This window comes from Centrocercus urophasianus, unplaced genomic scaffold, assembly GCF_019232065.1.
Source record: "Centrocercus urophasianus isolate 14NV4802_14NV808 unplaced genomic scaffold, USGS_Curo_1.0 seq_46, whole genome shotgun sequence".
Lineage (NCBI taxonomy): Eukaryota > Metazoa > Chordata > Aves > Galliformes > Phasianidae > Centrocercus > Centrocercus urophasianus.
Window position 1 is genome coordinate 1,606,824 of NW_024885044.1, and position 71,577 is coordinate 1,678,400.

The window sequence follows — 71,577 nt, forward strand, 5'->3', positions numbered from 1 at the left end:
AGCAATGATCCCTTTTTATTTTTGCTCATTATCAGCTGCATTTCCTTGCAGGTAGAATTAGTCCAAATTCACAATTTCCACAAAAATAAAAATGAAATGTCAAAAATTTGTCTCACACCAAAGCAGAAATAGGAAAAGGAATGTCAAAGGCTCTTCAGGGAGGTACTGCATGTGAGATATTGCATTCTGCTAACCTCCGAGCACTTGATAAGGTCAGAGCACTTCACTGTGATGTTATCATTTCTGAAAATACTCTGAAAAATCAAAAGAATAGTGGGAAAATGTTGGCATCCTGACCTTATGGAAACAAAATGCTACGGGTCCTTTTAATAAAAAAACCCAACAAACTATTGATGCATGTTGTACATTTCCAGAAAATAATTTCAGGGTGATCACATCAGGACCTTTCTTAGTCAGGTTTGTAGCAGCTCCATCTGTGTGCACAAGTACCAGAAAATGCTGCTTCCTTCCAGTGGGCTCTGCAGCTCCTCTACCTGCAGTACAACCCAGCCATCTTTGCCACACGTCACCTTTAGGCTGATGAAACCACACTGCAAACACAGAGGATGACATGCTTCAAATACAGAGAGGTGAACATGGCTTCTTTTGCAAATGTCAGTATGGCATTTGGAAAAAAAATGGATCCCTTCATTTTCAGTGAAAATGCATACCAGCCATTTCTAGTTTTGGAGCCTCCAAAGTGAGGCAGCTCATTGCAGGGCAGTATGGTGACATGGCACTGCGAGATGAGAAAGCAATAACAATCCACTTAAGCTATTAGCAGCAGTCTGGTACTTCAAAGTGACCCCTGAAATAAGAAGTGTAAGTAAATAACATTGCCATTAAAAGGAGAAGAATTTACATATCAAGGAAAGCTTATTGAAAAGGTTTTGTACAGTTTGGGATCAAGATAATGGGGCAGCATTTCCTTACAGGGAGTGCCGATGGTCCATAGGCTCCAGGAAATGGGAAGCACTGCTGTCAAAACAACAAGAGAACTCATTTGTATCAGTATTGAAAACCTGGTCAGCAGTTCTGTTTCACAGTGATGGCAGCGGGCTGAAAACCCAAGCAATGAGATTTTCTGGCACGTTCTTGAAGCGTGTTGCACGCATGGAAATTAAAATGCATTTTCTCTTTGAACTATAGCACGCTGAGGGATTTGGGTTGTTCAAAGGCGAATCATAAATGGACACTAATATCCTAATTCATCAAAGAATGAGCACAGGATTAAGTCTGCCTTTAATTAGCAGAGCTTTTAGGGATGTGCGTACCTGCCAGGAGCGCGCTGCTGCTGACCGACTCGGTGGGATGTGTCTATGGGCACTGGGGGGGATTAGAAGCAGAGCCCAAAATTGCTGAAAAGACACCTGAAGTGGTTCTGTAATTTGTTTCCTGTCACAAATATCTGTGAAATCAAAGTAAATGCTCTCTCATTTCAGACTACACTTGATTCTTCCAGCATTGCTGTTTTCATGGTGCTTGAGATTGTGAGATACGTTTACACACTGAATGCACACTGCTCTGCAAGGAGCAGCAGGGTGGGAATCTCAACTCCTCGAGCTTTCAGCCAGGACTGACATCCAACCTGTCAGGGGACTGATGTTATCCATGTTCTTGGATACAACATGTTTTAGAAGATTACACTGTTTGGCAGGTCTGAACTGAGGTGCATATGCTTTGTAATATGCAATTTCTGAGGACATTTTTTCTTGAGTGCAAGGACTCGTCTTAGAATAATCTGATTTCTGGAGTGTTTTGGTTCATGAGTGTTGCTGCTTTTGTTGCTTCTAACTGTGTTATTTTATGTGTTCTGTGAATTAGTGAAAAGGAGAGGGAAATGTAAAATGGTAATGTAGAATCTGAAACAAGACTGCAGAGTTGTCTCATTCATCCTAAGTGAATTAGCCCTTCAGCTAGAAAGCCTTATGCTCTATCTCCATAACCACTTGTCAATTAATATCTTTGTAAATCCTTGCAAAGCAAAGTCACCTCAAGCAAGAGCAGAAAGCACCAAGCTGCTCCCACAACAGAGCAACCAGCACTGTTGTGACTGTTTCCAATCTGAAGGAGCTGTGGATTTAGAAAAGGGCCAGTCTTATTACAAGTGAGTTTCGTAGTAACTGAATGACCAAATCAACATAGGCATCATTCCCACATTGCCTGGTGCTCGGCTCAACTGCGAGATGCCCTCCTTGCTGAGCTCTGCTCTGCTCTGCTTGCCTTCTCTCTACTCACTTTGTCATTTGCAGGGCATGATAATTGTCAAAGTCATCTGGCTGACCTCCTCCTCAGACTGCCTATAATTGGGATGCTATTAAAAGATGTGATAAGGAGATGAATGGTTCCTCTTTCCAGGACACAGTATTTATAGTGTACCACTAACAGGTAACCTACAGAGAGCAAGCAGGGTCCTTGGAGCCCCAGTGCTTGACAGTGTCTGCACGTTCCTGGAAAAGGAGATGTGAGGCTGCAGGAGGGAACCCCCGGGCCCAGCGCCAGGCGCTCATCCCTTACCGCAAGCAGCACACGGTGCTGGAAAATGCAGCGCGTGCTCGTGTGACATTTCCAAGACGGGAAGCGTGCCATGGGACCCCGTCCAGAGCGCAGGGCGCAGCTCCGGTTACCGGCCGTCAGGAGATGCTGGGGCTGAGCCACCTGGCAGGCTTTCAGGCATCTGAAAGACTTTCTGGGAAACCCACTTTCCTGAGAAAAACCGCAGGTGGGAGCGGTTTCCTCGGCACAGAAGGGCAGGGCTGACCGCTGCCAGCCCACCTTCCTGCAGCCGGGCTAACAGGGGCACGGCGGAGCGGCGCGCACCAAGCGGGCAGTTCAACGCAACTCCCCAGAAACGGGCAACCCTCAGTATTCTGCTCCTTAGAAACGAATTGGACAGCTGGGCTCAGAAGAGGAGCGATGGAGGACGCGGGGCGGGCATTAGCGCAGCCCTGCCCACAGCCCTGCCCGTCGCGGGCCGCTCAGTGGGGCGGAGCGGAGTGGAGCGGGCGCGGTTCTTCTGGAGGCTGCTGCTGTGCCGGTAGGGGTGCCTGAGCCGCCCCGACCCCGCCGGCTGCCTCTAACTTTCCCGGAGAAGGATGGCCTCCAATTTCAACGACATCGTGAAGCAGGGCTACGTGCGCATCCGGAGCAGGCGGCTGGGGGTGAGTGTTGGTCCCCTCCCGGCGGCACCTGCCTTGGGGATTTGTTTTCTTCTTCTTTTTTTTCCTTTTCGTGTAATTGTCTTTGTCTTGTTTTTTTGCAAACTGTGCTCTCCGAGTGTCTCCGCAGGCGAGGTGAAAATCTAGGGGGAGATGAATCAAAGCATCTTAAATGCATGAATCTCATATGCGTCTCATATGTGCTCGTATACGTATCTGTATGCATATATGTGTATTTTTTACTATTCCTCTCCCGGTGGGTGCGCTGATGCCGAGGTGCCGCTACCCGGAGCCGCCAACTTTGGGCCGGGGCCGCCGGTGGTGGAGCGCTGAGAGCCGGGGAGAAGGAGGAGGAGGAGTAGGAGGAGGATGGCTGGAGGAGCGAGGCTGCAGGTGCCCTCGGGAACGGGGCGTGCTGGGGAACTTTGGGCAGGTAGGGCCGGGGCTTTGCCTTGCGGTGCGGTTTGCAGCTGCCTCGGTGTTCCTGGGATGGGGTTGTTAACGCATCGAGGTTTTGAGCTCCGTGTGGGACAGGTGTCGATCTTGTCGGTACCTTTTAGGGCTTTAAAGACTATCGCGTGAGAGTTTGACAAAACAAAAAATCCCCAGATCCCCATTCCTCCTTTAGTTCCTTATTTCATTTTAAACTTAAGTCTGTTCTTGTGCTTTCATGACAAGCTCCTGGTTTCGGCAGTAGCAGCAGGTGCCCCTCGGGCATCCGCTCTGACCCTCACGAGCCGCTGCATCTCCAGCTCCTTCCTGCGCACGGTGCGGGAGCTCAGCCCGGAGGGAGGCTTTGTGCCTGTCGAGTGCCTTCATAAACGAACCTGCACCTCAGGACAGGAAGGCAACTTATTTCTTGTGTTTACTGACAGCTGATGGGTTATTAATTGGGCAGTTCTGAATTGTTTGTAGCATGAGTTTTACGTCCAGATTTATTGTGGGGTGTGTTTGGTCATCGGGAAGTGTTTGCTGATGACAAGTAAGCTTCATTCTCTTTGCATGCCCATGTTCAATAGAACCTATAGTGTTCATCTCCCTGACTTGTTTGGGTTTTTAATATGTTCCTGCACCAAAGGGAAGATGCTGTTTTTCTTGTACCTGTACTTCTGAGCATTGTTCACTCTTTAAGAACCATCTGATTCAGTGACAGATGGAGATAACGTCATTTGGAGAGAGCCTGTAGTAAGTCTGGCAGGATCAGTGTACCATGGCCATCCTTCCAGAACTGAGTATGTATTGGTATTCAGTTTGTTCCTGCGTGAATAAAAAGTAAGATTAAACTTTGACACATCTTTCCATTTTGTGGCAGTGAAACCTAGCAGGAATGTGAACAAAACGCATCTGCTCTGAGATGAGTGGAAGCCCTATTAATGGAGAAAGTGCTTTAGTGAAGATGTCCCAGAGTGACTGTGCCTTAGACAGTTGTTAAAGTGAAGAGCCCAGAACTGGTCATTCCAGGCTTCCCTTTGCTCTGGGAATGCTGTCCCATTGACTGGCCAAAGGGAGGAGGCCAGTAGCTGCTACCTGGTGACAGAGGCTGGAGCTGTGGGCATGAGGTGCCCTGTTCATGCCCTGGTGCCCCCTCTTACCTGGGAGTAAGTAGTTTTGTTAACAGTAGAGCTTTTTCTCCTTAAAGTTTTCAGTTTAAAATATTGCTCAGACGTTTGAAATACAATTGCAGGCTTCCTCCTGTAACTTGTGTTCCCTATAAGCTGCTTAAGAGCCCAGTGTCCTGATTTATGAAATCCAAGTGAAAGTGGGTACTTGGGTTAATTATGATTAACCTGAGATCTTCAGATACAGGACAAGCATGTTTGCCCGAAGCAGCATTGCAGCTGCCAGCACCCACTTCACAGCACAGCCCCAGTAACTCTCCTCACCCCTGCTGGCTTTTCCTCCTCAATCAGCTGTGGATGTGCCCAGCCGGTGCAGAAGAGGCCTGAGCTGCAGCTTGATATTAGACAGAGCTTGAGTTCAATATTATTCGATGGCAAATGGGAAGTTGGCTCCTTGAGAGGAGCTGTGGGACAGCTTGGTTTTTTGGGTAGCTGCGTTGGGAAGGGCTCTCCAACACTCAGGAGCTGGAGATGGGAAGTGAAAAATAGTCTAAACCTTAATCCACAGAGTGGGAAACTTTGCAACTTTGCTGTGCCCTGACAGCATCAGGAAGGACAAGGCTGCTCCAGCCCTGCACGCAGCTCCTGCTGGTTGGGAAGGGCTTGGATGCTGTGTGTGGCGAGGTGTGAAGGGAGCTACTCAAATATGCTCACCACTATGGTGGCACAGCTGCAGTCAGTGCGTTGTCCTTTCAAATGGAACTCAGCTCCTGGGTTTTTCCTCTGTAATGCTATGGTAATTTCATCACCAAGGGAACTAGAGCAGCGCTTGTGTCTACAAATTACTTCGAAAAATGACTTTTTGGAATAACAGGGGTGCAAATGCTACATTTGTGAAGAAAGGGGTGCAGAGGAGCAGCTTGCTCAAAACCAAGCTTCTTTTGAAGGAAAACTGACAATTCTGAGAGGCTCTACTTTGTAATTTCAAGTCCAGTGTAGGCTAATTAGGTTTCTACCTGGACCGTTTGTGTGCACTTTAAATATGTAAATTTAATTTAATATTATTTAATAGAATAGTTTCCATAGTAACATTTGCATCACGTGTGTCTTCCACAGAGCCAAATATATTCAAGAGAAAGAGCACTCTTCCCAATTCTTTCCATCCTTATAGGGAAAAAATAATTCCCTCAGCCAATGATCTCTCTCAGTTCCGTTATTAGCGCTGACATGGAGGAGATTGTGTTCTAAGGAACTGCTGACAGTGCAAATGCACGACCTCACGGAGTTCTGTGCAACGTAACAGATCAGCTTTGTTCTGTGGGCAGCGCTTCCACCAGTGACCAGCAGACCTGTGTTTGGGGAGAGGAGATAAGAGGAGACGCCGTGCCGCACTGAGTGCTTTTGCCAGCGATTACCTTTCACCTGATAAAGCACTTTGTGTCTATTTACATGAAACACAAGTTGTTTTGTGGCTTCTAAACCTAAAAAGACTTTTGCCATTGTGACCATCAATTAAGGTCTCGTTCTGTGACACAGGTCTGATTTTTTGGGAGTGGAGGATTTCATTATGGGGATGTCTGCTCTCTACACCGAAAAATCAGTCCCTGTGCACTCACTGTAAGGACAGGTGTGTGTGGTGCTGGTGAATACACCTGGGCTTTCATTTTGGTTGAACTGTGTCAACTGAGTGTTCAGTTAACAAATAGGACTCAGAACAAGAACAAATCTTAGAAATAAAGGACTTTTGTTACACTGATAAGCCTGGCTTGTAGCTGCTGCTGTTCTCACATCAAACTGCTAGCCTGGCTTCAACCTATGTGCTTCCTGGCAAAGTTTTCCTCGCTCTGAGGAAGCAGGTTGCACGGAAGTGGTGGTGTTAGGAAGCACAGAATATGGCAGGTATTGTACTGAGAAGGTATGTTGCTGGGATGAAAGCTTGCCCAAAGAGCTTTAAAAGCAAAAGGGCACTTGTTGCTCATGAGAGTTGCTCGCCTCTCTCGCTGAGCTGGGAGACTCCTGGCAGTGCTTTTGTTTCAGTCTGACACTTTTATTGAGCCCTCTGTTGTTGCAGCTTGGCTTGCCCTTGCCGTACCCCCAATTACATTTGGGGTTCTGGAAGCAACATTTCAATTTGTGTGAAGGCTGCAGAGTGAAGCTGCCCTAGGGTTATCCCCCGCTGCTGCTGTCAGGGTGCAGGCAGGTGGGAGTGCTGGGGCTCCCAGGGAAGCAGTGATGTCCCTGAAGCAGCATTGGGCATGCTGATGGCACGGTACCCGAAAGTGCCCTCCTCCTGCATGGAGTGTTGGAGATGATGCTGTTCCCCCTGGGAGACCCCACAGAACCCTCGGGGCTGTCCCAGCCTCGTGATGTATGGCAGACTGCTGGAGTGAGATGCCGTGGGGTCAGCTGTCAGCCCCTGGATCTCGGTGTGCCAGGAGCGCACGTGGCATGTCCTATTGCATGAAGTGTCTGAGCTGTCTGCAGCTAAAAGTGCAATAGTGCTGATTAAACAAAAGCACCCCAAAGAACCAGCTGAGATGTTCTGGTCAGGCACAGAGATGCTGCTGATAATGACTTGTCCATGGCCAAAGTGCACAGCATCCAGCTTGGCTCCAGTCCCTTGGCTGGAAGGCACTGGCTTTTGGAAGCCTTCCATCCTCTGGCTTTCTTGGAAAATGCACACCTTCCTAATGAGGGTTTTGCTGCTGTGTGTGGCCGCTCCCCAGGAGGGCAGCATACCTTTCTAAGCAGTGTGTGCACCTGAAGCTGATACATACAGGTCTATACCTTTTTCTCCCAAGTTTTGTCTCCTAGGAATGCATGTGACTTGTGGTTTTTTATTTTATTACAGCTTTGACTCCCAGGTTCCAGAGAACACTGAAGACTGTGTGTATCTAAAATCACAATGGAAAATACTGAAATAATTTCGATATAAACATTAAGATGACCCATATTCTGAAAAGAGGATGACATTTTCTCCCTCACGAAACAGGGTTAATAAAATTAGGGCAGGCTAGGACAGCACGTGCTGCTGAATGCTGCACATACATTACTGCTGCATGACAGAAGTATTTAAAACAGTCCTCACAATTTGTGGCTTGTTGGAAAAGCCTTACGAAGTGTTTCTCTTTCTAGAACATATACAGCTGCTAACCAGCTACGTTGGAGGTTTACCACGCGGAACAATCTGCACACTAACTTTCTAAATTGCCATTACTGGAGGTATTCTGATATATTTTATGGCTGCCATGATGTTGTGATGGTATTTCCTGTGTATGGAGGTCTGGGAGCCAGCTCTGCAGTTTGTATTACTATCACATTATTACAGACTGCTAAAAATGCTCATTTGGGAGGATCCATTGCCTTTAATGGAGCTGTGCATATAGCTGAGTATCTGTTCCTAAAAGATGCATGTCTCCAGAGAGGCATCCTGTATGTTTATCAGTGAATAAAGCTCCCAGAGAGAAGTAAAGGGGATTTTTTTTTAACCTAGCAATGTGTTTCTTGTACCTCAGCCTGGCAGAGGAGCGCTGTGCAGTGTCCTCTCTCAGAGGTATCCTCACTTTGCATCATCCAGGCATGGCTCAGAACTCTCCTTGCAGCCATATCTGCTGAACAACACTTGTAACTCAATCCTCAGCCTGCTCTCGGGGTGTGTGTAATCCCATCTGCTGGAGGCACCTCTTGGTCATGCATGGCATGGTCAGCTTCCAGCATCCTGCTGTGGGACCCCCATGGAAACCTGGGCCAAAGCCAGGACAGAGATCTGAGCAGGTTCGCCAAGTTTCAGCAGCTCAAGTCCAAAAGTGCAGTTCTGACAAACTACTCTGTCTGTAGAGGTTTCCCAAGGATGCTGAGAACAGCTGGCATCTCGCAGGGTTTCAGTCGTGGCAAGTGTGGGTTGTCCACATCTGGTGTGCTCCTGCTGCCCTGTCCAGGGCTGTTCTCTTGCTGTCCTGCTGTTCTCTTGCTGTCACACATCTGGAACAGATGTGTGGCCTTTCCTCCCCAGTGTCCTTAACCTTGCTGATGGGAATGTATGACTGGATTTGCACCTTTCCAATCCATTTTGGTGTGGGTAAATGATTTCTCGTTATGAGGGTGACCTTGGGCAACTGGTGAACCTTACCAGTGGTTGCTGGGTAGGACCTGCCTTCTAGGAATGGAGGGGAGGAGGAAAATTAGAAGTTGTCCTTCTGAAGGCAGCGGTGTTGAAGGCACTGCTCTCAGTGGTATGAAGACCTCGTTAATGCAGGAGAAAGCATTTCTGTGGATGCTCCTCTTTAATGCTGATCTAAAACAGTTTAATAAATTTAATGAAGTCCTAATGGTAGAGAATTTGGGGAAGTAAAACACAGTGAAACTGTAATGGGCTTTAATGAAATATTTGGCTACTGGAACTAGTGTTAGGCTTGTCCAGAGAGAAACAAGACCTGTGTGCCACTGCTTTGCTTGATGGGTCTGACTTGTCCAAAAACTCTCAACCACATCAGTGCAAAGGAATGTGATACAAGCAAGTTTGCCAATGCAGAACTAGGGCTCTCCTGGCCAGCCCTATAATAGGAACTAGTAATAATGTAGTCTTTAGAAGGGCAAAGAAGGGAGATGGCTTCTTCACAGCTTTGTGTTTAGTTTCCTGCTTCTAGAACATAGTTGCTTAATAGCAAGTAATCTGTACTGTGGTGTTCCTGGACTGGTTTGAAAACTCAGTGTAAAATGGTTCTTAGGTTTCTGGACTGCTTCTCACCTTGATTAATGCTTTACTTTAACATTTAACATTTAACATTTGACATTAACAGAAGTATTCAATATTTTAAAAAAAGAAATCAGCAAAAATTCACCTAAAATCAGGAGGGCTTTTCTTTCTCATACAGTGGAGGAATTAGATGGTCTATACAGGCTATATGTTAGAGGGGAAATGCAACAATTTTGTGCTGCAGCACAAAAAACCCACGCACCAAACAGCCTGCAGACTGCAGTCTTCATCTGGTACGGCATTCGTGCTTACAGCACACACTTTAGGACTGCAATGGGAAAACTTCTGATTGGTAGTCAGAAGTTTGGAAAAACTTTATACAGGAGTTTAGTGCTTTGTGTTTTTTAAAGAATTTTATACACAGTTGAAACTTTTGACTTTCAAAAGCTGGGAAGAATTAAGCTTTCGGTGTTCTCACATCTTGATTTTAATTATGCTCATTTCTGTAGGAAATTCAGTGAGAAGAGAATGGTGTTGAGCATGGAAAATGACGTCGTTTTTGCAAGTTCTGCATAGCGGTGTTTCTGTGAAACACTGGGAGGAGAGGTGGGACAGGGAGAGACAACCTGCAGGACTAGAACCATATGGTTCACAGATTGGTGCTTGGGTGAGTGTGCTGGAGAGTCAGCATGGGGGTTCAGAACAAGAGCTGTGAAAACTGGAAACCACAGTGATAGGGGATGTAATGAGGGGCAGGAGAAGGAAAAGTTGTCTGCCTATATCTATCTATGTTTGAAGCAGCTTCAGTGATCAAACTCCAGCTTTCACCTTTATAGCTCCTTTCAGTCTGGAAGTATTTGAGACAGAATAAAATGAGCAGATTTTGTATGCACCAACTTCAGCGTGCAAGATATTAAGCCTGTTGGATTTGTATTTTTAGAAAACTCTTAAATAAGGTGTTGGAACATTTTCACAGATACGATTTCTTGCTGCTTGGATCTTGGTGGTGGTGGCAGGGATAGGATCCAGGATGCTGCTTGGAAAGCATGAGCTTGGACAGGTGTCAAGTGGATGGGGCCAGGCTCCTCCTGAGGTGTGCAGTGACAGGGCAAGGGGCAGTGGGCACACACTGAAACACAGCAACATGAGGAAAAGCTTTTTCACTATGAGAATGACAGAGCACCGAAACAGCTGCCCAGAGATTGTAGTTTCCTTCTCTGGAGGTCCTCAAAACACACCTGGATGCTTTCTTGTTCAATCTACTGTAAGGAACTGCTTTAGCAGGGGGTTGGACTCAATGATGTCCAGAGGTTCCTTCCAGTCCATCTGATAATATGAAGAAGCTTTCTTGTGCTTTTCAGCATTCATTTTCCACTTGGTAACCTTCCCTGTCATTCTTTGGAAGACAACCTTAGGTATTTAGCAAAACAAAGAGACTTCAAATTTATCATTTCCCAAAACTGAGATAACTGGTGAGCAATGGGCTCTCACCTGTTTGCTGTCTTGTTCTGAAGATGAAGTCTTCACTTTACCAAGTCTAATTCAGACTTGAGTGCAGTGCTCTTGTTCTTCTGCTTTTATCTCAGATAATTCCCCCAGTTTTTGCCAGCTGTTTCCCCAGCTCTGTATCCTCACCGTTTGCTCTTTTGTTGCTAGACTGTATGTTTTCTGGAGGCGTTTGCATTAATTGTTACTGCACACAAAGGATATGCCAACAACAATTGTGAACACAGTGACAGGAAAGTAAAACCCCGTAACAAACAGGGGAAGCTCAGTCTGTCCTCATTTCATTGCCTTTTCATCATCAGTCCATTACAGCACGAGGGCTCCTCTGCTGTGGGTGTTACTCTGAAGTTGCACCCGCCATAAATTAATGTTTTGCAGTGTTTATGGAGACACTTGAAAGAATGCAACAGATGTAAGGTCTGCACCTGGGTTGACATCTTAATGTGATGTTTCAGGTATGCTGTGGAAGTTGATGGAGTATTTCTATTATCTTCTTGTCTGACTTCATCAAGTGCTGTCACAAAATACCAATGGAAGTTCAAGCGAGTAGAACAGGGTGGGGTTTTATCTCCCTTTCTTCTGCTGAGAATAATGTAACTCTTTTCAATTCAGAATGCCACTGCAGTGAAATCCGTGGTATTTCTTCCCAGCAGTATTAACGTAGAAGATAAAGCGGTTCCTTTCCTTTCCAAGGAACTTGAGATGTCCTATGGTCAGCAAAGGAGAACTACTCTTAATGCCCTCCCTAGTGGCTGTGCCCCAGTGAGGACAAATGTTAGCTGATGGTGCCAGACATATAGATACAGATAGATGGCACAGGGCTAATGGGAATGAATTTTTAGAGCTGATCTGACCTCTGGAAAGGTTGGGGGAATGAACCCCCACAGCACAGTGTTGATGTTAGGAGAAAAAGAGAACTGTGGAACTCTATCTCATCTTGGGGCTGTGTGAGGGAGGAACCTTGAGGCTGAGTTGAGGTATGAGGCAGATGTATGTCAGGATGGGAGGTGATGCACATGGTTTGTTGAAGCAAACCTGTGATGCTTCCTGGAGCTTGCAGAGAAATTAATTGGCGAATGGCAAAGAATGACAGCAGGCCAAAAATGGCCAGTTGTTGCTAGTTAGGAGCTTGCAGGGCATTTGTCATCCTTGGGTGTCCAAGCAGCACACAGCAAGCCTCATTAACTCCATTTCCAGGTGGGCAGATGGCAACAGGTACAGCTGAATTGCTCAAAGTCACTCACTGGTGTCTGGAAAATTAAAATACTTCTCTTGTGTCTGGCTTTGGGTGATGGCAGCTCTGTTGAAGAACGTGTTCTTCTGACATAAAGGCTGGATTTGTGTGCACCTTCTGCATTTCTTCTCTCATTTTGTGCAGTCTTCAGATTGCAAGTCCAGCCGTGAAATGCAGCTCCCACAAATGGCTGAGTGATATGGGAGGCTACAGCAAAGCCTGGGAGTTTGTGAGCGAATACAGTTCATCTCCAAACATGGAACGAGTCCCCTGTGCCTTCTGGATAGTGCAGTCCAGGAGAGCATCCCCTTAGTACTGCTTTTTAGCATGTGTACTGATTACAGCTCTGGGTACTTTGTAGCCTCTTTGCATTCTGATGTACTAATTAGTGAGCTTCATGATCTGTTAATGAGCTGTATCAATGCTATTTCCCTCTCTATTCCATGTAATTAAAGTATCCAAGCTGGATAGCAGAGGTGGGGAGGTATTCCAAACCAGAATTCACTGCAGCAATTTCAAGTTATTAAGCAGTTGTCTAATCCTGAGGCCATACTAAATGGTGTTAATTCACTGGGCTGCACTGATGACCTGACCCTCTAGGGTGGCTCCTCCAGCTTTTTCTCCCTTCAGCAGTTACAGTCCTAGGCTGATTTTTCACCTGTCCAGTTTCATGCCTAGAATTAACTGTGCTTATATATAAAGCTTAGCAGATGTTAAAGGAATGAAATCAGATACTTAGCTCCAATCTGACATTTTTAAGCTGTCACTGGCAAGAAGCTTTCTGCTGTAAATGCTTCTTGGCACATGGAGGCACTCTCCTCAAATGGCCCAGTGGCACAAAGCTGACCCTTTTTTGTGCGCTGGTGGATGAGTGGGGAAAGTGGTTTCAAAACCCAGACCACTCCATGGCAGAATTTCTAAGTCCATGAAGGAGGGCCTGGAAGGGGAAGGATGCTTTGGGTAATGCTCTTATTCTAAAGATACTGCCTCTAACTCTTGACTTCTGCAGAGAGGGCAAACTGGAAGTTGAAGTCTTGCTGTTAATATTTTTAGGCTGTGAAATTCTCAACAGTCCTTAGAGAAACTCTTAAAAAAAAAAAAAATGGAATTGATTTCTCTATGAAACAGCCTCATTTCTAATTTCTTCTGCAAATTCAAGTCATCGTGCTGTGAGTAGAAATGAGAAAGAAGTGACTGCTTTGCAGAACTCTTAGGATACCTGTGTGGGATGGGCGCAACCTGAATCACAGTCCTGACATCTTAAAATGGACATTTTAAATAAGGACAGATATCACTCTTCTGTGTTGTTTTGTGAACAGATCTTACGGCCAGTTCTGGCCAGTGCCAGAGTTGGATTTTGTAACTTTAAGGGAAAAATGTAGCAATATTGAGCAATTTTGTGCAGGGGGATAATATTACTATTTCAATCCCTATTAGCAACTGTGAATTCCTACTGTAAAATATTGTTTTGAAGATGTATACTCAGTGTGAAGGAGGGAAATTTATCTCTAGAAATGTGTTTCTCGAGGGAAGGAGAAATCTAGATTGTTTTCTTTCATCTCCCAGAGAAGATTGCTTGATGTAAGCCAACTTTGATTTATGCAGTCATTATAACCTGATCACAATGAATAATGTGATATAGCTTACTCATAACACACTAACATTAAATAGGTATTCTGGGAATGGGAAGTTGTCCCATTGCCAAGTACAGCTATATCTTTACAGACAATGTAATCAATTTTGCTGCTTATTTCACAAAGCCAGTGAACCAGTCTGCATCTCCCTGCGGTATTTAGGTCATGCTAAGCATGCGTCAGCACAAGTTAGGTGTGTTTACAGCTCTGTGGTTCTTTCTAGTAATCCATCTGTTTAAATACAGGAATTAAGATTCAGATTCTTCATGCTACCTGGCTAATTTTGTGTGATCAACTCCCCTCTGGAAGGATCTTTTATCCAGAACTCAGTCTTCTGGACACTGCTTGATAGAATTGATCCAAGATGCTCAGATGGTTTTTCCATTTGCAGATGGAGGTGCTTCAGTGGGTGAGCTATCTACTGCTCTTGGGTAACATGACAGCAATTTTTGTCCTATGAGAACATTCAGGAAATGCGGTGATAAACTTGCTTGTTTTTGTGCTGTGCCTTTGTCAGATTCTCTGTTTCTGCAGGCTGTTGGTCATAAAAGATAAGTTCCTAGCAATTGCTCATGCTTTCTGGTAGTCATCTCAAGCTGTATGATAGTACTTTCATCTACTGCTTGTAAAAAAGCTGTTTGTGTTTATCTGACAGCAAGTTCAATGTCCCTATAAATGCAGCTCATTGGAATTCTTTGGTTTGGGGAAGAGCAGAAAAACACAGCACAGGAATAAAATAGGGTAGCTTTCCCCAGAGGCTCGTTTCTTGTTTGCAAAAGAGAAATTTCCAAATGCGACTTTGTACTACTGACTCCCTCTTAAATAACAAAAAAGGGGTGGGATCGTCTGCTCCAAAGGAAAATACTGATGCTTTGCCAGAGTGTATTGGATGACAAAGGTGTAGGAATCTTAAATTTTTTTAGTTTTAAACTCCCCAGCGCCGAGGTAAGAGAAATATCCAAATATTTAGAAATTCAGGGGAAGGCTTTTTCCAGAGACTTTTTAAAATCTGTTGCTGAGCAAAGCACTGAGGAGTGGCATAAAGTTACTACAGACCCAAATGTAAATTTTAGTTGCTAAATTCAGAGGCTTGTTTCCTGTAGTAGTGTTTTCTCCACGATGAAAAAGTGACATTTTAACTCAAAACCTGGCTCCATTCCTGGCTTTTCTGCTCGCTTTGGAGGAGGTGAGGTGGTGCTCCTGCCTTCTCACAGCCATTCCCAGGGCAGAGCAAGCTTCGGGCTGTCACGTAGCACAGAGAGCCGCTGGTTTCAGTTTCCATCTCTGCATGATCATTCTCAAACCACATCTGAACCCTGAAATTAAGTAAGTCAAGAAATTTTTCCACCCTGCTTGGCCAGATGCTGACCCCTCCCAGCTGAGATTACTGGTGCCTGTGCTTCATGGTGCACTTCCCCACTGGGAGGTGGGGATGGCTGGGCAGTCCTGCCTAGGGAACGGCTCTGAGAGGCAGGAATGCAGATACTCAGATTGCATCGTTCCTTTGAAGTCACTCCTTGACTTTGGTTGTGGCTGTGATTTATGTCAGCTGATCCTTGGAGCCAGGAATAGCAGTGATTTGCCTTGACCTTGGACGTGCATGTTAGATCACCTGCCTGGGGTTCAGATGATCCACTTCATGGACAGCCATGTTATTTCCCTCCAGTTTCATGTTCTTGACTGTTGGAAGCTGTAATTTTTAGAGACTGTAAGAAGTAGATGCTAGTTTTTCTACTTGAATTAAACTTCAGGTCAGGCATCTTGTAGGATCCTGCAGGGAGAGCTTTGGGAGTTTTAGGTGTTACACAAATGACAGCTCTTGCTGTTCTCTCTTATCTCATCAGTTCCTGATTTGCTGCTTGGATTATCTAATCACTGTCAGTGCAAGTGTTTGGGGTGAAAGTGATTAGAGCAGTGCTTCCAACTAATTCCTATTCATGTAGTAGTAGTGTAAATGTTGATTTGAGGGATAAGTGAGCTAAGTGTTCATGCTGAATAGGCACCTGGGAGCGTCTGGGGCTGCTGCTGGTAGCTGCTGTCAGAACAGCTTCAACAGTGTAAACAGTTCAGGTACTGTTGTCAGTGTGAGGAAGTGCTGACAAGCCTCAGACACATACTCCATCATGATGGATCAAAGGCCTAATTATTTGCTCTGTATGCGCTCCTAATGGGGTCTGTGAGTAGCTCTCTGTCTTGGGCTCATCACCAGCTCTTCTGTGCATTGACGGGCTTTCTGTGTTCTTGCATAGAAGTTGGGTTTGTGCAGCTTCTGCTCAGTCAAGGTGGTGCTGGGTGTTCTTCTGCAATGTTGTGGGATCACTGAAATGATACTGTGATAATGGACACCCACTGCAGCTATCTCAGGATTTCGTTTTTGAAAGTGCTAAGCAGGTTTTAAGAGAGAGCTTGCGTCTTCCTTTTGAGTTTGTTCCCATAAGCTGTCAGGCAAGAGTTAACAACCACAGCACTGATGTTAATGGGATTCTGACAAAAACAAAATACTTGATAATACTTCAACTATTGCAGCCCAGTATGTAAATCTTATTTTCATGCTGTGTCTAAACACTTGTCCTCCTGTTTCCCACACCACCCAGTAACGGGTGGCTGTTTTGTTGCTGGCAGCGCTGAACAAAGCTGCAGTGAGGGATGAATTGCATCAAAGTCACTGGTGCAGAGAAGGCCTAACTGGCTGTTGATGTTTCTAGAGTTTGTGTAGCTGTATGGGTTTAGAGAACTCAAAACTCTTCTTCTAAGACTTTAAACATCTTTCTATTAATTTAACATCCAGGAACCCTGATGGTGCAACCAGATTGCACAGTCAGGTAGTACGCAAACATACAATTAAATTGTGCAGTCTGGAAGGAGGCAGTTGTACAACAGATGAGTAATGGCATTTCATTAGACCAAGTGACTGCCTAGATAACATGCAGGAGAACTGAGGATTCCTGGTTACAGTCAATGCCTTGAGAAATGCAGGCAACCTTCCAGCTGGTGTTGAGCTCACTATGTAAGCAGTACTTCATTGTTCACAAGCATTTGTATTACAAGTGGATTACAAGTGTATCTTGGGATAAGACCCAGTAGTAATGGTATTAACGGGGTGATGGAGCCTGTGCAATTACACAGGTGGTTTGTTAATCTACTGGTGCAACTAAGTAATTGCAGTTCAGTACTTATGAGATCAAATCTTGTCTGTGAGCTAAAAACTGCTTCCCTGTTCTTTGGAGAATAACTATTCTGATGAGAATGCTACCATTAGATGCAGAAAGAGTTGTGTGGGGTTTTTTTTGTTTGTTTGTTTGTTTTTTCCTTATGGGCTACCATATGAATAGTAGAGCATAAATTGGAGGGAGGTGGGTCTCAGCCATGTTTATGTACTCAAGCACAGCTTAAGTGCTTTTCCTAATTCAGGACAAAAACAAGCAGCGTGGTGCCTTAACCTGGCGGGTCAGAACACAAATACCTTGGCCTTGCTTCAGCTCAGAGATGCCAAAGGAAGGAGAGAGCTGATGCAGGAAGAGGAGGAAGTTCAGAGGGGGGACCCTTGTGTCCTGATTTTCCTCCATTTCACTCAAATTAGCATCATGAATGCCATTTGTTCTTCATAGGCATAGTTACTTGGGTTGGCATGACTTTGTCCTGAAGGCGGTGATGTATTGTATTGTGTTAGAGAATTGCTGTACTGTGGGAGCAGAACCAAACCACAAAAGCTGAGTATTTATATTTGATGCTGATTTGGCTCCTTTGCTTGCATTTAACAGGTGGTTGTGTTTTTGTTTTTTGTTTTTTTTTCCAGCTTTTTTTACCTTGATTCTGTTCTAAATCCAAAAATTAGTCTGGATTAGTTGTTGTTGCGCTACAGAACCCATTCCAGTAACATCAACTTATAACCACCTCCCATGCTTGTACGGAGTTGATTGCTAGTGGTACTTATGGTCCCAACAGCATTTGGAAGGTTGTGCTCCCGGCCAGAGGTGGAAAGAAGCTTTCTTTCCTTGGACGAGGAATGGGTGTCCACAAGCTGGGAGGAACAATATGACTCCCTGAACAGCTAAAAGACAGTGGAAGAACAGACAGCTGGTCAACTCAATCATTTTCATGCACAGAAAGAGTTACGGCTACTTAGTTGTAGCTACTTTTCATGGGCATTATTTTGTGCTGGATAAGTTGGTTTAGAAAACTATCAATGGATCCGAGGTTGGAGCTCTCTTGTCTGGTTGCTTGTTGGGCACTGGCTTGGTGGGAGGCAATGAGAAGTTCTGAGGGGTCCCATCACTGATCAGTCCATTTGTGCTACCCTGGAGCCCTGCCAGAGCTGTGCACTACTTGATAACGGCTGATAGGGACTTTTCTTTGAAATCACACTACTTGTAGTGGCAGTCTTGTTTTATTTCTATCTTACCAGGTGTCACTTTCAAATTACTGATTAAATGTAGGCTGTGAACAGTTGGTAAGGCTTAAATTTTTTTATCCTCTATGCAGACAGTATGTTATCTAAGTTTTGAATGTAATAAGATGATAGGAAGTGCTGTACAGTTGAGGACTAGGTGGGAAGATTGCAAGAAAGGGGACAGAAGTTTGATAAATGAATTGGCAGGATGCTGCAAGTGTGGAAAGGTGTTTCTTCAGTCACTCTGTGCAGAAAGAATCTCATTTAAGTGACTCAAATTTAAGTATTTGGACTTTGAAAGCAAAAGGACACTTGTCGGAATCCTGTATTCTACTGTGAAATGTTCTGTCCAGTCATTCAGTTACCCAGTAATTGAGCTCCTTTTCACTGTGTATTCACACTTATTCTTTTACGTATTATACACATATTCTGCTTTGCCAATTCACACACCTGATGGAATTTCATTCCTTGTCTGCTCAAGCTTTGTGTCTCTCTTAAGCATACGAGACTGGAACAAATAATGAATTAACATTGAAAAGTGTATCCCTTTATTTTGAAAAAGCTGTTTCCTAGAAAGTCCTGCATGTACAAGCAGGATGGCTGCAGCTTCTTTCATTAGCACCCTTCATGCAATCATCCTCTGTCTTTATTTATGACTTAATTTATGTCTGCAATGTAATTCAAAAGAAATACGATGTAAGTGTCCATTAGCTTGATCTTCATTTTGTCTGAGCTACTGAGAGCCATTAATTGTAACTCCAGAGCAGAATCTGATTTATAAGTCTAACTTCTATGCAAATGTTAGTGATATTGAAGTCATTGGAGATGCCAAGTTTATTCTCTTGTGTTTCTAGATTTACCAGAGATGCTGGTTAGTATTCAAAAAAGCTTCAAGCAAAGGGCCAAAGAGGCTGGAGAAATTCTCAGATGAACGAGCTGCTTACTTCAGATGCTATCACAAGGTAAGGCCTGATTATATTCTTGTTTATCAAACTTGTTTTACATGCAGTTGGGAATAAAATCTGAAGTTGTCACGTATTGGCCTGAAAACTGGAACTTTCATTTTCTACAGTCGGGGTCCAAAACCCATTTGTATGTTCCTTTAGTAAAGGAAGGGGAGATCAGAAAGTTGGGTACCTAACAGCTTGGGTCTTGTATGTGTGGGAGGCACTAGACAGCTACAGAAATGATGGGCAACGTGCAAATCTTTCTTGCAGCAGTGATGTGAAAACCTTTTCTGAATTCACTGATATTAAAAGAACGTTGCTTTCCCTCTAATCGCTTCTCTGCAGTTCTGTGTGCATTTCATACTCATCTGAGAATTTACATGTGTAATTCTCCTGGGCATGGAGATGAAAATGAGAAACCCTTTAATTTATGATCATTGTTGGCAAAAGCTTAATATATTAGAAGATTAGGATTTATGTGCATAAATTGCTGGGAGTCAGCGAGCACAGCTCAGCTCGAGGCTGATCTGCATTTATTCTCTTTGACGTACGTTTAGGAGGAAATCTGGAGGGAATACTGAGTCTGAATTCAGACTTGTCGGTCTGCATGCCGTATAATTTGTAACTGATTGATCATAAAACCTGTGGCAATTTGTAGTAAGTCGTGCCCATAAATACTCCATCTACATTTTGATTAAGAAACTTTCAGAAGTAATGAACGGTGTGTTTGAGGGTAGCACGGTGTGTGTAAGACAACATCTAGCTTTCAGTGAGACGCTGCCTTTGTATCAGCGTGGCTCTGTCAGTCTCATGCAAGTGTTTATTTCTTCCATTGTACAAATGTAACGCATCATCGGGTTCAGATTAGTTAACAGATGTGAAATCTAAAAGGAATCTGAATGAAGCTGGATTTCTTTTTCAAGAGAAACTGAGGCTGCCCTCTAGTTCTAAAGCTATCAGCTATACAAGCTGATTGGCTCTGCTTGTTTATAACCAACCTTACTTGAAAGGAAGCTAATGAGTGTTAAGTAGTGTTCTTGTGTTCTTTGGCTAAAATGTGTTGACTTACAAAGAGCACATGTGGCTTAAAATGGCTTTATCCTTTTTAAAAAAGCTTTGTAAATGTGTGAAATTCAAAGGTGGGCAATGATGCAATTTCCAGCATGATTATCTGGGAGGTGGTCAAAGGGAACATGCCACTGCTGCTCTGTGTTGCACTGCAGTTGAATTGATTCTTGTAAAAACAAACAAACAAAAAAAAAAAAACAAAAAAACCACCAAAAACATAATAATTAAATGAAAAGGAAAAGGAAAAAAACATCTTAATTTGGCAGTCATCAACCACACTACTTCTCAACTGTTTTTATCTATCTTATTAATGGGCTTTGATGGTCATCATATCATCCAGTGCCTGCAATAGTCATTGCTATTGTTATACACATCTGGTCAGCACAAGCTGTTGAAGGCAGCATCAAATCTAGACACTGGAGGAGCCCTTGCTCACCCCATCAGTCTTTGTGGAGATTTAATCTATCATAAGACTGTGAAAATGAAAAATGATGAATGCAGCAAATGTTTTAATAGCACCTGCCTCCTTCACTGGGGTGTTAAATTGTTTATTGTGTGTGTGTGATGAATTAAAGCACAAACATTACTTCAGTTTATTAGTGGAGGGAGCCTGGGGCGCTTCTTGTGCTGGTCCTGCAGTGGTGCCTCTCAGTCTGAGCTGGAATGGACTGAGGCGTAAGTCATCCTCACCCAGGCACGATTCCTTCTCCCTTTGGAGTCTGGGTTGGAAGTTCAGTGTTTCTGTCACACTGGGGGATCCAGTTTATTTGAGTTTGGGAACACGAGGGCTGTGTCCTACTCTGCAGCCCTGTGCCAAAGGTGGAATCTTGACATCTTTGCTGCTCCCATCTTGCTGATGCGACACCACCTCTTCTCCCTGCCCCACGCCTGGGGCTTTCCCACGTCATTTTGATGGAGGAAGATTTTGTTGCTGCCATCATCCATTGTGATACCAGTAGCCTGTGGGCTCCTGCAGGAGATGATAACTGCTAGCTTGGCTTGGTGGCTGTGTTTTAGAATGAAGAACGTTCATTCGTTGGTTCAGGTGGTTTGGACGTTCAGCTCTTAGACTGCTTTACTTTGTGCTTGCCTGAATCTCCTATGTGTACTTCTGAAATAAATGATGCAAGATGGAATGAGTATTTTTATGTAAAACATTCAAATACTTATAATTTAAGTGCATCTCTGCCTGAATTTCTTATTAAACATGATCTAAAGGATCCAGACTTGCAGTTAGTTGGCAAAGTCAGTGACTGGGGAAGTTTAAAACAACGGAAGAAATAATACTTCTGTGTAATATTGACTTTAAATACTTTTTAATCTCCATTTTTTTTTAACGCAAAAAGATTGAAGTGCACTAAAATACAGGTCATCTGAAAATGGTCATATATAACTTAAGTGAACTGAAATATTGCATACTCAAAATTACTTAATTTGGGTCTACAAGGATGAGAAAATAATCTGGATCTGGAGTGCAAAATCTGGGCAGAGAATTGCCTTTCAGGTAACTGTATGGATTTCATTTGGTAAATAAAAATAATCATCCACAAATGACCATATGCTTTAGCATGGTGATGTTGGAAGAATGAAGGAATTTGTGTTTCTCCAGGTGATTTTGAACTCTGCAGGGTACCAGAATAATCCTTAATATTCCAACACAAAGCCAACTAATTCCATACTGCTGACAAGACTATGCTGATTCCTTGAGGGGATCTAAGTTTTCATCCCATTGTATTAATCTTGCTTTGAAACAGCAGAAGCAATTTAAACAGTCTGTCTAGTTATGGAATAATCCAGTTGGAAAATTGAATTGTCATTTGTAATTGTTTTCCAGCCTTGCTCATGCAAAACTGTACCAGTGGCAAATTAAATGTTGAAAGTATGACCACTCTGCTTATAACTGACTGTTAAACATTTATTTTAATGAGTGCTATCACTTAACTCCAAATAAAATGTCTGCTTTGAGGTTTTAGAAGAATTAAAGCAACTCATTGGGGATGTTTTGGTGCCTTTGCCATGCAAGTATATGTGTTTACCAGCAGATCTTGTGCCATGAATGGAGCTGGGCTGGGATGACTGTGCTGTATTTACCAATGAATTTCCCCTGGTGGGACTGTGATGTTTTGCCTACAGCCCTCTGCTGGGTGAGTTTCCAAGCAGCTGAGAAGCATAAAGTCCTTAATTAAGATTGAAACCAAAGATGCATCCAAACCACTGAGCGTGGCAGTTGTGTAGGCGATAAATGTGATCCCTTGTGTTCTGTTCTGAAAGGCTCCCCATATTTGAGAATTATGTCCTAATTCAAAGGGTTGTTTGAATTCACGAGGCTGCTAGGGCTGTTTTCAGTCAACTGTGTGTTTGGCATGTTAGAGGAGGGGATGGAAGAGGGAAAATCTTTTCCAGAGTGTTTCTGGCCATGATGAAGCTCTGTCTGCTTGTGCTGTCGGTCAGGCAGTGAACGCTTAATCCCTTATCCTGATCCATGATTCCTACCACACACCTCTGCAATTTATTTTGGTCTTTAATCAGGTGTACTTCAGTTGTATGGGTTGTCACCTTTGATGTAAAGGAGCCCTGAAAGCAAAAGGGAGGAAAGGAGTGTGCCAGGGCGGCAACCCTTCTCAATAGAATAACATTCCTCCTGTTCTTTCACTGTTAAATACTGATGTGGGCCTGAGATTCGTAGCTCATCCAACTTCTTAGAATTAAGCTTATAGATGACACTAATTTTGAAGAAAAAAAAAAAAAAAAAAAAAACCACCTCAAAACTTACTAAACTATGACAACACTTTTACATGTCTAGCAGGAAGAGAATAGCAGCCTGGAATACTGGCAGGTGCTTGGTGTCTGCTCCTGACTCCTTTCCAAAGCCCGGGGAGGGGAAATTAACTGTCTGCCACTTCTTCGTGTGAATTTGGTGCCAGACAATTTGAACCATCTGTTGCATTCGTGAGAGCAATGGTGAGGCTCTTCAGGCTGCCTGGGTAATGAGGGTGCTCTGTAGCACCTTGCAGGGCGATGCAGCAGGTTGGGTGCCGGGTGGTTTTGACGAGCTCTCCCTTGGGAGCACAGGTGTGCTGTGGAGGCTCTGCAGTAGGATCTGCTCCTTGGCCAAAGCTGGGCTTTGCAGGAAGGGGCTGTGCTGTGCCACAGTTCTTCTGAAAGGTAAGGACAGCTCCAGCAGTGCAGCCCCAAAAGGAAGAGAGGGCAGTTGCTGCGTTTTTGCCAGCTGTAAAAATCGGGTGCTATGAAGTTGTATTTGGGACCTAAAGCATGTGTGAGCTGAAAGATTGAATTTCTGAAGGGGAACATGGTTGTGCGTTATGCTGCCTTCAGGTCAGGACACCCAGCCATGCACTTCTGTTCCCTTTGGGTTTTGCTTAACTCCCTTATGGCCCAATGAAGTAACTGTAGCATAGAGTGACTGTCCTCACTGAGGAGAAATTACTACTGTCATGGGCTGCAGGGTGAGGGAAGAGATGCTATGTAATTTCTAGTAACCTTTTATTGACCGGGAGAACAAAAAAGAAAGGAAAAATGTTGGTTTACAAGTATGGCTGTAGCTTCTGTCCTACTCTATGTAATGACCAAATTGGGGTAACCAGCTGGTTCTGGTGTAAAGCCTTAGACCAGAAAGGGTCACGGGTGTGTTATATTTGGCAGGAGGAGATCTGAATTCCAGTGGCTGGGCTCAGAGATGATGCAGCCTAGAGCTGCAATGTGGATGTGGCACTGAGACACAAAGCAAGAGTGCAGGAGGCTTTGGGTTGGTAGAGGTGAGCTGGGGTTGGAGTCTAGGTAAAGGAAGGTGTGATCACAATTTGCTTCTTTTATGTACAAACACAGCAGATGCTTTAATCTCATCCTTCTCATCTTCCCAGCAGTGCTTTGAACATTCTCACCTGTCTGGCCCAGAGGTACATGACTCAGTCTGAACACAAGTCATTAGTGGTACTGCTGGTTGGTTTGTTTGCTCCCTTTCGAGAGCCAGCAGCCTCCTGTGCTGCCCAGTGCTGCGTTCCCTGGTGGGGCTGCCCTGCAGAGCTGCATGCCCTGTGTGCTCTGGGAGCTGGCAGGGGGCTGGGGCAGTGGCTGGCTGGTCCTGAGCCCCCAGCTGCCACTGGATCCCACAGTAGCAAGGAGAAGCAGTTTTCTGTATAAACCTTCTCTGATCATGCTGCTGATCATCTTGGGATTCATTACACTAGACACCAATTAGTGTGCTACCCAGCAGCAGGAGTGTTAGACGCCAGATTTTTGGAAATGAGCTTTCAATTAGAATAAATCCTGGATAACTAAATGATACATTACCAAAATATATGGCCCAATTCTGCTTCTGCTGGCTTCTGTACTCACAGGTACTTGCTCACTCACTGGTGCCAATTTCATTAGCACATTCACTTGCAGAAAATGTGCTCTCTGTAAATGTCAGAATAGTTACTGCCCTGAACAAAAAGTCTAACTTTAGTTTCTTTCCTTATTGCATTTGAATATTTCCTGGCAAATGAGAGCTGAACCTGGCAGCTGGCAGCTCAAGCTTGACCTGTCATGTACTGAGTACGATGGGAATGAGCCACGACAGATTTGTCATATTTAACAATGAGTTTGTCAGTGTCTTGTTAGCACTGGGGGATGTACTTCCATCACAGGATTTCCTAGAAGAGAGAAAAATCCTCATGCAAAATTAAGCACAATCAGGAAGTCTCGGTTTTGACACTTCTCAAAATCTTGAGCCCAGAGGCTATAAAAACCTGATTCCTAGATTTGGCAGCTCAGCAGAAGACTTGATGTGTTCCCTATGGATGTTTCTTTCATTTTGTTATTCCTGTTGCTAGCAGCTGCAGAGTGAATTTCCAGATCTTAGGTGTGTGGCTTATCTGGGGGATAGGCTGCCCACTGGCTGCTGTCCCTTCCAGTCATTGATCTCCAGGCTCTTGCCTGAAAGTTTGACTTTAACTGTCCATATTCCCTTGCTAAAAGAGAAGAGGCAATAGATTGACTCTAAGGAGAAGGTGATTTAGGGTTTAAGGCCGGAGGGATGCAGTAGGTGTGTTGGGGAACCCAAGGAGCTGTGGGGGATCAGCCCCTTTCTGGACCCTACCGTAAGAAGTTGTGGTAGTTCCCAAATCTTCCAGGTAAGATGGAGTGCTGCGTTTCTTCCTTTACAACTGCAACCATAAAAGAGTGTTCCGCAGCCCTAATGAGACTGAAGTAATTAAGCACTGTGGTTGCAAAGTACAGCTTTGGGGATGTTTTTCTTAAACTCCTTTCTGTCTCTGCAGTCCTTGGCATGTAAAACAATCAGTGAAGCTATTTCTGATATTTCAGTAGAGCTTCCTGATGCCTTGTCTGGGTATTAATCTTTACACTAAAAAGAATTTTAAAAGTGAAAAATTTCTCTTCAGTCAAATTTATGAACATTATTGATGAGGGTGAGCGTGAAAAGTGGATGCTAGAGCCACATGAGGGAACCATGGCATTTCCTAAAACTCTGTGAGGTAACAGATGTTCATTTTTGTTGGATTGAAAGAGATTCCAGTCGGTTTTTGGCTACCAAGCAACAGAAATCTGCATCTTCAAATCTGAGAATTCATTCTGTGAATCTTTAAAGGGAACAAGCTTTCCAACTACTAAAACTGTGATCTTTTAAAAAAAAAATTATTTCAATTTTTCATAGTTATTTTCTCTATGGGCTGTTATAACAAACCACCAACTTTCCTTAAACGCAGTTTCAGACACTGACTTTACACCATTCTCAGTTTTGTCCTTACGATGGAAGCCATGCCGGAACTGGATTTGCTCCACCAAATGGGAGACTCTTTCAGCTTTCTCTCTTCACCTCCTTTTATTTCTACTGCAACAGGTTGGTCTTCTAAATGTCCTGCCTGTAAGTATTTCTTGAAGTGAGCTTCGATTCTACCTGCATCTTGGCTTAAATCCTGCTTAGGTCAGTTTGCGCTGAAGTTATGTGGATGAGAGGGAAGTGGAGAATGTCTCCTTCACCATCCAGGCTCTCCAAGTAGATTGCACAAGATGATTCATGTCAACGCTGTGTTTCCTTGAGGGCAATCAAATATTCTCTCTTTGTCTGTCCTTTGCAGCTCAACATCATTCTTTTTTCAGCTTCTCTGGTCAATAGTGGATATATATCTTTTTAGGTCTTAATTACATCCCCAAATTGTTGGTTTTTTTGGTGTGTTTTTCTTTTTTTCTTCCAGGTCACAGAGCTCAATAATGTGAAGAATATATCACGGATGCCAAAAAGCACAAAGAAGCATGCTGTTGGGATCTACTTTAATGATGACACCTCTAAAACTTTTGCTTGTGAGTCAGGTGGGTAAAATGGCAATGCCCATGAGAACATGAGAGCATCAATTGTGAAATCATAAATGTATTATACCTACACACAGACTTTCTGGGCATTTATACAGAACTTGAGGCAGATGAGTGGTGCAAGGTATTGCAGATGGAGTGTCTTGGGACAAGAATTAATGACATTAGCCTTGGAGAGCCTGACTTGTTGGCATCAGGAGTGGAGAGGGAGCAGAATGGTATGTACATAATGTATTGACTTCTTAAGTCTTTTGTTACTTTATTTTAAAATCATTTGGACTGCACATAAGAACACAAAAAATAAATTGGTACCAAAAATTGTTTTTTGGTACCAATTAAGAAACCAAGTCCCCCATCCTGTTTGTTTTGTTTTAATTGCCATCAGAAATAACAAGCATGGTAATAAGGTGCTGTAATTCAGGGCTTTAAAATTATTTTGGAATAGCACTTTTCCTCTCATACAATTTAGCTGACCTTGGAGAGGGAAATTGTATTTTCATTGTGTGTTTTCTTATACTGTGTCTGTACAACAGTTTCAGCCTCTGACTGAAACTATTTATCAACATTGTTAAAGCAAATAATAAATAACAATAATTACACTCAAAACCTGAGCTCTAAGCTACTTCATTTTCCTATGCAAATTAATTAATTATATGCACAAAAGCACTTGCAGTGTATTTATTCGTGCACACAGTTGTATTAATATCAGGATTATGATGGTGCAGTTCTTCTGCATCTCAACACATTCCTAAGTGTTTGCCCTTTCAGCGCAGTGTTTTGATTGCTCCAAACATTGAGTTAGTTGAGTTGTTGGAAGGAATTGAGTCTTTATTTTTGCAATAATTGTTTGAAGTGAAATAAGATCTTTTAATAGAGGTGGAAAATAGGAAATTCCTTTAATGACTTCGACAGTTAACGGGCAGGGATTTTAGACTAACCTTTTGTTTTTCTCCCAGAGAGATTCAATGTGTATTTGATGCCATCCCCTAACTTAGATGTGCATGGGGAATGTACCTTGCAGATAACATTTGAGAATATCTGTCTTTGGGACATCCAGAATCCCAGAGTCAAACTCGTCTCTTGGCCATTAAGTGCCCTCCGACGCTACGGACGGGACCCTTCTTGGTTCACCTTTGAAGCAGGGAGGTAGGTGTGTGTTTGTTGCAGTGCATCACCTTCCTCCATCATTCTGAAGTAGTGGAGAAGGGGGTCCTTGTTTTTGTTAATCACACTCCTGCTTTCCATCTGTTGTGACAAATGCGTTTATAAGAAACGTAAATGCAGTTCCTCCTTCTAGAGTTGTTGTTCCTTATCGCTTCCTGCAGCTTGAACTTAATGAACTGAAGTCTTTGTGTGGCTGAGGCTGGAGCACCTGTTGATTGGACTAAACTCCCAAATCCTTTTTAAAGGCTGTGGTTGCTTTATTTTAGATAAGCACATTAAAGAATTACAATCGTAAAAGAGAAACACATCGTACAATTAACATATCTGGAAAGAGAAGAGGCATTTAAACGTCCATCCTCTGTATTGCTGAAGAATTTAGTTCTCTCAGGAAAAGGGATGTGTTCTTAGTTCTCTGATTGTGCATGAGCTGTGGTAAGACATTACCGTTGGGATGCTGAGGATAACGTGTTTAGGGTTTCAAGTGAAAGACAAAGCTCATTACAGGCAATATTAAAGCCCTGAAAGGGGAAGAAGGAAAATTAATCCTCTCTTTTAAGTCTAAATTTCAAAAATCTGGGTTTTGTGCATCAACTCTCTAGAGCTCATGCACTTTCAAGGGTTGTACTCACCTGAGTCTGTGTTTGGCCAAAGTGTGGGTTAAAACAGTAAGATTGTGCTAGGGCTGTTAAAGCCCATGCAAATAACTTTCTTCAGTTCTTCAACAACCTTTGTTTCATTCTGCTTGTGCAGTGATGGCTCTAAAGCTGCATGGTGCAGTGCTACAGATCCTTGCGAGAAAGTGAAAAATCTCACATCTGGCTCCTGTCTGCTTTCACTTTGGCAGGATGTGCGACACAGGAGAAGGACTGTTCATCTTTCAGACACGAGATGGGGAAGCAATCTATCAGAAGGTTCACTCGGCTGCTCTGGCCATAGCAGAACAACACGAGCGCCTGCTGCAGAGCGTGAAAAATTCAATGGTACGGCTGTGCGCTCCGCTTGCTATTTCACATAAGTGAGCGATGCCTCAGTGTGACTTCCTTTAGATTCACAGGCAGAAAGCAGTCTGAGTATTGCTCTTAGTAAATTAGTCTCAATTATTATATTTAGGGTAGTGTTTGGATCCTTGAAAAGCAATCCCGGTTACAAACAACAAGGAAATGTATAGTCTTTGGTATCTGTGGTTGGAAAGCCACAAGTGTGATTTAATACAGAGATGATGAGCTCCCATCAATCCGTAGTTTCCTTTCTCATTAACTTATTCTAATTAGTCACCATCATGAGTTTGTTTAGAAACATTTCTCATCCATCTATTTGCAGAATGTGGCTCGTGCTCAGTTTTTTGTTTGTTAATTGATGCCTACGCTTCAAGCATGACTTGGAATGAGCTGTATGGCTCAGGTTAACCTGTGGGAGGGAGGGCTACATGTTTGTCTGATCTCTTGGTGGATGCCTGTTTTTCACAAGTGCTTTTTGTGTCTGAAACTCATTTTATGATGCTCATTACCCCTAGAAAGTATAGGAGTATAAGGTGCAAAGTTAACCTACAAACTGAGAACAGATAGTGTGGGATCTCCATGTGTGATGTCAAAAGAAGGTAGTTTGGTGGTACTTGTACGTAGCATGTTTCCAGGTCTTATTTTGTATGTTTTCTCATGAATTCTGTGGGGTCAGAAGGAATCTTCTGTTTATCCTGTGTCCACAGTCAGTCTCTACACTGTAGGACTCTCAGACTTTCTAGAATGCATAAAATGTGCAGAATGGACAACTATGGAAGAGCCTGGCCATATGCAACTTCTCTACTTCAGGCAGTACTAATTGGTTTGTGCAATCTGCAGTGAAAACTGTCTTTTCCTTTCTATGAAAAGTGCTGCTGTTATCCACATCCATGTCTAATCCTTTCAGTAGTTCTACTCATTTCCTGAACTTGAGACAGAAAGGAAGTCAAATCTGTGATAGGAAGCTATTTCTCTTAACAGTATAATGAGGAGGAGCAATAGAAAATTATTTTCAAGTGTTCTGACAGACTTTGTGTACTACATAGCTGCTTCAGCCCAACATGCAGCTGGATGGGTCATTCTGTCATCGCTTGTAGAGCAGGTGAGCAAATGAGTGAGAAAGCACAGAAGACTCGAATCTATTTAGGGGCAATGCAGGCCACGTATGCCCATTTCCAGCAAGGAACAGACCAGTTAGCATGGCAGTTTCCAGTTGGTGCTACCCAGTTAACTTCTGGCTGGTGTCACCTCAGTGAAGCCATGTCCATGAGGACAAATACTGACCCAAAGCCTGTCTTGTTCAAGAATGCCCAAAATTCCTTAATTTGAGACAGATGGGAGATGATGTAAGCATGCATCGGTAGCTAACTGAAGCATATTGGAAGTAGCCTAGTCTACGTCAGCGTACATAGCAAACGTTTGTAGCAAACCAGCATCAGATGGGACTGAGCAAGCTGTTGAGAGAGTGAATTTTGTTTTTTTTTTTTTTTTTAAAAAAAAAAAAAAAAAAAAAAGGGCAATTCATTAGCTTTTACCTCCTGTAGTAAATAGGTTTTCAGGCTATTTCATATTAGTGGTTTTGCATTCATGTAGTAGCATCTTTAATACACGGTGTCTGACAGCATGCTGTAAAATTTGTTTTACAAGTGCCCATACATTCAACAGATGCACAATTGCTGTAGATTTCAGCAGAGAGCAGCTGTACAACCTCAGAAGCTTTTTCATGAACACTGTGTCCAACCACAACCCCTAAATCTAGTTTTATAGACCCAAGAGCACTAAACAGGAAATAAGAACATATTCCCATCGAACTCAAAGCCGTGTAATTTAAGATCTGAATATAATTGCTTCAGACAGGTCCATATGCCCATGAATATAAGTCTCCCAAGTCTGTCATAGAAATGTCTGGTCCCAGTATAGTCAGGCTTAGTTCCTTCTTTTGGTTTCAAGGATGCTCAGATTTAGGAGTTCAGACAGAAGATCGTTACATTAACGCAGAGATCAGATAGCTGCTTTTGCTGATCACAGGATACCTTGTGAGGGTCATCTTCATTGTTCAGGTTGATTGATTTTCCTGGTACTTTAATTCTGCTTGAACACTTCCAAGGGGAGTCTATATGGAGGCTTGCACTTCACGCCCAGCGGTCTGAGCTGCATTAGGTTGTTTTTGTCTCCAAGAATTAATAACCCCTTGTGATTTTTTTTTTTAATTGCGTTAGTGAAGCTAGAGCTACTATTTACAGAAAAGATAAATAAGAGATGGGAGACACTGGTAGTGAGACATGAAGTCTCCTCTGAGTGGCTTCTGAATCACAGAATCACAAGGTTGGAAACGACCTGCAAGATCATCCAGTCCAACCACCCTCCTATTCCAATTAGTACCACAAGCTACTAAACCAGATCTCATAGCTCCTCATCCAGGTGCCTCTTGAACACTGCCAGGGATGGCGACTCCACCACCTCCCTGGGCAGGCCATTTCAGTGCCTGACCACCCTTCTCCTTTCCCCTGGCTGCTGCTACATCAGTAAGGTGAGCATGGGAGACAGGGCAGTGGTGCTGAGCACTTGAGAGCTCTTGGGGGCTGAGCAGTAAGGGGGTGTTGGATGTCTCACGTTGGTAAAGCAAATGGAGCTGCCAAGTTCTGCTGAGCGTGGGCTGTGATGTCTGACACCTCCCCAGCAGCCTCGTGCTCCATAGCTCGGTGTGTTGGTGCAGTGTGGCTGTATCTGCCTGTGGATGCTGCAAGGATTGTAGGAATGAGCGAGGTGGGCTTCCTCAGCCAGAGCCTCCCCCTGACAGTCTGCTGTGTGTGATGGCGTTCTGGTGAGGTCTGATGTGCTGACCAGGGTCTGACACACATTCACAAGTGGGCTTTGGTTGTTTTGCTTTCCAGTGAATTCAAAGATTTCTTTTTTTAAAGAAGGAAAGAGCAAATTCTGCTTAGCGATGCATGAAGCTGTTCTGGCCAGTGGCAACTCACCTTGTCCAGCTGCTCCTTTTCTGCACTGCCAGACAAAGAAATGAAAATACCTATTCAAATTGCAGGCATATTTTCTTTCCTTTTCGAGCAACCTTCAAAGCTAACTCGGAAGAAAGCTAACTCTTAAGCAGGCAGTGGTTTTGCCTCCTGTGCTAGTTTCACTAATTGCTAAGAAGAGAGTGAGAGGCTGTGGATTAGGTGCACTCCAATTAACAAGTTATTCATTATATTAATGGTATGTGGAGTTTTATGTCTTGCTTGATCCTCTGCTTGCAGCCACTGCCCATGCATGCTCCAGCACGGAGTTCTGGCTGGCTTTGACCTGCTTATGGTACTCGGTGCCTGTGTGGAATAAAGCCAGGCCATTAGCAAGCAATTCCTGCTTCCTCGGTTGCCACAGAGATACAGTGGGCTAATTGTGAGAATGAAACCCATCATCATTATAGCTGCTTTTGCTCACAGTCTGAGGTGTTTTGATGAAGTGCTATGTATTCAGGACATAACATATTCGTTCTTTTCCCCAGCTGTGGGTTTTCTAATTCTTTCCCATGCTGATTGAGATCAGGTCAGGCATCTCTTCTGCCCCTTCTGTGTCTTTATCTTCTTTCTCAGGCAGTGTCTTTTTCTCCACTGATACCCTCCTGGCTGTTGCTGTCCTCCTGGCAGCTGGGCTGTGGCTCAAACCACCTGAGTTTGCTTCCCGACTCACTTGTGAGTGCACCAGCCTAGAAGTGCCATCAGTGAGGAAGCACGTTCTGCTCCGGCTGTGGGTCTCTCATTGTTTGTTTCCATGGAGCTGTTGTGTATGGTGACACCACAAGTGATGTTGGGGCTTCAATGATGGAACTGTGATAAATACTGTGTGGTGGAGGTGGCAGCTCGTGCTGTGCAGTGACTCACCCTTCCAACATGGGGGTGTGTGTTCTAAGAGCAAAGGTTGATCTGGGTTTGCTTTTGTTTTTGTTTTGATTTCCCTTGATGTTGCAGGCACAGCATCCACCATACAGAGGGAGTTTGGGGGTTTTCGCCCCTCTAAAGAACCTCAAAATGGCTCTTCAGTAACAGGCAGCTCTCTTGTAAAAGGTTCTGTTACTGTTCAGGTTTTGTGAAACTATAATGTAAGAGCTTGCTTTTTTCCTGAAAAGCATTTTTATAAATAGAAAAGATCAAGTACAGGTTTGGTATCTTCAAACTAATGTTTTTCTGAGCTTTGGAAAAAAGAGAATTTTAGTTCTACTATGAAGTTTATGATAAAACCCAGATATTATTATCAGACAGCATATGCATACTACTGAATTCATGTGAAACATGTCTAATCAGGTTCTTGGTGTGCTGAGGTTGTACGTAGCTTTGGGAAGCTGCTTATGTAGTTGCTGCGTAGCTCTCAGAGGAGGAGCATTTTTCTGCCTCCCACTGAACCTCAGTTTCTGTTTCAGCTACTTGAGTTAGACCTCCCTGCAGAGGCAGCAGTGCTGGCGCAGGAGCAGGGCAGCACGAAGGTGAGCTCTGGTGTGCAAAGCAGTGTGACTTCCTAACGTGTGGTGTGTGCCCCCAGCCTAACCCCAAGTCAGTCCCTGCTGGCTGCAGGATGGGCAGATGGACAGAGGGTGACGCTGTGCTGAAATGCCATTAGAAATCTTTTCAGGCAGTGGTTGCGCTCTTCCCTGAGGACCTTCAGTGTGCACAACTGCTTCCTTCATATCTGTTTACTGCTTTACAGCTTCAGATGAAGATGAGTGAGCGAGCCGTGTCCCTCAGCACCATGGTGCCCCTGCCCCGCAGTGCCTACTGGCAGCACATCACACGGCAGCACAGCACCGGCCAGCTCTACGGCCTGCAAGGTAAGGAGGAGCTGGGGAGGGCTGCTGAGGCAGTGCAGTGTCTCTCTATCTCTCTGAACACTGATGCTCAGTCTCAGCCAGTTGCCACTGCTGTCGAATTAATGGAGGGAAGTGCTTGTCCAACCTGAGTTGGAGAGGTTGGCATCAGAAGGATGCTCGTCTTGCTTTTCAGTGGAAGGGTGACTTCATGGCATGGTTTTCTCTCTAGATCTGTGTGACAGGGACAGCAGGTCCCTGGGCCAGAAAAGGGGAAAGGGAATGAAAAGGAAAAAAAGAGAAATGGCAATGATCTGAGGAGGAAAACAAACTTTGTTTACTAATTAGGATTGAAGCTAATAAATAGATGACAGTTTCTGAAAAATTGAAGTTCTTACTCTGAGCCATCAGGGAGCAAAGAGAGTCTCTTGACTTCCACTCAGTTTCATTTTTCCCTCTCCCTGGAAGACGGAAATGAAAAGTGAGGTCTTCTGGGATCTGTAGTTAAACCATGGAAGCGAGAAGCTGTGGTGAAGCTGGGTCCACTCCTGGTCCTGGACTTGGTCAACAGTTTATGCCTAATATGTCCACAATCAATGTAAGGCAGGACCTTACTGAAGCTAACAAGGCCTAAAACAATGACTTACCGAGGGTCCGTACCGGCAAGGCGTCTTGGTGTGGAGACGTGAGGGATGTCTGTGCAGGCACAGCTCCAGGTGGGCTGCGGGGTTTTTCCGGAGGGCTTCTGTCCCGGCTGCGCTCCGCGGTCCCCGGGGGCCATCTAGTGGCACCGCGCACCCCGAGCTGTGGGATGGGCTGCAACTGGTGCTGATGAGCTAGGAAGGAAGGAAGGAGAAGGAAGGAAAAGGAAGGAAGGGTCGGGGTACGCAGAAGAGACCCCGGAGAACAGACGGGACGCGTGGTGCAGGTGGGGCAGCCCGGTGCTGAGGGGCCGCGCTGTGGCTGGCTGCGGCTTTCTTCTCGCAGTGTGTAGACGGATGGAATAACGCTGTGCTTGGGAAATCTTACAGAGGTGGTGATTTGATTTATTTATTTATAGCTTTTTTTTTATTATTATTATTATTTATTTTATTTTATTTTTTTTAGTCCTTCAGGTAGGAGGAGAAGCAATGATTCTTAGATACTCATTTTGCCCGTTTAAATTAAGCAGGAGGCTCCAACTTCTGCAGAGCGCGGAGTGTCAGCGGTTGTAGTTAGAAATCCAGGGCTGACACCCGACACAGGCGGCTGCGCTCCATTCTCATCCCTCTGGCAGTAACAGCTCGTCGTTTTGTCCCGTTCCTTTTTTTCGAACGCTAGAGGGGGCATGCAGCGCGTGGAAAGCCCCAGCGAAGCCTCTGCCGTGTTTCGGACGGAGGGAAGAATAACGCAATAGAAGCAGCACGCGAACGCTTGTTGGCGCTGGTTCGTACCGGGATGCGGGCAGGCGATGCTGTGACACACGGGAGCGGCTTGAGCCCGTCAGGCACTGCTATGGCTGTGCCTCGGTGTATTTTTAGTTATTAGTGCAGTCATTCAGCACTGTGTTGACTCAGCGTAAACAGACTGTATGGGGGCAGACCACTCGTTTTGTATTTAGAACAGCTTGTTAAACTGGAAAGGGGATCCTTGGAGGTTGTGGTCATGAGAAAGCAGTAAAAGTCTTTGAAAAGTCCTGGTCTTTGAGAAGGAAAAAATAAAGGCAGTGTTGTAATCAGAATAGATAGTGAAGTCATGTCGGGGACTGTCCCAGTGTCACCCTGAGCATCTCCAGTTAAAGCACATTGCCCAAAGCTTCAAATGCTTCAATTCATATTGAAAATCTGAGTGGAGCTGTTTCTGAGATGAAGCAGCAGGTTAATTATACCTATCCCTACTTTAAGGACGTAAGCTGTAGTTCACATAGTGATCTACAGGGCGCTGAGTAAAGTCGCTGTGCCTCACTGAGCGCTGTTCTGTTTTTCATCCCGGCACACAGCAGATGTCTCAAGCCCTGTGAAGCTCCATCGGACAGACACGTTTCCAGTCTACAGATCAGATCATCGATAAAGGGCTGCCAAGAACTTTACAAACTCTTTGTCTTCTGATGTGCTGCCCTGGTACCGGGATGACACGGATGATGCAAAGTGAGGATAGAAGCACTGAGAAGTGTGGGCTGGATGGGAAGTTACTGCAGTACAAAGGTGGCATGTCGTCTTTTGTTTTGTTTTTCTTTCCAACTTTGCCAAAAGATAAAATGATTCTGTAGAGACTGGGGGTGGGAACAAAACCATCTCACCCTGCAGTGGTTCTTTTCTATCCTACAGCTGGACAGACAAGTTGCTCCCTAAATATTTCCAAATGTTTTTGTATGATACCTATGTTGTAAATAGAAGATTTTCCTGTTGTAGTGTGGTTTCATCCTGTCCGTTACAGCTGTCATCCTTGTTTGTAATGCTTATCTTCAGTTCTTAACGTGACTGTTCAGCATAACCCCCGACCTTTGAAATAGTGGCCAGTTTTAAGCAGCTGTTGGATTTCAATCTTTTCCTGTTTGAAACCCCAATGGAGACTTGGTTTGTTTCTATTAAAAGCTCACTCTCTGTCGTCTGTTTCCTGTATTTATTTCCATCCCTGTAAATGTTTGAAATAAAAGCAATTCCCAGTTAATTGGTGGCGCAGTGCTTCGTGTTGTCACCATCAGCACAGTGAGCAGAGCTGCTGCAAAGCCGAAGGGACAGCGGGGGGGGAGGGGTGAGGGTCCCCCCTTCCATCTCTAATGACAGCTCCTCTCATTGAAGTGAGGGGGAGCAGACTGAGCAGGACTCTCACAATGCTACACAGCAGATTTTCCTGTTTTGTGACCATAACCACAGCACCTACCACTGCCATACAGGCACCTTAATTCAAGAGAAGCAAAAGACTTCCAAATTAGCTTGGTTGGTTTCTGCACAGTGGCCAGAAGAAAAGAGGATAGAAGGCTGTGATTATCCTGATTACAAGTGAAGCCCTGCATTTAACTGAATGCATTTAAGTCATTAAGTTTTGCTTGCAAGATGGGGGGGCATAAGTAAATTGTTTCATCATTTCAGTGGAACAGCTGTATTTCTGTGGGTTGTTTTTTTTTTTAATGTTTGGACTGTTGTTGATATTCAGAATTAAAATTGTTAGCATTTAATTCCGCTTTCCTTCTCACACCTTGCAGCAGAAAAGCACAATTAATATTTAAGCAGGTGAACAACTCTTGAAGCTTGTGACTCGCAGCCAGAGTGTCTTTAATTTAAATAATCAGTCAGATAAATGAATGCAGTAAGAGCTGTATCCCAGTCCTGCTGCTGAGCAGATCTGGAAAATGCATGATAATAACAGCGCTGCCTCAGGCGCTGGGGTCGGGGTCACGGTGTGGTGTTTCTGTGTATTCATTAACTTTCACAAGGGCAGATTGATCTTCTGTTTTTCAGGAGCAGTAATGAACCATTTTCTTATTTTTAGGGAATATTCTATCACTGCTTCTAGCCATGTAGCACTTAAAGACAAGCTGTTTGCAAACAGGAGGTTCTAATTAGAACTTGGGTCTCAGCTGCATTGATTGCACTGTGCTTCTTGGGTATTTGGGATTTACAAGTGCCAGGAAATCAACTTGCCAGGGAGAAGGTTTGTGTTGTGGTGGTTTTCTCTCCAGCATGTAGTCCCCACACCCTTCTGTTTTCTGACAAGCTGTAGAAGGGCCTTAGCTGCAGACACGCAGGCTGGGTGATTCTGGGTTTGGGTATCTCCCCAGCTCTCTGCCTTCTAAATGCTCTGGAAACATTAGAAATAGAAGATGTGGGGGGTTTGATTTGTCCTAGGCTGACTAAAATAAATGCACAGCCTCTCTCTGAGGTGAATGCCTGCCCTTTCTCTCATTTCTCTGGTTGCCATTCTTTACTGTCTTGTCCTCTGCTTTTACATTCTGCTGAGAGCTTAAAGCTAGCATATAGTCTGCAGAACTGGACAGGCTGCTTCTGTGTAGTGTGTGAAATCGTGCTTACGTGAGATTACAGCTTTCAAGAAGATATTGTCCACATTTTGAGATCACTGGATAAAAGTCAGTACGAAATAGAAGAGCACTGGCAATGAGAAATTCACTTGTTAATTTAATTTATCCTATCTCACTTACTGACTGAGCAGAGGGCTTAGTTTTACAGAGTGAGATGAAATATCTGCAGACCAAATATAGAAAACCTTTTGTGCTGAAGGCATTGCATGCTCTCAGAATATATGGTCCATAAAACTGAAGTAAATAGTTGCATAAATATTTATTTCTCCATAAACATGTAATGATGCGCCTGAAAGCCACACAGTATTAATGGTGCATGATCTCTATTTTTGGCACATTTAGTCAAATTAAAGCATACCTACATTTAGCATAAGTGAAGCACATGACTATAGCTCTGCAATGCAGGAGGGGAAAATATAGCAATGTCAGATTGATAGATGTTAGATTGATAGCTGCTCTGCCAGCTGTGAAGGATGCGGAGCTGCAGCTGCTGGAGGGCTCTGCTGTCCCTTTGGTGCCGTTGAAATCTGACCTACTGAAAACCACACTTGAGTTTGGGAACTATGTCACTTGGGTAGAGTTCTGTGTTGGGTTTAGCTGGAGTTAATTCCCAGCTCATCTTCTTTCTGGGGCTGCTGGCACAGGCCATCCAAAAGCAGAAGCACCAAGCAAGGGCAGCGATCTCTTTCAGTGTTGGTGCTGAGCTGTGGTGGCTTATGAAGGTCGCTGAGTTGTGGTGTGAAGCTCTGCCTGAGTCAGAAGTGAAACAAAGGGAAGATAGGTGATAACGTTCAGGGGTGAATTTTGAAATTAAACCTTTGCATGAATCATTATCAAGAGCACTTTTGGTTTTGTGTGTTACTCAAGTTTATTTTGTTTCATTTTATTGTTGCCAAACAAGGGTAGGACTGCCCATTAACTTCAAACCAATTAGGCTTGTGTTGTTTTATCACTGGCAAAGGCTTTTTCATGCCAAGTGGGGAGAATTGGGCTGGAAAACACTCATCTGTAAGATAACTGGAATTAAGAACCCTTGGGTAGAGGCACTTGTGGAAGATTGTTTTGTGCTTTTGTTTGTATTCTTTCCCTGGGGATTCTCGTCCTGCTGCAGTGTGTTGTTTTACTGAGGAGCAGGCGTTTAAATCAGAGCACCAAGCAGATGACATCAGGAAGGGTTGGTTGTTTCTGGTGTCAGAGCTCCTCCAGGCTCTCTCCTGGAGCTGCGCAGCCCCAAATAAAACCTGACATTTGAGCAAACCCAGGTGATGTTTGTGTTATTTGCAATAGTCACCTGATTCAGCTTTACACTGGGAAATTGAACAACTGAGCTGCTGAAGGCAGCAGGAATCCTTTCCTCTGGAATAGCTGGGCTGTGGTCAGGCAAGCTTCTGTTAACACCCTTGGGACTCATCACCAAACAGCAATGGCATTATTACCAGCTGTCACTGCTGATGTCCATGTGAGCATTAGGTCTGAAACACACAACACAAATCAAGAAATCCAAGTCCAGTGAAATAAGAAAAGAAAATCCTGGGAATGGAAGGTTCACATTGCGATTTTGAATCTATTTGAATCTACTGATAGGCTGGTGGTACTTCTTTATGTATTATTTGGTGATACCACTGCTAGTTAATTTGCTTGGTCAAGATTAGGGGATTCTGAAGAATAATGCTATCTTTTTATTAACAGTATTTATGTAATGCAGGTTGGGATGCCAGAGAATGAGCCATGCTACATTTGCATGCAGGCTGGAAGCCCCAGAAACAAGAACGTTGAGTTACTCATGTTATTTTACTAGCATCAAACCCAGCTACATGCTGATAACTTAAATATCCATTTCCTCCCTTCGCAGCATAGATCGAAGATAGAATTCATTCCATCAGGGAAGCACCCTCAGGAAATCCAGAGCTGTTGGCTGCAGCAGAGCTGAGCATAGAACACCTTTGGATCTATCAGTATGTGTGTCGTTCCTGATGAGTCTTTAATCACCTCCACCCGATCTGGGGAGACAGGAATCTCCTGTTTTTTCTTTGCAGAATGAGTGGTGCAGATTTTCATTATTTTATTCAATTTTTTTACTTTATTATTTTTAATAAATAGAATCAGCACTCAGTATATCCTGTATACTGTATACCAATATGACCAGTAACTAACTGCCCTTGCAGTAGACATAGTATGCAGTTTGGTTTTGTGCGTGGTCAGATGTGGCAATTGAGTCAAGGGGAATGATGAGCCATGAAAGCCGTCGCTACCTTGTGGAAACCTGCAGATTGCCAATAATTTAATAGAACATGTGCTGCCTTAGATCAAATACTCCTCCTTTTGCTCTGCAATGAAACTGTGAGATCTGAGCAGGAGGAGTGCTGAGACATTGTGCTTTCTGAATCAGGAAATTGCTGAGTACCTACAATCATCAGCTGCTTCGCTTATTCTTGGTAGCGGGGCGTATCTGTGTTTAAATAGATGTTATGGTTCTGGCTGTAAGCAGGAAATGAAAAATAAAGTAGAAAGAAAAAAACCCCAACAACTCCATTGGAACAGAAAAATAAAAGCAGATGATTTCCAACCAACTGTTAAAAAGTGAGGCACTGAATTTTAGAATATAAAATGCAAAGCCAATACCAAGAGCTGCTCTTGCTGGTGGCACTGCTGGGGCTGGCAGGGGAGCTGGGCAGTGGTCTGATGGCTGCAGCATGGCACACACGCAGCTGTCCTGTGTATTATGAGCACCTGCAGGGTGAGTTCACATAGGGAGCGAATGATGCAGTGCATCACTGTGTGGTACTGACACCTTTCAAATTATACATGCCCAATATTTATATCGATTGGTTGCGGAACGAATGCTTCAAAACTAAATTCCCATTTTGGTTGCTTTGTAAGGCGCACAATTGATGGCCCAGTGATTCTTCCTGTTCCCTTTCCTCCCGGCTCCAACCAAGCACAGCAGATGGTTACGTTTACTGCTTCACCTCAGAGCACAGAGGAAGGCACTGACTCTGCCATTATGCACCGAAATCCACATCTGACCCCAAGGACTGCGGCAGGAGCAGAGCCAAATAAGAGCCCCATTCATTAACATGATCTCATTCCCACAGGTGTGATTTTGCTGTTTCTTCCCTGGAATCTGCAGACTTTGGGTTGGTGGTAACCAGTCAGTTTCCTTGTGGGAATGGGCTGAGGGGAGAGACTTGTGGGCTGTGAATTCATGAAGATTTTTCTTGGATTTATTACAGATAATGTTCATGCTTATTTGCTATTAAGTATGAGGGAGGTTGTTTTGTGTTGTGGTGTGCTTTCCATTCCTTGAAGGATGCATGTTACATAATTCTTTTCATGCTGCACTCAAAGTTAATAGGCTAATTAATTTGGTGCCAAAGCCTAGCAAGAATACTTAAATCTCATAGCATAATGGTGCTGGGGTCAGGTAAGGTGGTGGTTGTGGCTTTACTTCTGTATCTCCTATAGGACTTAATGGTATGAATTACACAGAGTGATGCCATCCTCTGATTCTGCTCAGTGCAGAGCCCAGCAGTAGAAAGGCACAGCCCTGGGTCACACAGTGTGCACATGGCAGGAGCGTCGTGCTGTGTGTGCAGGCAGTGGCTCCAGGTGACTCTCCTTGCACTGAAATGTCTGCCTTTGGGCAGCAGAGATTGAATCCCTGGAGTAACGAAAGTGCCAAATGCAAAATAATATCAAATGCCTCCTTTATTTTGATAACAAATGTGCTCAAGAAGGTTATAATGCAGCTGAACAACTGGCACACCTTCATAATGACAGTGGTAGGAGCAAAGGACCAGCATGGCTCTTGCAGTGACTCTCTAGCAGCAGGTGGGGACTTGTTGCACTGTACAAACTCAGCTCCAGTGACCTGGTGGGGTAAAGTGGCTGAAATCCACTCCCCAGGAAACTTCACATCTGTGGGTGGAAAGCTGCCGTTGCTGCTTATCTGCCAGCTGGAGTCTCTGTGAGCTGTATTTCTTTCTTGAGCTTGTTATCTGATTTCAGTTCTGTCAGTGAGATGATTCCCAAATACCCTGGGGGATGTTCTTCATTCGGGGTGTTCATTGTCTGTAAATGCCCCCAGCCCCATATATTTGTTTTCTGCAGACTCGAGTCTGAAAATGAAGCAATAAACTCTGCAGTTTGTTGTGGCTGTGCAAAATCTGCAATCTGATTTATTAATTCACCTGTTCTGAGGGTTTTGTTTTCAGTGCTGTCTGCTGCAGTTCAAAGGGTCCTCTGTGTTTCCTTTTCAGTATTTTCCCCCTAAAGCTACAACTGTTTTTTCCCAAATGCACTGTTCATGCCATTCACCTGTCATCAGCTCTTCCACAACCCTAAATAACCCAGCAACAAACAACCCCCAAACAAAAGCAAAGATCTTGATAGATGTAAATTATTACCTCTTTTCAAAAGTCATCTTGGTCTGCTCGTGATTTCTAACCTCATTAACAATAGTACTGAATAGTATGAAAGGACTTCTTTGCACATTTGACATAAAGGACTTCTATAATAGAAGCGGTAGTGAAGGAAATGTCATTTTAACTGTTTGGGGTTGTCCTTAGGATTTATCTTTGCTGTGGGCTTAAAGTAGTCTTGCCCGCATTTCCCTCAAACTCCTCTACCCTCTCTGCCTGTGCTCCAGGGTCTTTTTACAGGACTGGAGCACAGGCAGAGGAAGAACAAACATCAGAGGCAAATCATGCAACCAATTGCATCCCACTTGGCCTTCATACAGATCGTGGTACTGTTACCTGTGAAAGGTACTGACTTCAGATAAGGAGCATTTCCATCACCAGTGTGGAAGAGAATGATTTTTTGGTCCCAGAACCCTCCTTTGATGACACTTAAGTGCACCATGCTCGTCTCCTAACTGCCAAATGTCTCTCCAGGAAACTCATTTTGAGTTCTCCCATTAGAACTCAGTGTTACTCAGAAATAAGTGTTCTGCTACTGGGTTCTCAGGGATCACTGTGGATAGCTACCATACAGAGATGCTATCAGCTTCAGATAAATGCATTGCAGTCCAAGAAGCACACTGTATACTTTGGCTTTTTGGTAAATATTGATGTTCCTTATTCAGTAGAACACAAAAAATTAGGTTTCTTAACTGAGCTCTATCAGTCTCCCATAAATATTTCCCGTTCCTTTGGACTGTTTAAGCATACACAGTAGAAGAACATTTTTTAAGTGCCTGAAATGCCTCAGTGTTATACACTGAATAATAAAGAACAACAGAATTTTGTCTCTTTCGAAACAGAACAGTGAATTTTGCCTGGAATACTGCTGACCCTTTTGAGGCATCTGGTTGCCAACATAATGGGTCTCGATGGGGATTCATAGCTATTATTTTTCAAGTTTAAAATTTGGAAGTCATACAACAAAATGTTTTCCCAGGCTCAGACGTCTCAATAGTCTTTAAAGTGATCAGGTGGAAGCCACACAAAGACCAAAATTAACTGCGAATCTCACCAACCCACAACCTTCAAGTAAAGTAATCCTGAAGCAGTTTTTGCTTTATTTCCTGTTAGTGAAGACTTTAACTCTTCTCTCCTTCTGTGCTGAAAGGTCCCCGGTAGGTTTGGGAGTAAGAAAAATCAGGCTGAGGGTTTCAGGCAAATCTGAGGGAAAGGAGAGGTGGAATGTAGCGTGTGGCACACTGCCATCCTCTGGGATTATATTGGACAGAACTGTTTGGGTGCATAAACAAAACTGTCTGCAAGCAGTGGCTGCTTGTTGGCTGGTCTGTCTGTCCCTGCTGAGACTTCTGAGAGGGAGGGAAAAGGATTTCTGTGGGATCCTATGGCTCCTCACTGGAATTTCTTATGTGTTCCCTATAGCACTGCATTTTACTGTGTATCTCTTAAGGTGTCTTTTATCAAGTAAGAACTTCTGTCTTGTTGAGTTCAACATGGATGGGAGGAGATGTCACAGTCATGTTGGACATCAATGTGGTCTGAAAGAACAAATCTGATGTTCAGATAAAGCTATGTAAATTATTAATGGAAAGCTTGTCAGATCTGTTCAAGATAGTACAAATTGACATAAAAATAAGGTATTTGGAGCTGGCAAGAAAGGAAGTAACTGAAGGGTTTTGTTTCATTTATTGCAATCTTTGCCTCAGAAATATTAAAAAGATGAATAATGGTGAAGAATTCTTGTCAATTTCACTGGTTGTGGAGAAATCAGAGCTAGAAGGTTGCAGAATGCAGTAGGGGAGACCTGGACTCACTCAACTTTCAATAATTTCTATTGCTATCTGTACTCAACTGCAAGAACTGTTCAGTGCATCAGCCCAATGAAGTGAAAACAATGCTCCTTAATTTCATGACAGCTCAGATACAGGAAATGTGGGCAGCAACCCTGGGTGTTCAAGCCTGATGTAATGCAGTGATTCTCAACAAGTTCTAAGGTGAAGTTATCACTACCGCTGAAATGCAGCCTCTGTTCCCTTCTAAACACGGTGTGTGGCACAGAAAGGGCAGGTGATTACTGTTTCACCACAAAGTCAAACATATTTGCCCTTTTTATTAAGTACTCTGGCAGCAACCAAGAGAAAATGACTCAATTTGCGATTCAATTAGGTCCTTAAAGACGGTGATACCACACAGTCATTTCATTAAGCTTTTGGTTTTTAACTTAATTAAATGTTAATGTTCCAAGCTAATTCCTCATACACAAGAGAGAACCGATCAGAGAAAGACTCGTATCTCATCGTCAGCCAATGCTGGAAATCAGCAGGGGACAGTTGGATCCATGACATAACTTAGTGCAGCAATAAGGCTGTTTTACTTTGGCCAGAGCGCTTCGCTCAAAACCAATTTGTCAGCTTCAGACCTCAAAGTTCAGCTTACCAACTCAATGCCCTCTCACTTTGATCCTGCCTTGATGTAGAATTGCTTGTTCTAGCTAACAGGAGGAGACTTCGTGCACAACTAGGTATATGGAATCTCCAAGTCACAGCCTGATCCAGCAATTGAGCACCTGGTGAAAGAACGCAGCCAGCCCTGGGAGCACAGGTGAAAGCAATTCAAATATGGGACTGGAAGGGGTGGAATGTGGTCCCACCCCTCCCTAAACCTCATTTAAGGGCTGGCTGCCACAGGGGTTGGCTCTCTACCTGGAGATCCTTCCTTTTGGAGTATTCTGTGAGCCCTACCTTGGGGCAGGTAAGTCAGTCTTTTTTTTCTTTAATTTGGTTGTGCCTATCACTGTTTTTTTTGGGTAGTTTAGAACTGGTTGTCAGCTACCACCTTTCCCTGTGTTGAGAGAGGAGACTTTTCAATACATGAGTGTGAAGTACTGTGATGCCTATTGACTTCTATTTTTTCTTTTTTCTAGTTAACCAGATTTAATTTGAAAGTGTATAGAACTCGCTCTCCCGCGTTGCAATCCTTGCCTATTATGAGATTCCTCCTTCCCTGAGAGTGTAACCCCTGCCTAAGCCTAATGGCTCAGTGTCTGCTTACCCATTATGAATAGAGGCTATCTGGAAGGGAGTAGTCCTCCCATAGGAGCTCAGTGGAGAGCTGCTTTTCAGCTCATCTGCCTCATACTGTTTGCTTCTTGCTGCAGCTGTGCCGACAGCATTAACCACGCTGCTACCACAGGTGGAAATCACCTCTGATGGATTGGGTTTTTTTTCTGCTGTGGTCAAAGAACGAGACATTAGTGAGTTCGGGGGGTGAAGCAGAGCCTGCTGCTAGGGTCGGTGAATACTAGAAACAAAGCTCTCAGAGATTGGTGGCTATTGTTGTGTGGTTGGAGACTGTCTCCAGTGGTGTTACTGATAAAATGTATCTCCCTGCGTTTTTTTTAACTTAAAAAAGAAGCTATTTTGGATCTTTAGGAGTGAATTCACATAAAGGGAGTTGGTGCTATAGCAACCGTTCATCTGAATGAATGTTCTGCTGGGAATATTCAGGCTCTGACTTTTGTCGTTGATTTTTCCTGTAGCCATTCAGCTCTAGCTCCTGCAGCTTTTGCTTTCAGAAGAAATCGGTGTTTGTCTTTAGGGAACTGCTTTATTTGCTGTTTCAGTCTTCCTGGTTTTCGGTTTTCCCAGAAAACCCTCTGTTTTTAAGGATGATGTAACATCATCAGAATCTTGTTAGCCTGATTGGTTAACACGTGGTCCTCCAGAGGAGGATGTGGGGAAAGCAATAATCAAAGTATCCTGCACCTAAACCACTCTGGTTGGTGGTTGCTGAAGTACAGTTTTCATTTCCATCCCCATCAGCTCCTTCCAGTAATTCATCGGCAGTTTAGTGGTGATTTGACCCCAGATAATCATGTCAGCTGTGTTAAAGTGGCTGGGGGCATTTGTATGCATGAAATAGCAAGCCAAGAGGATGACTGCTCTCTTCATTACTTAGATCAGATGCTCGTGGCTCTCTCAGAGCTTTTGGAACAAATGTTCTAATTTTCTAATACCCTTTGTGAATGTTGGGAGTGTAAAATACCCCTATAAAACAAGGCTAAGGTAAAAATACTGGTAGTAGGCTGTCTTTAACAGCACAAACAGGCTTCATGCTGCTGTCTTGAAGCAGAGTTAGCTGAACTATCAGTGTAGTGACAACCAGGGAACTTGATTGGTTGTAAATTTAAAGATTAATCATTCTTGATTGATCAAAAAAGTGTTAGTTGAAAAGATGACCAAAATGTATTGCTTTGACAGAAGTGAGTCTTCTAATGAAACTGAAGCACTTTATTTGCTGCACCTGTGGCTGTCTTGGCCTCTCAGGCTGAAAGTTGCTTAATGAGGTGGCCTATTGTACAGGCTTTGATATGCAGGCACAGTATTTCCTTTTAATCATTTTTCTTCAGTTTTCTAGAGGAGAGTTGAGCCGACCAAAGGCAGAATGATGCATCTAATTGAAAAATAGTACAATGCTTTCCTGAACACAGCTACCTTCGTTAGAAGCACATACATGTGCACTTCTATGTGCTTAGCATGCCCTTTCAGCTTTGGCTGCTTGTGTTAATTACTGCACAGGCTGGTGGTTACACACCTGGCATATGTGAACTGTGAGGGGTTGAAGAGGGATTGGCAGTGAAGCCCTGAAAGGAGTAAAGTACAACCTTTTATCTCCTCTGATCTCCCATCAGGAGTTGCTCATGCTTTGAAAAGGGCCATCATTCTTTCATGGCAACTTGTGAACGCTTAGATTATCATTGCGTTTCAGCGTGCTGCCATGCCTTGCTGTTACAAAGACAATGGAGAATTGATGGTGCAGCCCAACTGCCCTGTTCTGAACTGGCTTTCATTTAAAAACTTTAAGGGTAAAAAAAAAAAATAATAATATTCCCTCTTCCAGTATTTGTTAATAGTTGGCTCTGAGGTGCAAAAGTGATGAAGAAATAAGCTTTCATATGCAGCTGCATCTCAGAGGTCAAGGCTGAAGCTGAGTGCTCAGCAATAGGCTCAAGGGGTTCACTGGGAGTGAAACAGCCATGGTCTGTGCCTGGAGGGATGAGCCCTGTCTGCATGCTTATCATTGGTGAATGATACAGGTTCCTAGAATGCAAAATATTTGCTAAATCTTCATAGGGAAACTGAGTGTCATGCTGCACCTCTTTGGGTTCAGTGCTAAAGTGATCAGAATTAATTTTAGAACACTATGAAACAGCCTGTGCAAGTAAGGATAAAAGAAAAGGTCAGCTGGCTTCCCTGTAGGTGAGAAGCACTGCATAGCAAGTCCCTAGCTATTGTTCTTGTTGCTTCTGTGACCTCAATAGTTATTTATTGTTCCTCACAGTTGAAATGCTGCTTTCTCCATTAACTTCTGTCACTTCAGCTGTCACGTTTGAATTCATTCATTCAGTGAAAAAAATGTTTATTCTCCTTTCTTTTGAAGTGGGAATGCAGTGATTAGTCAGGAGATGTTGATCTTACTAGAAACCCTATACTTTGACATGAATGGAGTTATGCACCCTCAAACTGTGTTACCCTCCTTGTACAGATACGGAGTCAGTATTTAGCTGCCTAATCTGAAGTCAGAGGAAAGGCTTGCACTAATTTCAGTTGCTCTGAATCAGGCTAGAAGTCTGACGTAATTATGTCTGCAGGATTACAGCAATGAAAGAGTAAAGGAAGACCTCTTCTCTTTAGTTTCATCCACTCTGATGATGCTCTGGGGTGGCACTCCTCAAAGCACACCAACTAACAGCTAGTTCTACCTTTTGGAAAACAGATTAAAATGAAGGATCTGCTTCATTCCTTATCTCATCACTGAATGCCATCATTACTGAAGATGGGACTGTTCCTTGAGCTCTCAAAGGATGCTGTGTTGCTTCATCTTTATTTCTTACTATCAGTGTGCTTCACTTTGTGGTTGTTGCTATTCCTGTGCTGAAGAAAAGCCATTTGGACTAAGAAATCATCTTAACAAAATGTAAATTATTCCAAAGGGTCCATCTACATAAGTACACATTAATCTACTTCTTAAATATGTAGCAGAATCTTTCCCCTGAGGAGAGCATGGAGCTGTGAAAATATGTAATGGTAATTAATTACTGCCCAAGAATAGATTAATATTACATGGTAGGAATAATAACAAAATGTATATAACTAAGTTGTGTCTGTAGGGTAATGCAAACTGAGAAGAGGTATCAGACTGTGGCAGTGTTATACTTAATATCCCATCAAAAGGAAAGTGTGATTTTCTATTTAAATGGCATTTGTTGCATAGCACAGCCATTTATTGTCATTGTTTGTATTTTGAGCAATGAAAATATTTTATTTCTGATTGCCCAAGAGAGCTGGCTTTGCTGTTGCTGCAGAAAAAGCCATTTCTTCTTTGAGGAGTTGCTATTGGGTGTATTGTCTGCACTGTTGGTCTGTGCTGTGGCTCTAAATGGCATTGCCCTGACTGTGTTTGTGTGTAAGCTGGGGATGAGAACATGTTCCTGAAACCCCTGCCATGCATTGTACTTTGCCTTTTATCATCTAAAGCTTTTGTCGCAGTCTTACAACATCTCAGCCATCCTCTGATATTGTCTGTCTTAAAGTTGATGCAGTGCAGATCTTTAAGTGGTGTATAGCTGGAAGAGCTGTAGGTTTAACTCAATTATGAAACCCCATTAACAATTTTTAACTATCTTGTTGTGTAGTAAGTTGAATTCAGGAGGTTTGGCTGAAATTTGATTCTTCAGTAACAGATTTTGTAGTTGTATTTTAAATGAAGATGGTAACACAGGACTTGAGCTGAAGGTACTTAACATGAGAATACAAACTGGAAATCCTCTCTGGGTGACTGGATCTGATTTTTGCAGTTGCAGATGTACACGTTACATGCCCAGTGTATCCCTCTGAATGAGGATGCTTCCTTGCTTTTCTGTCTCTGCAGGACTCTATACTGAAGCAGTGTTTCATGCCTTGCAGCAAACGCAGCAGTGTAACTACTAACATGAAAGTGAACCTGTAGCGTGCCTCCAGAAGAGAGCAATGTTGTTATGGATGTCAAGGAGCCCAAAGATATCCCAGCTCTGTAGCATGTGTCCCAATGGATCTTGGCCTGCATGGAGCAGTGGAAGCAGCCAGGGAAATTGGGGCAGCATTGCTCACTTCTCCTGCTCGGGGTGGGAGGGAGGAAGCAGAGTTTGGGTTGTGTTGAGATGCACTGTTATCATCACTTCTGTGGGACTGAGAGGTTCCTGCTGCCCAAGGAGATGAGGAGCTTGCCTACAACTGTAATTCCTGTTTCTGTAATGGCTGTGTGGCCAAATATTATTCTAGAATAGATGCAAATCCCAGATCATTAAATACCTGATTGAAGTTCTGTTATGTTCTATGGTAGCTCGTAATGATGGGCATAAGAAAAGAGTGCACAGCTTAGCATGTGCTTCAGGAGGGGTTTGTCAGCTCTTATTGTAGGGTGTGTGGATTTGCAGTGTGGATGAAAAGCAGGCTTCATTTCCCATCAGGGTAAATTTGACATCTGTTCATTCTGTTCATTTCTTAAAAACAAATTATGTCTTGTAAAATGATATCTCTCTCAAAATCAGTAATGAAGTTATGTAGGTTTCCCCCTGTAGCAGGGGAATATATTGTGAGGTTTAAAGCATCCTGCATGTTTTTCTTTGAGAGCATTTGTGGTACTTTGCCAGAGGAGATGCTCCTAAAATTCTTCTCCTTTAAGAAGAAATTGAAACCTGCTGCTTCCCCCAACACTTCTCTAGAAGTGATGCATCAGAAAACAGCAAATGCAGCACTAGGCTGGGGCTGCTGGGAAGTACAAGCATTTTGCAGTGTCCTATGTAGTATCTCATGAAGGTCATTCAGAGAAGGAAGATCCTTTGACACAGTTTCCCTCCTGCTGTATGAGCTGTCAGCACTTTGTTAGCAGATGGCTGTGTTCATCTGCTTCTGTAAGGCAGAGGGGGCATGGGGTAGGGAAAGAGTAGCTGGTGCATCACCTGTGGAGTTTTTAACAAATATTCTCTAAAGTAGAATATTTTTTCAATATTTTGTTTTTCCTTTAGCCATTAGCAGCTCAAGATGCTGACTTCTGTTTTGTTATGCGCCTATGAGCTGTTGGGAGAATGGAATGAATATCTTTACTTGATTATGCAGCATCCTATTTGTGCTACGAAGTGGCCCATTTATAATAAGGACTGGTCCTAGCATGCACTAAATACACATTTGTGTGATTGAGTATATCACTGTGCTTCCAAATGCCTCTCCACGCCTGCAGTTATTCACAATCATATGATGTAGTGGCTGCAGAAGGAGGCTGTAGCTCTGCAGACAGTAATTCCTGTCCCAGCTCCACTCTTCTTCATCATGTTAGGAAATCGTTGAGGGGGGCAGAGTTGACAGTGTTTTGGCAGAGAGAACATAGTTCTGGCTATTAAGAATAACATGAATGCTTGCACAAACATGTGTACTTACGAACACTTTGCTTTGGGGCCTGTACCAGTGTTTTAGTCACAAAGCAGGCGCTTCATGCAGGCTTTTGAATGAATGGGAGTGAAATTTTGAAACCAGCTGTTCTGTGGCTGAAGTACTTCAAAGGAGTCATGGTAATGGCCACTTGGAATCAAAAGGGATGGCATCTTTTAACTCTTCTTCAGAAAGCAGTGCTGCATCCTGCAGAGCTCCGTTCGTAGCCAATGAGGCTGCACTCACCTACAAGCTCACACACTGAGGCATTTGCTGCCTTGCCAATTTTCCTTTGAAAAATAGATGGGAATTAATGCAAAATAGTCACTTTGGCCTTTTTTCTAAAGAAAGAATAAGAGTATGCAGAGAATAGTTTGAAAGTGTGGGGCTTTGTTTGTCTGTTGGCTTGTTGTTTTACCACTGGTCAGTATTGGCTGTTGCCAGATGAAGCACTAGATAAGTGGATTTGAGCTATGGCAGTCTTTTTCATTATGGCCTTATTCTCCTCTACTGGAAAAGTTTCATGAACAACAAAGTGGAAAAAGATCTTTTTTCTTTCATCTTAACTTTGTGATTTCCTGTTCCTTCTTCAGCTTTTGTAATAACATGTCACTGTGTCACGGCTTGATTAATTCAATAAGTTAAAGTGAAACTGGAGCTGCCGAGAGGCTGCCAGTATGTTTAGATTGATATTCAATTACTTTTCATGTAAACACCAATGATTCTGCTGTCATTACTTCCTAAGGTTATTTATGAAAGAAATTTCCTGGTGCCCATCAATGAAAGTGACCGAGCCACCCCTGGTGGGTTGCTCACATGCGTGGTGCTGTGCTGATCAGAATAAAATGTGAAACACTTCAAAACTTGCTCACTAGAAGAACACAAAACTTCCTACTGTAAAGAATGCCTTAGACTTCAGAGCATCAGAAACTTGTGTTAAGTAATCTATAGGATGAATGAAAAACAACTGCAGTGTCTCCATTGTAGTCTAGCAGTAAATTACCTAGATGTCTATCTGATCCTATGGGTTGATTTCTGTGTTGGTCTCTAGGTTACGAAGTAATGTAGATCTGACCCCATTCACATCACTGAGCAATTCTCTGAACAGTTCTAATATCAGTAATGATTCCACAGTGACCCTTCAGGGATTGAATTCTTCATGTACCAGTAGTGACCAATATGGTCCAACCAACCCTTTCTCCTCTTGTAAATCCAACCTAAGGCAGATCTTTACAAATGTCAATTTAGCACTTGAGAATAAAGCTGAAAATGATCGAATCTGGTAATGTTTTTTAGGATGTCATCAAAATGTAAATTGTAATAAAAATAATTAAGTGTTTTTTGACAGATTTATTCTGCTTATGCAGAGGAATCAAAAATGCACACTGTATTCTGCAGTTTGGAAGGGTAACTGCTGTATGTTTTGCACTTGTTTTTCTCAAAATGAGAACAGTGTACAGTGCTAACGAAATTGAGCGTTGCCAGCTCTCCCACAAGTCAGTGACAGAGGTTTATTTGCTGTGAAATAACAAACCATCTGCAATAGGGCTAAAAGTTCAAGAAATCTTGGTTATTCTGCAGGCAGGATCATCAGTCTTTGGTAATTCCAGCATTAGATGTGAATGTCTGTAAACCTTTTGCTAAGTCTTTGGCGAAGTTGATTCCACCATCTCCTTGGCTACTCTTAAACCTTCCTAAAGCGGACTTGAAAACTTTTTCTGCACTTTACTTCCTAAGCTCACCGCAGTCTTTATATTTCTTACGCGAAAGATTGAGTGCTTCAGTCTGGAAATAGAGCTTAAACACCTTTGCAACTTCGGAATTAACCCTCTAGTGCACTATGTGTATGTGCTGAATGTTCTGAAATTCTTTGGCACGACTCACAGAGGTTTGCTCTTGGAATTGTTTTGGGGGGGAAAAAAACGAAACACAGTTTCATTTTCAGGTAGATTATAGTTTTCATTAAAACCTGTTTTCCCAAAACTATGAGCATGTGATGCTTAGGAGATATAGAGTTCCTCCTGAGCGAGGCAGATAGCCAGAAGTATCTCATATCCAGAAACATCTTCGGAAGTTATCATCTGCCCAATCAAATGGTTTCATTTAATTACCATATTTTATGAATTAAAAATCTCTGTATAATGTGGAGTTTAATGGAAGCTGAAAAGCATATGCAATGAAATGCAAATGATTTCTCAAGCACAGCATTGCACTTCTGATTTTCCACTCAAGTAATTTAGAAACCATTAGTTTAAGTGAGATTCTAAGGTAAAGCACATCCATGTGGTTACAATGGTTCCTCTGAAGACTACACTTGTAATTTTCTGAGAGACATAAATCCCTAATTGTGTTTCTCTGCACTTTGTTCCCGCTGGTGTAAGTGCATTTTGTAGGTATCTGCCTGCCAGATGGGTTTCAGTGGTGCAGGGCTGCGTTTCCACCCTGGAGCTGTCTTCTCTGTTACTTGACTTGCTGCTGAGTTCTAACAATGCTGAAGCAGAAGCGAGCACATTGAGCACATCGGGCAGATTATGGCTTGCAATGAAGCAGTTCATTTTTAAAGTCTGTAGAAAGCAGCAAAACTTTCAGACTGTTGAAAACAAATGCAAGGAGGGCTTCCACAATGCTGCATTGGGCTGTAGGAAAACGGGAAGGGGGGAAAGGATGGCTTGGACTGTTTGAAGATAGCAGCAGGAAGTATTCTGGTCATTGTTTAAACTGCTTTCTCTCCCTGGGTTTATTCTCCAGTGCTTTGCTGCTAACAAACTCAGGTGCTTCTCCAGCACTCATGTTCAAAGAATGCTCCCTGGAGGATCTGATTGCTCTCTGTGGGCATGCTGTACCTGTTTTGAACAGTAGGTTTGGATCTGGATGGACTTCCCTGAAGCTGGTTATTATTTTAGATACACATTTTATAGAGGAATATAATTATTTTCTTCCTAAATTCTGTTTAAATGGATCCCAGCTATGTTTCCTAGGGCTATTATCAACAGTCCTGCTGCAGAAGCTGTGTTCTTGTGCTTCTCACTGTCCCTTTCAGGGGCAGCCTTCTCTGCAAATAAACCTATAGCAGAGTGTGAATTAAGACCTGCATTTGAAGGAGTTTTTCATCTGTCTCGAGCAATAGCAATCATTTGAACAGTGATGTGAATCATATTATGCTGGAGACCTGAGGGGGTTCAGTGTGTTGCAGCACTATAGGCTGTAATTAATCTAACTTTCACAAACTTGTGAATGCTCTGTAAGATGGCTGCTATTGGTGTTTGCAAACTGGAAATAGTTTCAGGATTTTGAGAATTTAACCTTGCAAGACTTTGCCAAGGGTTGATGTTATTTCACTGATGGTAGTTCCTCCTGCGTGTAGTTACACATCTGGGCCCCAGTACAGGTGGAAAAAAAGGCAAAGCAATTTACCATACGAAATTTTAAGACGATTCCTCCTAAATGAGAGAGAGAACAGGAAAGAAATGTGAGATTTTTTTTATTAGATAGTAGCAGCTGATGGGATCATGAAATACATAATTTCCTGGGTAATAAGATTCACGTGAAATGATTATCAGCGACTGAATGAGCACATTTGTAGGCAAGAAGGTGGGCTTCAGTCTGATTCTTATTTGCTACAGCAGAGGAACAGTGCAAGTAATGTCACCTTTGTATATCAATTCTACTTGTGTTTTGTTGGCAACTTATAGCACAGGTTTCAAGGAAAATTGCTCCCCAAGGGAGCAAGAGAGAAGAGGACAACACAGTGCATAATAAGGTGGTGAGACATTTATGAAAGGAAATGTTACCACTGTAGGGAAACGTCCTTCCTGATGAGCTTTATATGGTGCATGGCATCTATTTGTGGAGGCAGCACTGATGGTGAGTAAATATGAGGGATGATGAGGAGCTTTGTAAGTTGGAACAATAGGAATGTGCTGGGGAGTAAACTTGTTGCAGCTTCACCTCTTGGGTAGAGGTCCATTTAGCTTCAAGGCTGAATTGACAACTGCAGTGTCTTTAAGATTGCTTTCTTGGAGTATGACTTTCATTTGGAAAGAGCTGTTACCTTAAAGTACACGTTATGTTGATATGGTGTATGCAGTGGTATGTGTATCTTGTTATTCAAATGGTTGCATTTCTTTCACAAATCTAGTTAAGCCACGATAACTGAGCAAAAGAAAAGTCTTCTGCAGTTTCTGTATGGCACAGGTAAATAGACTGCAAAGCAGCATGTTAAAAAAAAAAAAAAGCTAAGAGAGCAAGTTGTTCTAGCAACTTGAAAGTCTTTTCCAACTAAAGATGTGATGCATAGTGCCAAAATGGATTAAAGGTTTCTGCACAAACCATTAAACTACTGTGGAAAACTGTCGATTTCATAATATCTTAAAATTTTCTCCTCTGTGCCTTTCAGTTCATTCTGAGAAACAATATAATTGCTGCTTGTAAACCACAGAGTAATTTACTCATTGTCAGTTAAGGTCATAACAGAAATCTAAGTTGTTCAACAGCTCAAATCTACTTTTTTTTTCCTCCTGTTGTTGTGTTTTCAAGGTAAGTGCTATGTGCTGAGCCTAGAGGAGAAGAAACAAGCAACTAACCCCGTGCTGCTCCATGTAGTTATTTTAAATTAATGCACAGTCTACAATATATATTCTAAGTGCTAAATGAAACTTGCAGGAGTCTGGCCACCAATTTTTAAATGTCAGTTATATATGTTCTGTATATACACACAAACACCCAAATACTACATTTACACTAAAATCTGGTCAGTTTTCAGCTGTGAATGTAACATTAGGTATTGTCAGTGGAAAACTGGAATGCACTGATTTTAATACTTATTCTACCAGACTATCTGCCCTGGTAATGTTTATTTTCTATTGATTTAATTTAAGATTAAATTATTGTGCATAGTTAACTGGTAAAACTTGAGCATCTGAGTGGATTAAAAAAAAAAAATTACCATTTCAAATCTAATTTTTCATTAATTTCAGTTTCCAAACCTATCAATTCCACGTGTGTAGTTTATTATATTCCTGGAGACAAATGCACTTAACGTGCTGACAAGTTCAATTTCCTCACAGCTTTGTAAAAACAAATTACTTATTACAAGGAAAAAATGTCAAATGCCATCCCCTCTATGGGCAAAGCCAGAAGCTATTAGTAGGAAAATCTTGCAGTTTGGTTTTGCTGGCACTAATAATGCTATTGCTACTCTTTTCCCTCCCCAGTTTGTGTTGCTCCTCCAGTCACTTGGTGCAATCGCCCTTTCGTCTTTGCTTGTTCAGAATTTATTGTGACAGTTCTCTTCTATTCTGGATTTTTCTTTGCCCATCAATTTCCTTCAGAAATTTGCCTTAATAGCCATCTGTCAGATATAACAAGCAAAATTCACTAAGGCATGCCAGAGTTGGAAGAAATATGTATTGTCACAGACAGTTGACATGACTTGCAAACTTCTCTGGTCACCCAACCTAAGACAAGAAAATATCAAATATTTTTTTCAAGGGTAAATGTCTCAGGGTGGTTTATACAGGTGCGTTGCTTTGGAATGATGATTTGCTGGAGTTGTTTGGGTTTGTTTTGTTGCTGTAAATTGATTTTTCACTTTATTGAGTGGAAGTAGTGTGAATCAGGTATTTGGATGCTTCTGGCCTGGGCTTATCCTGTCTGAACTGTACCTGAAAGTGCATCAGCAGGTACTTTCCATCAGTAGATGATTTCACATTTAATCATCTCCCTGTTCTTTTTGGTTAGCTACTCTAATATGACAGGAAAAAAAGCCACTCCTACATGGAACCATAGAATGGCTTGGGTTGGAAAGGACCCCAGGGATCATCACGTGCCAACCTCCTTGCTGCAGGCAGGACTGCCAGCCTTCAGATCTGGTAGAAGCCCAAGGTTGCCCAGAGCCCCTTCCAAAAAAAAAAAAAAAAAATAAAAAAAAAATAAAATCAAAAACAGTACTTGTGCAAGTTTATTGAGAAGGAGCTCTGAATTCATTGAAAGGTCCAATTTGGATTTCTTCTCTTGTTTTGCCTTATTTACGTATGCATAGCCTAGCATTTGGTACATTGGTTCTACCATCTAAAGAGGGCAAGTCTCTTTTAATGATGTTCTTGTTAAAATAGACGAGATCCCAGGTATCAGATCTGGGAGCAGGTTTTCATGAGGGCTTCTTAATGACACCACAGTTACTCAAAATGGAAGCTTCTTGATTTGTAGCATTTCTGCCTGATGTTTCTAGAGAAATCATCTGTCTTCAGAAAAGGTGATTTAACTTTCTGATGCTACAGTGGGAATTCAGTCCCAACAACTCATTCATAATCACTTTGGAAAGAAAACAGCAGAAACAAGAGTAGAACTTGATTAGAACTAGCAAAGGGTGATTAATGTTTCAGATAATGACTCTAGTACAAAACTAGAATACTGCTGATGGGAAAATCATTAGTAACTAAAGGAATATTTTATTTTTTGATCTGTTTCAATCAAGGCTTGTAGCTGGACAAGGTTCAGACATTCATTGAGTTGAAACATAACCTTTGTGCTGCAATCAGCTGGCCTTTCATTAGCAGTAACAGATTTGTTCTGTGGGTTTTCAAAGTAAGAGAGTCTCTTTCATTTTAGATCCACTCTGTTTAGTCATACCACTGTTGTGTGTAACTGGATGGTTACTGCAATATCCAAACATACATATTTCTATTTAATTGCATTTGGTTTTTTTTACTTTTTTTAGACCTTAGTTCCTAGTTTATAATATGGATGAATATATGGTAAGCAACTGAACTTTTGCACTTCTGGTATGCATGATTTAGAAGGTATTAGAAGTTCAAATTAGAGGATTATTTGCCCTGAGATTCTAACGCTGATTCCCTCAAGTAAGTCGCCTTCAGAAATATGCTTTTGTTGTTCAGATTGCCAGCAGCAAGAGCAGCCAGCACATAAGCTTAAATACGTTGTAATTGTCATAATTATTCTCTCCTGATTTAGGAAACTCTCGTTCCCAGTTCTGTTTTGTTTAATGTGGCAGGGAAACATCTTATGAGGGCTTCAAGGCATGAAAGCAATGCTACTGCTGGACTTCATATCTCTAGGTTGGGCATGGGTTTCATGACTGCTTGACAGTGGAGGCTACTCAGGGCACTACGTTAAAATGTGCACTTGCTGCTACAAGTGTGTACAGAACTTGCTTGTCTTTGAGCAGATATGAGACAGAAGATGGCAGCCTTGCTTGAGATGCTGGCTGCCTGCATGTGATCAAGGGAGTTTCAGCATAGAGTGTAACTGCTCTGAACCTCCAGCCTCCCCTTTGAACACCTATCATTGTGCAGAAATGGCTGAAAATGTTAGCGTTGTGGGTCCCTTAAAATGTCACTGTTTAAGCCTCCAGAGAGGTGCCTTTGCTCTCATGGAGCTTTTGAGACCTATTCCAGATGCAAAGATTTTACTGATGGTGATTTTCAGACAAACTCCTGGTTCTTTTCTCACTTTCTGTTTCTTTAAATTCAACTTGCAGAAGAAAGTGTGTTCAAACTCTGCTGTTGGGTCTTTTGGTGTTGCAGGCTCAGAGCTGGTGGCATTCAATGAAGATGAATGGAACCAATTTCATGCTCTTCAAATAGGTGCATTCAGGGGGTGACTGATGAATACGGGAAGGTCAGAAGTGGCTGAGATTGAAGTGAACTGGCACTTACTCCTAGTGCTTGCATAGATTTCCTAGGTCAGAATTGTCCTTTCCATGTTCTGAATTTTTGTATTTATGAAGCAGTTCTCACTTTTTCACCTTTTTCTTTCTGTTGCTTTTCTTATACTGGTTCCACTTCTCTACTTCACAGTTCATACCAAAGGCATTCAATCACCATACACTGAAGTTCATATGAAGTTTGAAATTTGGACAATATGACTTAAGAACTGTTAAGGCTCATCATTGCTTGTATACAAAAAGTAAAAATTACACGATCATGAAGCTCTATTTATAATCCGTCATTGTCATGTTTGTCATTCGTGTTTCCTGGGGAATCTGGTTTTCTTCTGTTTTTATCTAATGCCACCCTTTAAAAATGTGGTTGCTTTGATATTTCTGACTTCTTCTTTGGAAAAAATTACGATGTGATGCTGTCAAACATTTCTTCTTTCTATTTTTTTTTTTTCCTATTTGTATTGAATGTTTCCTTATCATGTATTTCAGAAAGGATCTTGAAACATTTCCCTGTAAGTCTGACCTTCCTGAGCAGTGGCTGGCAAATAGTGTTCTTTGATATCCTCTAACCTAATAATCCAGCTGCCCAAGGTGGGTTTAAAATGAAATCCTGGTTCCAATAATAGAACTATTACTTTAAAATATACATGAGCAGGCCATAGAATCGGCCTGGAATACCACAGAAACGTAATACACAGTTTCTTCCTGTCCCCTGCATTACAGTACTCCTCCCACCTTCTTTTCCTTTCATGTTTGACTGTGCTCTAATAGAACCTGAACACTGGTAGTAACACAGTGCCATGGTGAATAAGTTTCTATAAAAACTTATGTGCCATCTGTGGACACCTTGGTTTGTTGCTGGTAGGAGTTTGAGGTTTTATTTGAGGGGCTTGATGGTATTGTTTCCTTACAGAAACTGATGAACAAGGTCTTTTAGGGAGTGGTAACTGGAATTGGATGATGTGGCAGGATATAGGCGAAAAAAGGACTCTTGCTTCCCTTATTCCATGGATAAAGGGAGTGAAAACTTTACTTTTAAATTTCAGATGGCTTTTCCAGGGATGATATCTGTTCCCAACCTTTTCTAGCAAAATACATGGGCACTGGGGAATTCTATAAGTACAGATCCACTGCAATATGCTTATTCTACAGTCACTGACACAAGTAAGGGTTTGTGTCTGTTTTAAGGAAGAGGGGCCAGACACCTACTCAGCTAATTGGCAACTTGCTTAATGTTCTGCCTGCTTAACTTCATTATTAGGGAAAGGATCCCTTGCAGTGAATATTGATGTGTCTAAAAAGTCAATAAATGAAACATTTAATTTTTTAAAAATCCATTTGTACAGCACACAGTAATTTAATTAATTGTACTTAGGAACTGATTGGGATTGATTAGCGCTCATTGTACTTAATGCTATTTTCTCTTATTATTACTCAGTAACATAGATGGAAAAAGGGTAAAACTTCTGTTCTAGAAGTCATTCCAATAAGTAACAACACATGTCAGAACTTTGAAGAGGTTAACAATTCCCTGTACGGATTTCTATAAAATGTTCAAAAGTGCTGTTTGTGAGAGTTCAGCATACAAAATATGGGTATAGATCTTCAGCTGCTGTTTCCCCTGCATATGTTGGGCTGCGGTCCTTCTGCTCCCTGTTCCTGGCTGGGAGCTGATCTTTAATTCCTTTCTGTTCTTGCCCTGTTTCTGTGGCAGTTAGTTTTTATTATAATCTGGATCCTACTGACACTGAATTCATCAGCAAATCTGACTTCAGAGGCTTCAGGATACAGCCTTGTGTTCTTCCATTAGGAAAGCGCTTGCTCACTTATTGCCTTCAAAACGCTGTGGTGGAAGGAGGCTGCTCAGCATTTCCCTACCTCCCAAAATGATGTTTTTACTTTCCATTAGCCTGCTGCTTTCCCCCCAGCCTGGGAGATGTGCTTAAATGATGATTTTTCAGTTTGAAATATCAGTTTGATATTTGCCAGAAGAGGGTTTCTCCCTACATCACTTACTGAGCAGGAGCTGGTTCTGGGCCAGCTGCTCAGCAATGCTGTACAGCAAGTAATAGTAAAAAGTATAGAATGGATAAATACACTTCCAAGTGTAAAATTATCAGTTCTGGAGTATAAACATTCAATAGGGCCTGAAAAATGGTAAGAAAATGCTTCCACAAGTGTTGCATCCATTAGGAGTTTTGGAGGCTTTTTTTATATACTTTCCCCTTTTTCTACTTAGCTGCTGACTTTTTTTTTTTTTTTTTTTTTTAACAAGCTAGCTTTCAGTGTCTTTAACAGGTATTAAAAGACGTTATGAGCTGTACTTTCTGGGGGAAGCAAAGTTCAGCTGAGTTGCAGCTCTTGTTACAAAGAGGACAGCATTACAATGTATCAGAAGTCTAGACTAGACAAAAGTGGGGAAAAGTGTAGGCTTGAAGCACAGCTTGCTCTTATTTTCTCATTCGTCCTGGGGCAGGGCTCAGTCAACAGCTTTTCATTTTATATCTCATTTCTGCTCTGTGTACCAGATAGGAACAACTCAAAGCGAGTGTGTTCTGTTGTGCACTGAAATCCACCCACTTTGGGAGTGAAAATACAGCAGATGTTCCTCCCTGCTATTGCTATAGGATCGTTTTGGAGCATAGGCAGGCTTGGGGCTTCTACTGTAGCATTCATGTAGCTCTTCACACTCTATCTCTGCATAAAAAGGGGTTAATTCTTGTTTAGAATTAGTAGTGTTTCAGTGAATGCATTTTTATTACCACATTTCAGATTATGCAAGTGTAACATCACATTTTACAAAGCACTTATTTTCTTTATGGAAATCTTGACATCACATTTCAAACAGACATCTTTTTATTGAAGCACAGCAGATGTATCACGTGTATATCTCAGGTCATCCATTTTACTTGATATTCTGAGTATGCCCGATTCTTCCTTTAGCAACTTGCTTCACTGCAGCCCTGACCCTTCTAGAAGAGCAACGGGTTTGGCAATATAGCACTGCCATCTTTGTTTCTTAAAGCATCTATGAGTACTTTCCCCTTTCCCTTCACACAAATGGCTTGTGTACAGCATGGGAGCAATATCTTTGAGCTGAGTAAGTAGAAGAATGATTGTATTTAAGAGAGAATGTTTTATTGAAGATGAGATGAGGAAAAAGGTTGAGAACCTCAGGCAAGGAAGACTATAGAGAACACTTGCTTGGAGAGAAAGCAGGATAGGCAGTGTTAAACTTGGCAGGAAGCCTTGGCCTCAAATGACAGACCAAATGTGATTGTGGAAGTGTTTGAAAAATCCAACTATCAGCTGTCAGGTCTGGATATCCTACTGAGCTTCTTTCAAGCCCAAATGATTGCCATGGTTCTTGGGCTCATTTCATACAGTAAAAGATTAGACAATTAATGCTACCATTTGTCGAGTGTTCCCAGTTCCTCTTAGGCTTTCCTGAATTGTTTGTTTTTCAGAGTGTTGTATTCTGCTTCTGTTGAATGCAATAGAAGTTTTACTTCGTTTCCTTAAAGCTTCAGGACTGCAGACCATGCATTTTCTGATTCTGTCCTTTGCAGGCAGTTTATTTTGCTATTGAGAGGAAAGTAGGTTTTTTTTTTTCCATGTCTTTTCCAGATTAGTGGTAGGTGGGGCAGAGCACACTACTGTCATGCAGTCTGACATATATTAATAATTTTAAACAATTTTAATTTCATTATTTTGTTTTGTCAAATAAGACGCCATGACCATTAGGACTTACTGCCTGTGGAAGAAGCACCTAAACCCCACCAATATCCTCCATTGCTTGAAGAGCTCATCCACTGAATACTTTGCGGAGCTCCTATGCATGTGCATCACGTTACTTTAAGGAAATACCTGTGCAAGAAGTTTGTTATGGCTGTCAAATATTACACTGCTAATTCAGTTCTCACAATGACACTGTGTTGGGAAACCTGCCAAAGAAATGACTGAACGTAGTGCAGATAAAGCTATGGGAAGAACAGTTTGTGCTCTGAGCGGAGAGATAATGAGCATTTTTGAGATGTAATTACAAATGCGATTTTTAAATCATAGGATATTGTTTTGTATGGTATACAAAGCTAGGAGGAAGGCTTCTGAATGTCGAGTTTGTTTCTTAAATGTTTAATTAAATATTATCAGTCTAATGATCAGCTCACTCCCACAGAAGTTTCCCTGGATGGCTGTTTTACAGAAGGCAAACAGTATTTAAGAGAGAAATCAAAGTGTAGCTGTTCCTGTGGTTCCCTGCTGGATCGGTATGTAGATGAACCCTAAGTACACATATGATAACTGAGTCGCCAGGGGCACATGCTTGGAAGGCAATGAGGGGTGCTGTGTGCACAATCAGAATTGCAGATGAGTTAACTGAGTGCTGCTGGCTACAGGCAGAGAACAGATGAGAACTTAAATAGAGTAATGCAGTCTGCGACCCTGAGAGCATAAAGGTAGGGAAGTAAGTCACTGAGGAGCACACAGCTCTTGCTCATCCCTCTGCATGCAGGAAGTAAAGATGTAACCCAAAGCTGAGTGATGGCATGTAGTTGATTTTTCAAAGTGTGATTCCAAATTGTACGAATGGTTTCTTACCCCTTTTGTTTTACCTATTTTCTTATTGCTTGTGACGAATATGAGCTTAGTTTATCTTGCACTGAAGACAAATTGCAACAGATGTGGAATTTTTTTTAATAAAGATTCATAAGTTGGATTACTGCTTTAGGCCATTCATTCACAGGTTTTTCCTCTGCCTAGCAAGTTAAAGTTCCTGCTGTTTAATCAGTGTTGCAGATGCATTCCTGCCTATAGGAAAGTCAGATCTGGTCCTCTGCAGTGGCCTTTTGGCAGCTCTGTATGGAATCCCTTCCACTGGTGGCTGTAGGACAGAGCCTGAGCCTACACTGCTTCCAACTCTTTGAGCACTATGTCAATGTTCAAAGGCAACTGCAGTTGCATTGAATTAACTTCACATTCAAACCTAATAATAAGAATATATATATATTAAAAAAATGTTAAGACCTCCATCATACAATCAAATTATTCATCATTTAAAAGTAATGGTGGGTACGGTTATGCTCTGGCAAAGTGGTCTGAAAAGCAATGTGAATGCGTGCAGTTATCAATAGGGGTTTTGTAAAGATCCAGTGCTTCAGATGAGTGTGAAATTGAGATAATCCAGCTGTACTTTGGGTAGCTGCTGTTCCAAACAGCTGTGCATTAGCAGCAGGGTGAAACCAGGTTTATAAAGCTCTACCTGTGGCTTTTCCTCAGCAGCACTGAGTAGAAGGAAGTTTATGGCAGCAGTGGTGAAGCTGACAGCTGCTCAGGGTTTTCATGCTCTGCTTAGCAGTGGGACACAATATTAAGTACTGCTAACTTGTTTAAATATTAGGGATTGTGTTCAGTTAGTAGCAAGTCTCTCCTGGGAGTGATAAAGAGATGATAATGTGAGCAAATGTCCCAGTTAGAGGTCCCTTGCCACCTGTGTCATAAGAATCGTGCTGAATAGATGCTCTGAGAGTGGATGTTTTTGTAACGAGCCAATAGTTACATCAAAAATGTTGTATGTTTAATAACGCATCTGATTATGAGGTGAAATTGTCAGGACAAATGGCACCCAAGCAGCATCTGTGTAATTGTGAGGTTCTCTCCAGTGTCCCAGAAGACTCAGAAGCCTTTTGAAGGTTTGAATGCAATCAAGTTTGTGGAGAAACAGCTCTGAGGTCACAGAGTCATCATGTTTTTGCACACTCATAACAAAACAAACAGAAGTTTGAAATGCAGCAAGTTGTAAATGGCCAAACAGGCATGTAAAATAGTTCATTATCAGAACTAAGAAAGATTTTTGTTTCTGGAGTCAACTTTTTCTGGTGTGGTTTATTTGTGTATGTGCACTTCCATTGGCAACTGCTGCTCTTATGAAAATTTCACCCTTGGGAATATTGATCACAGTATTTTCTTTTTTCATATACAGAAGTAATTTGATTTGAGCCTTGCTGTCAAGGCAGCTTTGGCACTTCTTGTCCCTGTCTTGTGTGCACCCACACAAACTCGGAGTGCTTCTGATCACAGTCTGTCCCAAGGACCCTGGTTTAGATGGGCACTGTGGGGTGTTTCAAGCTCTGGTGGTCAGCAGCCTGTATCTGCTGTAACATTACATGCTGCAGGCCCTGAATGAAAGAGAAACCAGGAGCAGGAATCTGTTGTATTTATGTGCTCCATTGCAATGGTCATTTTTCTTCTTTTAACATGCAGGAGTGCTGTAGCCAGAAGCCACTGTGTGCAAGATATTTCCTTATTGGAAGGAGGCCTTTTCTTACAATGCTATCCCCAGTGTCTTCAGAATCAATATAGACTCTAATTTTTTCTTTCGCCCAAGTGAAAAAGAAAAGAAAGTGAAAAGTGAAAGTGAAAAATGAAGAGAGCTGTAGCTCATACTTCATAGCCTGAACTCTCCTATGATCAGCAATTGCTCCAAGATGTTAGAAATGTTACGTACAAATCCCGGTATTTGCTCATCTTCACTTGAGTGAACTGTAGTGTGGCAGAGGTGAAGTGATTCCTAGAGAAAATGAATTGGATTTCCATCTCAAATTGCAACCATTTAATAGCATATAATATAAACTCCCTTTTAAGATCCTCGAGTGGTTGCTAACCTGCTTCTGGATATTTGCCAGCGCTGGCACCTGCATTACTTCCCTGCTAATATATCAGTGTCAGCTCAAGTGGCCTGAGAACTGCCTGTGGAAGTGGTGTAGCCACTGAGATGTGCTAAGTCCAACTGTGACAATAAAACACAGGGATGGACTGGGTGAGGGAGAGAAAAGATAACAGCTGGGATTTACGCTTCCAGGTTTTAAAACAAGGCTTCTTCATAAGTTTGAAGATAGAGTGGTAGTTGGTACCACCAAAAAGAGGAGCTGATCTGAAGGGAATGAAAACACAGGAATGCATCTGCGCTGTAGGGCTGCACACTGGGCTTCTGCAGGAGCCTTGGAGAGGTTACCTTCCCTTAGCTGTATCCTGGCAAAATATCCATCTTCCTTTTCTCAGGATCCAAGGGCAAGTAAAGATGTTTTTACCCTCAAATCTGCACTGTTTTCTTTAAGAATTTCAGACTCTTATTCTAGATATTCAGCATCAAAACAATGGATCAGAGTGCTGCAGGAACTAGCTTTATGTTGATCCCTTAAAGAAGAGCATGAAATGAAATCTGGTGAGATGCAGAAGTGGAAAAGCAAGATTACACCTCCAAAGAACAAACAGACCATAAATTGAGAGGAAAATGCATATTATGCTCTTATCAGTGATAAGCATGTTAGCTCTCCTATTGGCTGTTCATATTAACTGGACTTCTATTTAATGATACAATACATGGCTATTTGTTTCTCCAGAGCATTTGTACTCTTGTAAATTCAAATAGTGAGATGCACTGGTGTACTTTTTTGAGCGTGCTTTTTTAAGCATGTCTGGCAGCTCGGCTGTGTGACAGATTAGCAAGTTTAAAGCAATCAGTTGTAGAATATGATGGGTTAGGAGTGAGGCTTCCTCTGTCGCTTTGATTTCTCAATGAAATCCCACTGAAGAAAACTGCTCATCAGCTCATTTAAAATCTCACTGCTGTGTATCTGCACAGGAAAAATTTATAGTGTTTTAAGTTGGTTTAAAAAAAAAAAAAATTCCATAGCCTCATTTATCCTTTGTGTAAGGACTGAAAAATATGGGATGCTGGGCAGAGGTTGCTGTGAATGCCCTTTCTGCAGCCTCAATCAGCTTTCCAAGCTCCCAGAAGGATCAGGGACACCGGCAACTTCCCCCCCTCTTTGTGTGTCCCATTGCAGACAGCATGGTGTGAAAGCAGCTGTGTTCTGTCTTGCAATTTGCTTTGCTGACTGATGCTCCTGAAGCAGCTTTTGCTGTTTTCCCTCCTTAGGATGTACAGGGCTGTTTTACTCGAGAAGCAGAAGTAATCTGCACTATTTGCCTGGGTTTAGATTGCTGCCAGGAATACAACACAACATTTAATATTTCTGATGCGAGGAGTTCATAAAAACTTACTTTATGAAAGAGAGCTTTCTGTGATTATTAATAATTGTAAGTCATTGTTTATTGGCAGAGGTTTTTCAGCAGAGGATCTGTCAGATATCAGCATCTGCCTAGCAAAGCCACAAAGCAGGTGATGAATTAAGTATGAGAAAACTATCGTAAAACAGAGCATCTCTAAGTAAATCTTGGACAATCTGTTTAGTATCTTCATTTTTAAAAACTTGAAATACACCAAACTTCACCATGTAGGCAAATGAAATTGAGTCTAATTTACATCAGTCATTTGGTTACAGGTGTTTAGGAGATTGAATGCATCTTAAAACTGTCCGAGTGCCTTTAGAAGTGATTCACCAGCTGCAGCTTTATTTGTTTCTAGCATCAGACCACGTCCTAAATCATTGTAGCAGCAAAGACGAACTTAATTTTAGGCATGTGAGTAGCTTATGTTTTTCTCAGAATGTCTAAGGCTTGAACACAAACTTTCCTCTGTCCCCCCACCCAGAGAAATGAATATCTGTGCTATTGATGGCATGTTGTTAACAGAACAAGAAGATGGCGTTGCAAAGCATCTGGAAATACTTAATGTTTCTATTAAACAGTATGTTGCTTTCCAAGGGTCACAATTCATCTGTATCTCTTTTTTTTTTTTTTTTCCCCAGTGTTATATCCTCTAAGAAAATAAATAGCTTTCCCAGATGCTTTGCCAAAGAGAGGATAGATGGGCCATATATACCTTGAATCCTTAAATATGAATTACATAAGTCAGTGGTTTTCTTACTTTCTATTTTCACTGTGTGCAGGAGATAAGGAAATTTTAACAATGAAACAGAAGTTCTGGGAGCTTTTTTCTGTTTTATAGATGAGCACATAATTGTATCTGCGGAGCTCATGGTGATGGCAGGCAATGGGTTGAAGGAGATTTCTCTATTTAAAAATAGACTCTACAGACTCTTGCTGAACTGTTGGTAGTGATTAAAAAACCAAGGTTGAGGTCCACACTCCAGCTAGGTGCTCCTTAAAGGGAGGGTGAAAATAAAGTATATTAAAGTATCCATATTTGTTCTCCATCTGATGTGCATATATCAGAGAAATGTGTGAGCACAGTTAACTCTGAACTCTTTCCAGCTCATTCCATTACACAGCACAAAGTTTCTCAGGTTATGATATTTATTAGGTCATTCATTCATTACTACAATTCACTCATTACTACAATTAGAGAAGTGTGGATTTCTTATCAGCTGGGTTTGAAATGCTCTGCTTCTGCACAGGATGTTTTCTCCTGACCTTGTTCAGTTCTGGAAAATAAGGAAAACAAAAGTCAGTGGCAACAAAGTTTTGCATCTTTAAGTGAATTATTCATTCACTTAGTTTAATAATCATAAAAAATAAATCGCGTATGATCTTTCTTGCCCTGTCAGCCTCTTTATGACAGTGTGCCCTTTATTATGACAGATATTATGATATTAAGTGATAACCAATCATGAAGGGGGGAAAAACACTTAATGCATTGGCATCAAGTTTTATTATCTGATACTTATTCATTTTCTCAAAGCATTTCTTTGACTCGGTGCCAGTCAAGGCTATTGTATTTTGAAAGCTGAGCTGTGACACAACCAAGAATGAATCTAGTAAATCAATAAGGGACTCAAAAGACCAGTCAGGAAGACAACTGCACAATTCTGTGCTGACAGTAGCAACATGCAGAGCCTTGCCAGACCGTCTGCATCTCTTAATTTCATTTTTTTAAATAAAATGATTCTCCAGATTCCCCAAACGTGTATGTTCCAACTGACCCTGAAAACCACCCTTGCCTTCTTTACCTCCTTGCCTTTTTTTTTTTTTTTCTGACATTCCCTGCTCATTTGGGTGCAGTCAAGTGGCCGTGTTTGCCTATTCTTGTCCTGTGCTTGATACTACATGATACATGAAGAGCTTATTTAAGTGAAGAATACTTATTAAGCATGGTGGGTCCTGTTTTGAGAGTGAATGAAACTGTATTTCAACTTCAAACAAAACCAAGCACAGCACATTTCAGTAGCTGCGCCTGTTCTAAAGAAATACATAGCACAGAGATGGAGATGTTTCCTATCAGCACCTCAAGGTCAAAGAAAGGAGCCCTGTGCTGTGAAAATTGCTACTCACAGTTACATTGCTGCCTTATCACGGATGTCATCTGTAGGAGTTCAGAGAGAAAGAAGTTGTTGAATAGATGAGTTTTGTGTGCAGAAGGAACCATTCCTCAGCCTCTCCAGATTTTGTCTCCAGTCAGTGGACTTTCTTCTTTTTTCTTTGTGTTGATATCCTTTACAAATTCCGTCAATTCTTGACTTTCATCTAAGTATAACCATGAATGAAAAAGATTTTCTTTTTTTGCACTTTTTCATCAAGAACTTTACTCTGGCCAGAAGTTTGAGCTAAGGTATATATATGTAGGTGTAAAACTCATAAAATGGGGATTTACTAAATAAATGCCACTCAGTTCCTCTAATAAATTTATGCACTGTGTATGTGCAGCCAAATTAATTAGAGAACAAAGCATTTATTTACAAACAAACACTTCAGTAGCCAGGGGAGAAAGCTGAGGATTAAGGTGGCCAGTTCTCTTAATTATCTTCCCAGGAATAAATCTGTTCCTTCTCAGCAGCTTAATTTTCTGAGCTACAGGTGTGTTTTCAAGCCGATGAGAAGAACTTTGGCAGTTTAATTGCTAATTTTCCCTGATCTGTTCGAGTAGAGAGCAACCCAAATTCTTTCAGTGCTCTATTCCCACGGCTGAGCATCCTTCACTCCGTGTTAACCTGTGGTTTTATTCAACCTCGATACCTCAGTGTATTTTCAAGAACCAAGGAGGCAGGTTTATTTCGTAAGCCTTTTCAGGGCAACCTCAAAATGGGAAGTTGTAAACATTCTTTTTCTCTCTTGAAAACAGCTCCTTGCTGAGCATTGCCATCAAAATGGACTAGCGCAGTAGATGCTAGCAACCATGACAGTGTATTCTCTTCAGATGCTGTGGTATTAATTATTTTGGTATTTTCTTTCAGACTAGCCTCATCAAGATGCAAAGCATTGAAATACCGTGCTGGATAACTTAACAAAAATTTCTCTTCTGCTATGTTAGCACAGTGGGAATCTTCTTTAAGTCTAACAACACCATTCTTGATGAGGTGTTGCTCTTAATTTAAACTTTACCCATGTATGTAAATACGATTGGCTGTGGTTCTGCTATGAGGCTGTGCCAAAAGCATAGTTACAAGTGAGTGGTGCTAAGGGTCTGGAGGTGATTCTGTGATGCTCCTGAGGCTAAAACAACTTTTGCTGTAGATAAGAGCAGCCCCAGCAGCTTTCTGATATAAAGCATCCAGATTTACAGCAGCTTCCTGGAGGCTGCCCTGTTGTCCCTGTTGTCTGGAATATACCTGCATTTCCATCATATTTTAACAAAAAAGACAAAGGCATCTGGTGGAGACCAGCAAGATGCTGTTCACTGTGCCACTGTGCTGTCTGTGATTGAGTACCAGGCCCGTTCTCTTCTGCACACAGATCACCAGCACTTTCCCAGTCCTGCACCACCACAGGTATAATAAAGGTGAAGTTAAAGAATGTTTATTTTAAGAGCACATCATTTTTCCCTGTATCTTTCTCCAAAAAAAAAAAAAAAACATAACTTGTTAACATGGAAGTGCTGTCTTGGACCTCTTAAAAGCCAAGCAGAAGAGACCTTAGCTAAATAATGAGTGACATTTTGTGATGGATTGGAATACTCAGTGGCAGGCTGATTGGAACTTAAGAAATGCCAGGTGTATGTATTATTTTCTCATTGGTAGCCAATGCTTTTGTTTTTTGAAAGATGCTTAGAAATTTTCCTTTTTCAACCCAAATGGGAATCAAGACTGCATGAGGCTGAAGAAAGATTGATGCTTATTTGTGTGGAATAATGGCTAAAGGCAGAAGTTAAAGGTTTCTCTCATTACTGTTCCCCAGCAGCAAGGATCCACGAGTGCATATGCTAACAAGGAACCTGCCAGGTCTAGGAATTCCCTTGTACAATATTTTGCAGGCTTATTATAGATTGAATAGTTAGTACTAGATAACTGAGGTCCATGGAGTTGTGCTTTGCCAGGATCACTGACGGAAGGGCTCCTGGCTGCTTTTGCAGTCACTGTTTTGTAACCCTTCACGCTGATTCACAGCTTCCTTACTGAACAACCATATGCTCCAAAAAGGCTCAATGTAATAGATAATATTCTCTCTTTCAGTCTTCATCATTTCTCTTGACTTCATGTATGTGCGTAACACTCCAAGTCTGCTGGAATCCACATCGTACTGTAATTAACCCAGTGCCAAACAAATTAAGGTCAATTGTTACAGTACTCAAGCACAAATTTTCCCTCTGCCTTTTATTTCTGAGAGGTGCCTTCATGGTGGACAAGTCTTGTTTTGAGGAAGGGCATTTATGTCAGTGGGAGTTGTTCTTATGAATCGTTTTGCATTCATGTGGCATCTTTTATTGACTGATAATTGAGAATTAATTACACCTGGGAATCCTGAATGTTGTACTAAAGTATGGCCTCTGGTGAGTGCAGAGCTGAAAGCAGTCTCTAGCTGCAGGCCTCAGCGTGCATCGCTTCCCAGTGAGGTGTGGGATGCCAGTCTGAGAGCTGGTGACTTTCAGCCACTATGGTTGAAATTTAAATCTTTGTGCCTAAGGACAACCATTTTAAAACTGCATTTCAGAATCAAGCCCCTCAATAATATGCCCTAAGATATACAGAAAACCACCAGGGGATTGTAAACAGATAAAATCATGAGTCAGTGACTGAGATTTTTCATGATGGCTCTGCAGCTGTTCAGGATATACTTTGAATTAAATGAAGCTTGGCATTTACATCATAGAAATATCTGTTTTATGCACAGAACGAGGAAAGCTGAAACATTCCAATCTTCTGTGAACCAACAATTTGGAATTATTTATGAGAAAAAAAAAAAATGCAATATTTCACTTTCATCCTTTCAATTAAAGCAGATTGAAAACAAAGTTGTCCAGATCAATTCAGTAAGAAGAAATATTTGGACTTGAATTAGAATAGCCTTGAAATAAAATCTTCCATTTATTCTATTTCTTTTTGTATGTCATTGATATTTGTTTCTTTAGTAGAAACACAAACTAGGCATAAAAATCAGTGTTTTCAGTGCTTTTTTTTCCCCTCACAAGTCAAATTCTTAGTAAAACTACTACACTGAAGGTATTTACTATCTCTAGCTCCATCCCTCGCTCAGTCCATTTAAAGATAATGATTCTCTGTGGTATTTGGGGTGTAAAAGGGAGTGTTCTGCAGTTATCTGCTGCCTGCCTGATGCTGCCCATGTGGAAGAGAAGCAGCTCAGAAGACCTGTGCCCAACCACAGCTATCTTTGACTTATCAGTAGGCTTTCCTTCCTGCTTTGGTTACACTTT

The 71,577-nt window shown here is 42.3% G+C and overlaps 1 protein-coding gene across 4 annotated transcripts; it reads left to right on the top strand.

Annotated features, from left to right (window-relative positions):
• Nucleotides 1–3,051: 3,051 nt before the first annotated feature.
• On the top strand, nucleotides 3,052–35,795 carry DOK5 (docking protein 5). Of its 4 annotated transcripts, none has more exons than XM_042834393.1 (8): nucleotides 3,052–3,161; nucleotides 19,032–19,139; nucleotides 26,411–26,525; nucleotides 26,603–26,743; nucleotides 27,482–27,671; nucleotides 28,534–28,669; nucleotides 33,389–33,509; nucleotides 35,464–35,795. In XM_042834393.1, exons 1-8 carry the CDS (start codon nucleotides 3,096–3,098, stop codon nucleotides 35,532–35,534), a joined length of 948 nt encoding a protein of 315 aa, XP_042690327.1. In that variant the 5' UTR covers nucleotides 3,052–3,095; the 3' UTR covers nucleotides 35,535–35,795. The 4 variants fall into 4 exon arrangements, with proteins under 4 accessions (XP_042690327.1, XP_042690328.1, XP_042690329.1 ...); XM_042834394.1 differs by having other exon boundaries at nucleotides 35,467–35,795; XM_042834395.1 differs by having other exon boundaries at nucleotides 26,624–26,743.
• Nucleotides 35,796–71,577: the final 35,782 nt, after the last annotated feature.

Excerpts from the sequence above, each read along its gene's own strand:
- DOK5 (XM_042834393.1), top strand. The coding sequence starts at position 3,096 with ATGGCCTCCAATTTCAACGACATCGTGAAGCAGGGCTACGTGCGCATC. Across the intron at positions 27,672-28,533 it reads TTCACCTTTGAAGCAGGGAG|GATGTGCGACACAGGAGAAG; the intron begins GTAGGTGTGTGT and ends TCACTTTGGCAG. Across the intron at positions 33,510-35,463 it reads CCAGCTCTACGGCCTGCAAG|CAGATGTCTCAAGCCCTGTG; the intron begins GTAAGGAGGAGC and ends CCCGGCACACAG.